Here is a 72,089-nt window from a genome sequence, read left to right on the forward strand (position 1 = left end):
GACTGAGTCAGGTGGCGTAACTATAAAATTAATATTGGACCGTGTCCCAGTTTATCTTAACAAGATAAATTTGGCGATGTATAGATAATTCGAATAGATAATTTTACTAATATGATATAATATAATGCTTAATAGTAGTGTAAACCTTAATTATATTTGTCATAACATTTTTTTCCCAATCTCAGAGGAACCTGTGTCGTTTATATCACGTGCAGTAACACTGTTTCGCTTTGGACACTTGGACATCAGTAGAGGCAGGCCAACGATGTGGTGGAGCATTTTACCGTTCACTTCGGGACGCCAGCTAAAAAGCAATTATGCTTGTAAGTTACAGTTACAATATTATAACAAGTTCAGGTTATTTTCATTTAATGAAATATATAGACAGTAAATCCTTCCTTAATGAACACTACCCCGCCCCTCCTTCTAAATAGCTCAGTTTTTTTTTTGGAACAAGAAGTGGACAACTATTTTTCAGGGGGTTCACTGTACTTATGTAATATTATATATACTAAGTGGCAAGGCTGGGCATTAACGAGTTAAAAGTTAAAATTAAGTTAAAACGTTAAGTTAATTAACTCGTTACTTTTTTTTCCAAATTAACTTTTAACTTAAAAAGTCACTTTTTTATCAAGATTAACGTGTTAACTTTAAGTTAATTTTATTTCAAAAGTATCTAAATTAAGTTAATTTTCGTCCGAAGAGTAATGCAAATTTTTGAATGGGTTTTTGCTTTGATGTATCATTTTTAATTTCCCCAGTAATTTTTTTGAGCGCAAAGAAAAACTATCTAATAAACCATATTATGTGTCTGGAATTTTTTATTTTTGCAAATTAGTAAATTTTATCTTTACACTAAGTTAAGTTACGTTTTTTTCAAAGTTAACTCTTAACTTAATGAGTTAACGAAAAAAATTACGAGTAACTTTTAACTTAACGAGCTAAGTGGTTGCCCTTTAAATTATTAAAATTTTAATATAGTATGATATTATATTTTAACAACCGAAATTAAAAACAAAACCCTACAGGAACTCGATATAATTTTTAAATATTATATATTATGATTAGCGACATTTTTTAATGTTTGTATACATTTCAGTAATTGTACATTTTATAACATTGTCCACTTTGTTAATATTGGTTCTTTTCCAAAACTAGGGTTTACAATCATTAATCTAGAAAATAATTCTATATTATCTTCACGAAATGTACCTAATTAACGCTGTTCTGTAACTTTTAATGCGTAAGTAATTAAACAAGATCTATAATTTAGCTTGCAGTGATTGATTGAGTGTATTAATAAGCTAAAATATGTTTTATAGATTTTTTCAGTTTTACGTATACATGTTATATAATAATATTAACCGTACTATAATAGCATGATATATATATATATATATATATATTTGATTAGTCCATCAAACAGTTGTGAAAAGATTAGAAAACGTGTTCGTTGGTGCCAAGAACAGTGTATATTCCGCCAGAATATTGCCTCCAGCATGTCCACTGGAATGTTGTGCAAACGACAGTAAATATTTATGCCTCACTACTATATTATATATTATCATTATTTTATTATAATAATATAAAATAAAATACATATTCGCAAAAACGATGTAAAACTGCGTATTGTCTGTTATTGACGAAAATGTATCGTCGTATTGTAACGCGCAGTTATTAACACTGGGTTAAAAGGAAATTCAGAAAAATTAATTTTTTCAGAAAGTTTACCGCCGGTGAAAACAGTGTACAACAAAATCCTTAGACGGAATTCCGGTCAATCCATACCGGATCGGGAGTCCAGACATTTGCTGTTGGACGCGTTCTATAAATATTTTGTATTACAATTTTCCGACGTAAATTCTAACTTGACGGTTAGTAGCTAATACCTATAAATTACAATAATACATTTATGACACGAGCTCGTTTAAAAGCCATGTAACGTACTTACCACTAAAAAACTTACATTGAATATTAATAATAATGTATGTATTGTCCACACTTAATATTATAGGTAACGGCTTCCCAATTGTACGGCAGTGACGCTGCGTCGGAGAGATCGATGAGGTCGTTCTCCTGCGGTAAGCTCGAGACACGGAAATTAAATTATAAACATTATGCGACGAACCATGCGTTCGCACCATACTCAGACGTATACTTAAAAGCGTTGACACAAGGCATTTCGACCAACAGGTCGTGGGTGAGCAAGGCTTTTATTTTACACAAAACAAAATTGTTGGATAAAAGTTAAATTTTTACTTTTCTGAATGACAACATATACATATAGGTACGTTTTAAATTATAATACCGAAGCTGAACTATAGTTCTGCACTTATTATACCTATGAGTATATTTTAATGTCTATTTAATGGACGGAATTACATGTGTAACTGTTAATCCGATAATTTAACTATTAATATACTTTAAAACAAATTAACTGTATGTCTGTAGGTACTCGTTTGTAATTTAATTGTAATACATCAAAATGCACGGTAAAAATATTTTTTTATACCGTCGTTCATGAAAGTAAATAAATTTAAAAAAAAAAGTAACGATTATAAATACTATTTCTTCAAAAATGTTGTGTTTTTCAATGATTTCAATTAATAACACGGACGATTTGTGAAACAGCTCAGCCGAATGATCGCTCGAATATTCAAACGGACCGAGATGTTGAACACAAGCACAATGCTTCACGTACTGTCGACCCTCTGGGTACGTGAACATAACCGATTGTGCGACGAGTTGTCACAGAAGTGGCCATCGTGGACAAACGAAGAGCTGTATACTAAGGCCAGGAACATTGTAACCGGTCAAATGATCAACATAATGATGACCGAAATCCTAAATTTGGAACTCAGACCGGAAATGTACGACCGTAAAATGGAAAACATCCGTGATTCCGGGAAACCTATTGAACTTTACTTTATGATGGCCGTATCAAATCTGCCACAAAAATTTCAATACAGTTCAATGAATTTGACATCTTACAGTAACACCAGGTCAGTCTGAGACTTTTTATGGGTACATCAATAATAACTTAAGAAACGTCCACTTTACATTTTGGCCCTTACGAATTTTACAGAGCAGCCCGAAAAGGGGTATATAATATAGTGTATAAAAAGGTATTTGCATGTACCAAAACACGGTAGTTAATGATTTCAATTTAGAACTTCGGGGCTGATTTAGTATACAAAAACATGTCTTATGGGCAAAACTCTCCCTCTCTGTTTGGAATTCGTTAATATTTTTGTTTATTATTTAAAAGAAGAGAACATTTTGGATTTCCGATCAAAACCCGATTTTCAAACTGTAATATTATTATAGAAGCTAAAATAAGCATTTGAATAATGCATATTTGTTATTTTTCAAACGTGTTTGTCCAGCAATGTTTAAAGTAAAATGAAAATTCAGGATTTGATCCCAGAAAATATTGTTTTTCAGATAAAAAACAAACTATCAAATTTTGACGTATCAATAATGCGTGAGATTTTTTCCCGTGAAGTAAATTTTGCTGATATTATAATTCTTAAAATTGCGACTAAGATATATAATTTTTAATTTTTATTGAACTGCGAAAAATTGGAAAAACCAGCACTTACATCCTTAAGGGGATCACATGTCACGTATTTTTCGTACGTTTTAGACCAATAAGCGATGGTAAATCACACATACTTCCGAATGTCTGATTTTAATTTTTAATATATGTATGAATTTTTTGGCGAAATAACTAGGCTTTCTAGGAAGTTGATTTTCAATTTTCAATTTTAAAAGACCATAAAATTTGGACATTTTTTTAGTATACAATTTAGTATACAAAAACATGTCTTATGGGCAAAACTCTCCCTCTCTGTTTGGATTTCGTTTAATATTTTGTTTATTATTTAAAAGAAGAGAACATTTTGGATTTCCGATCAAAACCCGATTTTCAAAACTGTAATATTATTATAGAAGCTAAAATAAGCATTTGAATAATGCACAATATTTGTTATTTTTCAAACGTGTTTGTCTAATGAAATAATTGCATTACATTTATATTTATTTTGGACTTTTTGGGTTTTATATCAAAAAAGTGGTTCCTACAAAGCATAGTCTAAGAGCTTACGAATTAAACCCTTTTTTCGAAATTACAATCAATTTTCAGGAAGTATGTTTAATTTACTACCGCTTTTGGTAGTTGTTATAGGTGATGCATAGAAGAATATATTTCGTTTTTCTCGAATTATTGACATGTGCGTGTGCGTGCGAGAGTGGCAAACGACGGATTCCGAACGTATCTACGCACATTAATGATCATTTACTTCGCACACAACCACACTGCGTAACGAGTATAAGACATCGAATTGTCTGTACGCGACCTCTTATTAAATCATCGCCTTCAGTCCCCATAAGACGCATTTAATTAAATAATGACAAGCATATTATAGACGCTCTAAATCGACTAAACTTGATCCTACGCAATCTTAGATATATTTTTATTCGTGGGTACTGTACGTCTGTTGTACCTGCATAATATATAGCCACATCGTTCAACTAATGATAAATATACCTAATATGTTTTTTTAAAGAATGCTTTAGGATTTATAAAAATATAATACGCTTCAAACTATGATATTATAAATTATAATCACCAACTAGTATAGGTACCCGTATTATACAACCCTAGATGGTGACCAGAAACTATAGAGGTACGATAGGGAAGTGAAACTAAACATGTGGGAAACTGTTCTAGTCCCCGGAGAACTATAGTTTCAGAAAAATAAGCGATTTCAACAACATTCACATATTACTATATCATTATACGTGTGTATACGATTCGATTTTACTATACTTTTAGTCAAGTTTCGGAAGCTGGTTTAAAAGACGCCCTGCAATTAATGATGAGTTCAAAGATGCGCATGGCCACGGCCCACGATGACGGCTCCTTGACTGGACAGCTTACCAAGACACTAATGACACTCTCGAGAGAACAATGTTTACAAGGTTTCAATAGCTACAGAAGACGGTTAGGGCTGCCTGCTTATAACAGCTTTTTCGATCTGACCGGCAACGTCGAAACCGCAATTGAATTGGAAAAATTGTATAGTACCGTGGAGAAAGTGGAGTTGTTAACCGGCGTGTTGACGGAAAAATCCAGTTCCGGAGTTCTACCCACGGCCAAAATACTGTCTAACAGCTTTATCGTTAACGCGATATTGACAAATAGTCTCACCTCCAAACACATGTGGGCACCGGACACGTTCGGTGGAGTCGAATTTTTTGACTTGGTCAAATCTTCAAGTTTAGAGTCATTGGTGTGTCGAAATGTGGACAATTGCGACGAGTTAAAAGTTGGTCGTTACGCGAAATAAGTACATTTATAATATAATATCATGGTTGTAGGACCAAGGGTTAAAATATTAGTCTTCGTATTTCTGGCGCACCGTCATCAAGTCAAACATAATATTTTATAATTTAACCGTATTCGGTAATTTATATGCTAGTATTTTTCGATCATTATTAACATTAACATATTATCATCATAAACCCAATAACTCATATTCATTTATTTACTATATGTTCAATTAAGGTTATAATTCTTGTTTTTTCAAACCTCCTTAAGCAATTGCTTATTTCATTGAAGCGTTCTTCTTATTTTTAGGTCTATAAAAGACTAAATTAATTATAATATAGTTGTTTCTATATTATTATATTTATATACGTTTGTCTTGTTCGTTTTGTTAGCCAACGTGTGCAAGGGTATTTTACCATTATATTTTTCTAAACGCATTTGCGTTCAAAGTGAAGAGTTTTTTTTTCTTGTTAAATTATTATAATGGGCACAAATCAAAACGCTTTAGTATTTTATTTTTTCATATGTGTGAAAATCACCACGGCTCATTATTAAATCGCAGTTGCGATTCGCCAACTTAATTAATTATTATCATGCGTAAGCACAGTTTATTTATTATAAAATAGGTAAAGAGTTTTTTTCTTCTTGTTAAACTATTATTTAAAGAAAATGGGCGCCAATCAAAACTTTTAATATTTTATTATTTCAAATGTATGAAAGTCACAACGGCTCATTATTAAATCGCAGTTGCGATTCGCCAACTTAATTAATTATTATCATGCGTAAGCACAAAGTTTATTTATTATAAAATAGGTAAAGAGTTTTTTTCTTCTTGTTAAATTATTGTTTAAATAAAATGGGCGCCAATCAAAACCTTTAATATTTTATTATTTCAAATGTGTGAAAGTCACCACGGCTCATTATTAAATCACACCACAGCTCATTTTTAAATCACACCACAACTCATTATTGAATCGCACCACGGCTCATTATTAAATCTCAGTTATGATTCGCCAACCTAATTAGTTATGATCATGCGAAAGCATAAAGTTTATTATTATAAAATATGAAAAGAGTTTTTAATCTTGTTAAATTATTATTTAAATAAAATGGGCGCAAATCAAAAGGGTTGTTGTAGAGTTGCCCCCCCCCCCCCCTCTCAAGACTATTATCGGTGTTTTACTAATATACCAGTTGCCATTACATGTTAATAGATAAACGATTACAATATGTAGCCCGTAAAATAGGGGAGGTATATTTACAAATAATAAATAAAATTATGTATAAAAATAAAGTAAAATAGTATAAAATGATAAAATTAAATTTTGATTTTTGCAATAAATATAATGATATATTATACAAAGAATATGGATAAAATGAAAATTGTAATAATTACTATTATATAATAAACTTTGTGCTTACGCATAATCATAATTAATTAGGTTGGCGAATCACAACTGAGATTTAATAATGAGCCGTGGTGCGATTTAATAATGAGCTGTGGTATGATTTAATAATGAGCCGTGGTGACTTTCACATATTTAAAATAATAAAATATTAAAGGTTTTGATTGGGACCCATTTTATTTAAATAATAATTTAACAAGAAGAAAAAACTCTTTACATATTTTATAATAATAAACATTGTGCTTACGCATGATCATAATTAATTAGGTTGGCGAATCACAACTGAGATTTAATAATGAGCCGAGGTGCGATTTAATAATGAGTCGTGGTGCGATTTAATAATGAGCTGTGGTGTGATTTAATAATGAGCTATGGTGACTTTCACACATTCGAAATGATAAAATATTAAATGTTTTGATTTGCGCCTATTTTATTTAATTGATAATTTAACAAGAAAAAAAAACTCTTTACCTATTTTATAATAAATAAACTTTGTGCTTACGCATGGTAATAATTAAGTTGGCGAATCACAACTGCGATTTAATAATGACCTGTGGTGGCTTTCACACATTTGAAATAATATAAATTTAAAGCATTTTGATTTGTGCCCATTTTATTTAAATAATAATTTAACGAGAAGAAAAAACTCTTTATTTTACTTTATTTTTATAAATAATTGTATTTATTATTTGTATATTTACCTCCCCTATTTTAAGGACTATATATTGTAATCGTGTATATATTAACATATGAGGACGACAAAATACGGAAAAATCATGAAAATTAGCAAATTATTTTGAGTTGAAAATTTTTCTTTTTAAATCTAAGATTTTAAAATGTAATATAAGATTACTCATAATTTTGTCTACCTTTATCAAAAAAAAAGTCTACAAGAAACTTTGTTGACGTATCTAATAAAATATTTTCCCTCAGTGTGTGGTTACTACTGTCGGCAAAAAAAAACCCCATTCCAATATTATTAATTTTGTCGGTAGTTCCATTATTATTTAATTTTGACTCGTTTATGTTAGTGGTTTCATTATTATTTAATATTGACTGGTTTATGTCATAAATAGATATTGTTATGCACTTATTTCGAAATATGAACCTCAGCATACTGGAGATAACGGGCCATTCTTTTCCGTCTTGTCCTACGCATATTTTAGGTAATGCTACTCTTTTAATTAGTTGTTCTAAGCAAAATGTTCACAGGTTTTGTAATGTGGCGAATATGTTAACGTATGTTGGTTTTTCGTAATAGTGGTTTTTTGTAATTAAATATAATAGCCATTGTTTTTCTGTTTTAATGAATGCGATTTCCCTTACTCTTTTTCTTTGTAAAATCAAATTATCGATATTGTTAATTTTTTTACGAAACTGTAAAGCAATACCACGGTTCATCGTTAGGCATTCGCTGACGGAGTGAGCGATTGCGTCACTTGACCAATCGCTGAACAAATCGCCAGTTATTTCCTCGTATCTATGGTTAAAATGTAGTGAATTATTATCAAGCAATACAAATTGTTGATACTCGTTTAATATTTTGTAGGAAAAGTTTTGTACTTCGGTTCCCTGTATATCGTTTTTTTATTTCCCGAGTTTCTATTGGTAATTTTACTTCTTGATCATCGTATCTGAATAATATAATATTGTCTTTTAAATCCATGACTTTTTGTGTTTTTATCAAAAAATCTAAACCTAATAAGATTGGGGAGCATAAACTATCTACTACCACTGCCTGATGGTGTATTATGAGCGATGCTATTAGTATTTTAACTATCGTTGAGCCTACAATGATTAATTTTGAGTTAATGGCTGTTTTCAAATCTATATCGTTGATTGGCTTAATATTATCAAGTAACATCATTATTTTATTTATAACTGTCACGCTGGCTCCTGTATCTAACAGTAGTAGTGTCGGTTCGTCATGAATATTTCCTAATATTTCAATTTTATGTTTTATTTGTTCGTTTATTTTGTAGCAACTATATATTACATGATTTATTTCATTAGTTATACTATTGTAATTCCTTCAGTTTTTTATACTTATAGGTATAATAAGTGCGGAACTATAGTTCAGCTTCGGTATTATAATTTAAAACGTACCTATATGTATATGTTGTCATTCAGAAAAGTAAAAATTTAACTTTTACCCAACAATTTTGTTTTGTGTAAAATAAAAGCCATGCTCACCCAAGACCTGTTGGTCGAAATGCCTTCTGTCGACGCCTTTAAGTATACGTCTGAGTATGGTGTGAACGCATGGTTCGCCGCATAATGTTTGTAATTAAATTTATGTGTCTTGAGCTTACCGCCAGAAAACGATCTCATCGATCTCTCCGACGCAACGTCACTGCCGTACAATTGGGAAGCCGTTACCTATAATATTAAGTGCGGTCAATACATTATTATTAATATTCAATGTAAGTTTTTTAGTGGTAAGTACGTTACATGGCTTTAAACGAGCTCGTGTCATAATGTATAATTGTAATTTATAGGTATTAACTACTAACTGTCAAGTTCGAATTTACGTCGGAAAATTGTAATACAAAATATTGATTGAACGCGTCCAACAGCAGATGTCTGGACTTCCGATCCGGTATGGACTGACCGGAATTCCGTCTGAGGATTTTGCTGTACAGTGTTTTCACCGGCATTCAAGTTTCTGAAAAAATTAATTTTCTGAATTTCCTTTTAACCCAGTGTTAATAACTGCGCGTTACAATACGACGATACATTTCGTCAATAACAGACAATATGCAGTTTTACATCGTTTGTGCGAATATATATTTTATTTTATATTATTATAATAAAATAATGATAATATTTATTATAGTAGTGAGGCATAAATATTTACTGTCGCTTGCACAACATTCCAGTGGACATGCTGAAGGCAATATTCTGGCGGAATACACACTGTTGTTGGCACCAGCGAACACGTTTTCTAATCTTTTCACAACTGTTTAGATTAATGATTGTAAACCCTAGTTCTGGATAAGAACCAATATTAACAAAGTGGACAATGTTATAAGTTGTTTATTTAAAACATTGTTGATTATCTTACCACTATATTGTAATATTTATGTTTTGTATTTCTGCCTATTATTGTAGTTTAAAATTGTAATATTATTATTTATTAACTAATAAAATATAGGTAGTTAATGGATACCTAGTTATGTTTTGAATAATATATTATCATTTAGGTTTTGCAAGTCATATAAAATATACGTATTATACATACACTAGTAATGTTTTTTGAATTCTCACTATGCTTAGAATTCAATGGTATAGTAAAACTTCCATAAACAGTCAGTAAATTATTGAATAATATAATGTTATACGTTAAATGATTTTAAAACACTTTTTAATTTAAATAAAACCGTTTTAATAAATTATCTCGCAATAAGAAGTAACGATAAACGTAGTGAAGTTAAGGTTTAGTATTTGTAACTAGCTTTGAACATGGTGTGCTGGGGACTACTAACCGTCAAGTTCGAATTTACGTCGGAAAATTGTAATACAAAATATTGATTGAACGCGTCCAACAGCAAATGTCTGGACTTCCGATCCGGTATGGACTGACCGGAATTCCGTCTGAGGATTTTGCTGTACAGTGTTTTCACCGGTCTTAAACAACAACAAAAATCATTCTAATACAGAGCCAAGTGATGTGACTTATACTCAAACGAATGCAGGAGTCTGTAGAATTTTTTTTTTAAATATAGATAAATGTAGAAAATTAAAAAAACCTATCAATATTATTTTATCTTAATAAACCAAAAATTGGTTTGTTAAAATATTTTCTTGTTTCCTTAACACAATCAATCCACTTCAGTGTTACCACAATACCACGTTATTACCTATACACTATACAAAATATGTTAGTACCTTGAGGGATGTTATATCCATTCCACGGTTCCCGCGAGATGTACCACCACCTAATCGGTCGTGAAGCAATTGCCCTGTCACGCCGCCACTGTCTCACAGCGATATGTTCTCGTCGGGAATGATTATATTCGCGAAATTCAATAACGATCGACTACTGATCTAGCCCGGATTAAAACCTTCAGAGGCCCAGAGGCCAATACATGGTTGTAGGCCCCCCACAAATGAAAACAACTCTATAAAATAATAAAAAATTATGACTAAGGGTCCTTTACATTCGTGGCCCCGCGGACGTGGTCAACCCTGGCCGGCTGCCCCCCCCCCCCCTTTAATTTAGACTTTGTTGAGTCCCATAACCCGCATATTATTTCCGAATCCATATAATTTCGATTAAGATTTTAGATGAAGAACAGGAGCAACTGCATTGGAAGTATGACTCAATCGACGTGTTAAGTATACATTATGGCACTATTGGCACTGATATAAAAATTTTCATAATCAAATGATATAAATACAATAATTATGTATAAAAAGAAGAAAATTGTATACATATTATGTTAATACATAATACATAATATATGTATCTGCATATGTATATATTTAGTAGGTAATGTGTAAATGTGGAATTATTTGTGTTTCTCGTGGGCCGGATAAACAGTGGCTAAAACACCACCAGTTATTAAACTGATATAATATCCATCCTTCATTTTGTAAAATGAGCAACCATAATGATAATGATAGTCAATCTGTAATTAAATTAAAATATTATTTAAATTGATAATGTATCTATAAAAGTAGGTCGTTAATAAATTATTATTGGTAGGTATAATATATACTTACTTTATTTTGTTGTTCCATAAACTCAATACATTTATATTATATACTCGATTGATGTGTCGTAATAGATAAACCTATAAAAAAAATAAACAGTTTACCACCTATGTACGTATATATATATTTTGGTAAAAGTAAGAATCACATTTTCATAGTAGCAAGTGTTCATGTATAGGTACAGACACAGATACATATTTTGAAAAGTTCCTATTTAAAATACGTATTTGAATTTTGAATACTCAGAAAAAATGTATTTGAGTATAAATATCTACAAATACTTAAAAAAAAGGATGTACTTTTAAATACTTTCAAATTGCATGCAAATTAAAAATTGCAAAAAGAATTTTTTTTTTATCTTATAAATCAGTTGAATCGATTTTCATATTTTACGTTCATTTTATAAGAGTATATTTTACACAATATCATCCAGTTGAACTTTAAATTACTTATGTTTTCTCTACCAAAGTATATTATATTAGTGTATTTATTATTCTCAACTTTTATTTTTATTTTACGTGTTCAAAATTAAAATAGAAAATATATAAACTAAAATGAATTTATGAATATATATTTTATTTTAAATAAATTAGGTACCGTTAAATTATCGACATCAGTCCATAAAACCTATACGATTTACCGACTAATCCTAGGTTTCTCAGGTATTTGTAATTTTACTGTTATATAATATGTATATGTTTATTACACATTATATATTATATTTTCATCTCCGGCAGCTTACAGGTTTAATAAATTCAGAATAGCTAGCCAGAAAGGTACCTAATAAATTATTTATCAACGATAACTCAGCTAAAATAAATACAATATAATATTATTAAGCACGGTTTACCTTCCTGAATATTATAACCATAATGGCATTATTAGAATTTTTTCGCCATACGTGTGTTAAGAATACTTACCCTACGGGCTACGAATAATATAATATTTAGTTCTAGCACGATCTATTTTTACGTATGGTTCGATAGTGCGTGGGGTAGTGGCCGTAGTGCTTATAATATCAATATCGCTGAAACTATTAACTTTTTAATTTTTTTTCATAATACAATTTACAATCTGTTACAATGTAGAAAAATAAGTAAAACAAGATGGACGATTTAATAGCCTGATAAAAACGGATTTTAGAAGCCTTCAATTTAGCTAGGGCATTTTGAAATATTTAATTCAAATAATTTCGTTCAAACCACGTTTCTATACTAAAAATTTAATTTATACAGAACTTAATGTTTATCATTTTTACAATATTATATTTGTATGTTTTAATTTAGTCTACATATCATATAAAGCAGGGCTTAAAACCGATAACCGCTTTTAGTTATGGAATGCTGGAAGCGGTTATTGGTTATCGGTGATCAAGGTAAATATCTAAATATTAACATCAAAGCGGTTCCTCGTATTTTCAATCCCGGTTTTATAACCAAAACCTATTCCCGAACAAAAATTTAACGTTTTTTTCGTGGAATTTAATACTTGAATTATGTCATGAATCATGATTATATTATAGTTGAATTTAATTTTCCAGTAATTTTTAAATTTTTTTCCCCAATTAATTGCCGTCGAGTATTGCTTAGTTCCTACACGGCGAAAAAGGTTGAATATGTATATACTAAGTTAAAAAAAATAAATATATGATGATTAAAAAATATAATAAAAATCGCACAATGCAAAATTTTACATTTTATAAAGGTTTATTTTTATAACTTAAAAATTTAACATCATCATTTTGATTAATTTTGTTTGTTGTATAATCTGAATTTTTTTCATTTATGCGCAGCACCAATAGGCGTATCATTTTAATAATTCTCGGTCCAGCTGTAGCTAACTAACATACACTCAAATATACTTAATTTAAAGCAAAACATATACTCACGAAATTACGGGAAAATACGACAAGCTACAAGCTGATAATAGTATCCCGACTCGACGTAGGGCAAAAGATAAAATATCTTATTATCTATATGTTTTGACATACACAATATTTATGACTTTTCATTACCTACGGATAAAAATGATACATAACTTGATTTTGGTTTAATAATCTTATAATTCGTTATAACTATATATACAGTAAAATGTACATCTGATTATTTCTCTTAAGTTTTGTTAGTATTGTCTGAAACATCCGTGTGTCCCTACATCCGTATTTATCCGTCACAATGATCGAGAATGTATCATTCATGTTGACTGAAAAAGGCAAACTAATGCTAGTTTTAAATTTCTTAAACATCATACATCTAAAAAAAATTAAAATGCGTGGCGTTGTGTTATAAATAAATGTAGTGCAAAAGATTATACTGTTGGTAAAAATGTCCAGTTAATAAATAGAGATAATTCGTGTTTTGATCACAATCATAATCATGCAAGTGATTAGCACTTTAAAACGGCAACAAATTAGTAATTCTTGCAAAAGGAAAGCTGTCGGTTCTATAGTTGAAAACCCGTCAAAAATAATACGAAAAGAAGTATCTAAATATGTTAACGAAGGGGATTTGATTTCACCCGATTTAAAACTCATAGCAAGGAACATTCACAACGCAAGGATGCATTGTTTTCCCAAACTACCGACATCAAGGAAAGAAGTTCACAAAACATTAAGTTTATTCGACATAAAAACAAATAGATGTGAGTTATTTTTATATGACAACGATGTCCTAAATGAAATAACTATTTTTCATGTAAAACGAACATCGATTTTTTAAAAGAATTAAATGTTTTGTGTGTGAGGCAGTGAAGGCAGTGAAGTTTCGCCATGTTTTAGTTTTATTGCATTTGACTAACATTTTCTTGCACGTACAAAAAAGCACCGGACATACGCTGGGGGATAGTATCATCATTGAATTGCCGGTTTTCATGGGCCATGGGAGATTTCTAGACACTGAATCTTGACTGTCAAACGTTTCCACCTTTGAAACGAGACCGCCAAAGAGCCAGGCCATATCAGAAATTCTTATCACCTTCTATATGTATAAGTGCGACATTTATAATTCGAATGTGTCTCCAAAATCGGTACTCACTTACAACTAACACGGTCAAGGGGTCCAACTATTTTTTTGATTATTCACCTATCTACGCAACTAACGGGGTCCGCAATCCACCGAAGGTGGATTGCATACCTGGTGATATACGCTTCGCATCACCTTACCTATGTGATTTTATGACTGATAGCTAGACAATCAAATAAACCTATCGACTCTACACTTTTTAACAATTTTAACAACCAAAAGCAGCGGAGAAACGGGAGATGATCCTGGAGATCGTATCCAGCATATATCCATTTACAACGTTCGTGACGGATTGCTGGACGCTCAAACTTTTAAACATTCCCGCCAAAGCGCCAAGCCTTATCTCCAATCCATATCACTAATCCTTATCACAAATCCTAAACTTTCGTCTTACAGCCTTTGCGACTTTGATAATTCCAACGACACTGTCTCCAAAATTGGTACCCACTCTCAGCGAGTCCAACTGTCCCAGAGTTTCACTTAGAGCTATTAGATAATAAACTATTTTTTGTTATCTGTATCTGTGAGGTAAATAATCATGGACAAATGTTTATCTCTAAATCTTTCTCTCTCATCTTCTTAGACATATTTTAAATAAAATAAGTAAAATAATAAATTATACATAGTATAATTAATGAGTAGAAAGGTAGGTATTAATATAAGCCTAAATAACAGGAAGCGTAGATCAAAGATGAAAACAACAAGTTGTTTTACCGAGTCACAAAATGGTGTACTTCAACAATATTAGGGAGGTATTAATACCCACAGCTATAATAGGATATCATACAATATCACGTAAAATAAATTATACATTTATAATAATTTATAATGGGTAATGTAGTGTTAGCGCTGAGTTCTACCTACGGTAGAAAACGGCTCGGTGTCGGGATAAATAAATGTAAACAACGGTTAAATTCGAATTAATTACGGTTAGGCAACTGGCACCCAAAAACCGCACACTTTTGATTTTATCCCTAAAAAGGTCGATAGCCAAAAACCGTACAGCTTAACGGCCATTGTATAACCAATTACCGTATATTTATAGTGGGTTAAAACCGCACACTATTTTTAACCTTAATTAAACATGGTAAAGAAATCAATATATGGGTTATAGTGAACGGATAATACTAACATATAAATTAGCGAATACGATTTAATTATAAGTTATGTTTAGCTCAGTGACGGCGTGCCAGAAATACTAACACGACTACTTTGAAATGGAAGACAGAACCGGGGACAACCACTGCAGCAGTTCAGATCAAGACACGTGGTAGGACAAGGCGGTTTATCACCGCCACGTGGAAGAGCGCAAAGCGCCTGCTGCTGTGTGGTTGTTGCCGGAAAGCTTGAAGCCGGCAGTGTAGTCGTCCCCTCTCCCCAGACGAAGACACCAAGGCAAGACGGCGGCGACGGGGGAGTGGGACGTGAAAGAGCACTTTATGGTGTCCGGCGGTAAGTCACCCTATACGTTTTCCGGCCACCCACAGAAAGACGAGATCGCAGTTGCCTGCGTCGCGCGCTCGTGGTTGCCGACACGCGAGACCATTGGCGCGGACTCAGCTGCTTCGGTCACACCAGGAGCAGTGGACGACGACGACGGTGGTGGCTAGCTGTACCCGCGCGGGCAACGATACCGCCCCGACGGTACCACGACGATGGCAGAGCGCACGAAGACGACTCGCAAAGGCGGCGGCGGCGGAGACTGAAAAACACAACGGGTAAGCGATACAGCTGAGCTAGGAACAAGGACGTCAGCATCGCCGGACTCGAGGAAACGGATAACGTTTCAGGGTACGGCGATGCGCGACTCCAGGACGGCCTCCGGATGGTGACTCGGTCGAGTCAGGGCCAAAATCACGTGGAGAGGATCAGGACCTTTGCAGCGCTGTCCGACGATCCTCTCCCATTTTTGACCAGTGGCAATCGGTCGAGTCACGTCTCCAGTCGCCGACGGTTCCGTAGCACCAACAGCTGCCTTTGCTCGCTCAGTGTCTTAGGTCACCGTCGCCGTCGTCACGCATCAGTCGTCTTCGGCACCTGCACATCGTCGATGCGCACAACACCGCGCACTAGCCGCTCGCCGTCAAATCACCTCATTGCTCCCGTGGCCGTCGCAGTCAGGACCTCACCCGCCGTCATGATGGTTGTCACCCGCGAGCAAACGCGCTGGCCATTGCACTCGTCCGCCTGCGGGATGTGCCGCGAGAACGTATAGAGGTGACCAGTAGCCTTATTATTGCTTTAAGCACCTCGCCATCAGGTACCACTCCCCCTGCTTAATGTGTCTTGTCTGGTGTCCCCCCCCCCCCCATTAGGCCACTTTGTGCCATTTATTTATTATGATATAAAAATGATGAAAAATGATAAAAAAAATGATAAAAATGTAAAAAAAAGGCCACTTTAAGCCATTTGTATATTTTTAAAATTTGTATATTCTATAGTTAAAATTTTTCAAAATTAGGCCATTTTGAGCCGTCAATCCATTGACACTTTTGATTGTACTTCAGACTTTAAAAAGTATTTTAAAAAATTACATTTGTTTGTTAATAACTTAATACACAATAAAATTGTCTATTCTAAAACAAAATATTGTTACTTTTTTACGTATTAGAGTGTATTTGTATATTTATTTATTTCAACAGAATAATGGGCTCCACTGAACATGCCCTTGTGAGGACCAATGCAAATTATTAACTACTATAGCAATGTTTTTGTCACGCATCAAATATATCAATAAAATATTATAATAATGATACCTAACCCCAAAAGGTGATGACACACAAATAATAATAAAGCAGGTAAGTGGAAGTCACTCTGCTGTACAGTTGGTTACAAGTGGCCTAAATGGGTCAATGTAATCGATGGTGTAAAATTTGAATTCAATTATATAAATCATTGTATACGAAAAACGATTCTGAGTGAAGACTGCCTGTCAGCCTATAATATTACTAAGTAGGTATATTTTATGGTATTATTGTGATTAAAGTAATTCATTTCCGTATTAGGCTTTAGTAAATATCTACTAAAGTGGGTTAAATTAATTTTTGTCAAAAAAATTACATTTGAAAATGTCAATGTGTACACTTATAAAATATATTAATATATTCTAAATTACAAAAATTTTTACAAATTTTAGTCAGTGCTTTGCTTCTCCTACCAACAACTTACTACTTAGTATTAAAGTTGTTCTGAACTCGCCAATCACATCATTCACAAAGCACAAAGCGAGATTGTTCTCTTTTGAGACAGAGTATAGATGGTATTATAATAATGGTACAAAATTAATGAACATTAAACAGCCAATGGCCCTCGGCCCCTCGCATATGAAGCATATTATTCATAATGAAAAAAATGTATACAACAGAAAAGTCATTTTCTATTTTACAATAACTATTTTCTGTTTATTATACATAATTAATTCTATTTGTTATTTACAACAGGTATTTCTGTATGTATTCGTATTCCACGCATTGACTTAATTTCATCTTTTAAAACCTGAAACAAATAATATAAAAATTACTTTTTTTAATTAACACCTATTGTAAATTGTTGCATTAAATGTATTAAGTTCAAAATATATAAGAATTAAATGTATAAGTATATTGATGTGACACAATATTGAATATATTAAATACTATAATATTACAAACTTTTCAATTGGTTAATAATTTATTCTATATGATTATAAATTATAATTAATAATAGGCTCATAAACAGAATAGATAAAGAAGGGTTCAATCCTTCGAAATATTTCAAAAACATTTTTTTTTTTTAGATTTTGAGCGAAGCGATGAATGTATTGATTTTACAATGATGTGTGTTTTTTTTTTATTTTTTTTTTGTGTCTGTCATCACCTTTTAGGACAGTAAAAGTGCTTGGATTTTCTTCAACAGTAACTTTTCTGATAGGAAAGTGAATCTAGTATTAAATAATATGACAAAATGTGCGTTTTTTATAATGATTTTAATATAATATTTATTAAATTTTAATTATTAAGGGAAATTATACAGATATATTATAACCTATTATACAGAAAAACCAGGAATTTTTATAGGTACTTCACATAGTTTGTTTTAAGAAATTTATTACGGGTCGACATTTTTACAGTCGGCATAAATTATAATATTTCAGTCGACAAATGCTTGATCTCATGTGGCGTAGTGAACAATATTTAATGTTTCTCATTTATTCAATGATTATAATACACGGTAGCTGTTTGTGGAAACAAGTACGACGATTAGAAAGTTTAGAAAGTTTTGAGCAGTTTATTTAAATTATTTTTCCAAATGTATATGGGGCGTGGGGGCCAGTTAAGCCGGGGCTCGGGATTCGATTGAATCCCGGTATCAATTACCAGTCTGAAACTGCATGGACGTAATTTATACATATTGAGATTTTCATAACAATAATTTGTGAATGCAGTTCGATAAGAAACAAAGACTTTATAAATTATACGATAATATCGTTTGTTATAATAATATATTATCTGGTTTAATTGTTTAAACATCAAAACATAACATGATATAAATTATACATGACTACGGCTTACATATAAACAAAGTGCTCATAATATTTTTTTGAAAGTTGAACCTTCATTTTGTTGAACCTTCGCTGAAAAATATATTGCTTAATAGAATTTTCGTACAGAATATCGTTTTCTTGCATTAATTTAGCTGCAATGTCATTCTTTTTATCAAGATGGACTACCCCAACCACCAATAAACGTGATCCAAGAAATATGGTAGAAGTCTTGGAGGTAAACAAAATATGATACATATTATGTAGATTAATATTATAATAATGAAATAGCTCGGCGTATCTTACCTACTTAGCGTAGCCAAGTTAGAGGCATGCTGCAGGTGGAACGGATACGAGGGTGATTAAATTTCTTTAAATCTGTATTATAATATATTATGGTTCAGTATTAAATAAAAAAATTATTTATTTTTAGTTCAAATAGTAGGTACTTTCCGTATTTTATAATTTGTAAGTTGTAAGTTGTAATACAAACTAAGTAGTACATATTATATTATTAAAGTACTTATTTATATTAATAGGACGAAACTGATGAGTTTTTCTATGAAGAAACTAGAAATTCTACTAGAAATGAAAGCTTAAATAAAACGACACAAACGAAATCAATAGAAGGTTATATAGTCTTGCACATAATTAAATTATATTGTTGAGTATTATTTTTCAAATATTTCATATAATTCCATTCTTTCTAGAACTGTCTATGAACGCTGTAGATAAAAAGGCATTCAAAGATATACAAGTATGAAACGAATAACGACTTAAGAACAATCGAATAATATCGCGGTACTGATAAACGGTTTTGATTTGATTTTCAGCATGATTTCAAAGTATGTGAAATGAATTGCCTGGCATTAAAACATCATGTGGCCGACGCCATATACACCTTACAACAAACAGTCGACGAGCAGCGCCTATCTTTCAACAGCTTGAGATTGGAAGTATCTCACGTTAAAAAAGATTTAAACCAATTGATTGAAAGCGTCGACCAGATGAAAAACGCAGAGACGACGTCCGCAGAAAGTAATATTATATAATATATCGACCTGACTATATCCATAACAGTGTAACACATAAGTCGTTTCCGTTCGTTTAGGAAACGCAGAAAACTCAGAGGAAAAAACAGACGGCTGCAAGCTTCGCAGACTGAAAATACGGGTCTCAATTCTCGAAAGTAAAATATAGAAAAATATCGGTTAATAGATAATAAAAATTACTAATGCCGTGTGCCCGTGTAGGAGATGTGACAAAAAACTCATCAGAAATTGTTGGAATGAACAACACGATGATGTTACGGGGCTTGGTCTCGGGCGCGACGGCCGCTGCTGCTATGACGTCGGCTGGGAAAAACACGCCGAATGCGTTATGCCACCAACCTACCGCGCCGACGTCCGGCTTTACACCAGCTTCGGGGCCGCCACCGGCACTTCCGGGCCCGAGGCCACCACTCTCTCATCCTGCGTATTTCGGGCCACCTCCGCCGATGACGACCGGAACGGCGGTGTTCCCCAGTAACCCCGTGCAGAAGCCGCGCACTCCCGAGGTGGCCGGAGCTCGGGGAGCCGTGAGGAAAGCGGTGAAAACCTTCTGCAGCCGTATACCCAAAATTGAGGATTTTTTCAGCGATGGTATTTTGCGCCAATTTAATTACTTATAATTTGCACCACCAATAGGTACATGTAAGCGCGTATGTAATTTGCGCCAAAATACAAAAATTAAACATGTAGGTACTTTGCGCCACCTCTAAATATTAATTTTGGTAATTTGCACTACGACGGAAAACGAAATGGAATATGTAATCTGCAACACACTTTCAATTTTAATTGTTGTAATTTACCAGCAGGTAAATTTACTGCCATCGCATCGAAAATACGATAATACCAATGCTTGCTGGACATAATATAATTGTTGTGTTCTACTAATAATATAAGTAGAGGAGAGATCGAATACGTCTAATCTAATAAAAACTATCAACTTTCAAAATATCGAATAATATTGAACAGCAGTATATCCAAGCCTGGGCATAAAATAATTAAAAAGTTATAGTTAAGTTAAAAGTTAAATTTAAATTTAATCACAAATGTACAGTTATTAAGAACATAATATTATCATTAAATATTTTCGCCATAAATAAGTTATTTCTTAATTAAAATCAATTGGGTTATGCTCATATATTGGTTATTTCCTGTGTCCAACAATATTTATGATTTTTATTATTTTAAACCATATTTATAAATATATTAAAAAAATAATAATAATACTTAACTTAAGTTAATAAGTTAATTGAAAATGTTCATATAACTTTTAACTTAAATGAAAAATAAAAAATTAAAATTAGGTTAACTGTTAACTTTAAACTTTTTTAAATGTTTACTATCAATTAAACTTAACTCAGTAAAAAACTATCATGAACTTACCCTGGCTTGAGTATATTATGATATTTACAGTAGTCAAATATTAAAAATATATTTATTTAATAAACATAGAGTACGTATACTTAGTACTTATTATATTAATATAATACTTAGTATTGTCTCCGTTGTAATATTATGTAAAACTTAATACGTCTCTTTGTTTTCAGAGATCCCATATGCTGTGAAGTCCATTGTCTTCATGATTTTACTTGTGATAGTCGTTCATCTGGAAAATAATAAAATAAGTGAGTTTTCCCAACCGTTCTAAGGAGACGAAATAAATAAATTAAATAAAAAATTAGATTACCAGAGGCAACTTGGATATTGCAAAGAGATAGACGGTTTTAAGTGTGAAAACGGCGGAATCAGGATGTACACCGAGGAAAATGGATTATCGTGCTGGTGCACTTCAGACTACGTCGGCGAACGCTGCCGTGAGTTTTATAGCGCAGTGGTTTATTAAATTATATATTATTATTATACATTCGGGTAGGTTTGTTATATTATCGCAACATTTGTATCGATAATTTTACTGATTTACTGGGTATCGAATAGAAAACTAATAAATATCGTTACCTACAAAATATTGCAACAAAGTAGGTACCTATATATTGGTAAAAAAATATAGTAAATATTAATATTAAACTCTGTGGCCTGTAAGGATGGCAAAAATTACACTCGAAAACCTACACAACAAAAAACCAATCATGAAATACGTAAAAAAAAAGCGTTAAGAATCTTAGCAAATTATTTATTTAATGTTAATATAATATATTATATGCATATAAAAATAAAAGAATAAAAAATATGTACAGTTTATTTATTACTTTAGCAATTACAATTGATAAACTATGAAAGCCCCATTAATTTTTTTGTTAAATCTGCTAAAATATCGATTGCTTTTTCTTGCCTAGAACTAGAATTCGTGACTGAGTCAGGTGGCGTAACTATAAAATTAATATTGGACCGTGTCCCAGTTTATCTTAACAAGATAAATTTGGCGATGTATAGATAATTCGAATAGATAATTTTACTAATATGATATAATATAATGCTTAATAGTAGTGTAAACCTTAATTATATTTGTCATAACATTTTTTTCCCAATCTCAGAGGAACCTGTGTCGTTTATATCACGTGCAGTAACACTGTTTCGCTTTGGACACTTGGACGTCAGTAGAGGCAGGCCGACGATGTGGTGGAGCATTTTACCGTTCACTTCGGGACGCCAGCTAAAAAGCAATTACGCTTGTAAGTTACAGTTACAATATTATAACAAGTTCAGGTTATTTTCATTTAATGAAATATATAGACAGTAAATCCTTCCTTAATGAACACTACCCCACCCCTCCTCCTAAATAGCTCAGTTTTTTTTTTGGAACAAGAAGTGGACAACTATTTTTCAGGGGGTTCACTGTACTTATATAATATTATATATACTAAGTGGCAAGGCTGGGCATTAACGAGTTAAAAGTTAAAATTAAGTTAAAACGTTAAGTTAATTAACTCGTTACTTTTTTTTCCAAATTAACTTTTAACTTAAAAAGTCACTCTTTTATCAAGATTAACGTGTTAACTTTAAGTTAATTTTATTTCAAAAGTATCTAAATTAAGTTAATTTTCGTCCGAAGAGTAATGCAAATTTTTGAATGGGTTTTTGCTTTGATGTATCATTTTTAATTTCCCCAGTAATTTTTTTGAGCGTAAAGAAAAACTATCTAATAAACCATATTATGTGTCTGGAATTTTTTATTTTTGCAAATTAGCAAATTTTATCTTTACACTAAGTTAAGTTACGTTTTTTTCAAAGTTAACTCTTAACTTAATGAGTTAACGAAAAAAATTACGAGTAACTTTTAACTTAACGAGCTAAGTGGTTGCCCTTTAAATTATTAAAATTTTAATATAGTATGATATTATATTTTAACAACCGAAATTAAAAACACAACCCTACAGGAACTCGATATAATTTTTAAATATTATATATTATGATTAGCGACATTTTTTAATGTTTGTATACATTTCAGTAGTTGTACATTTTATAACATTGTCCACTTTGTTAATATTGGTTCTTTTCCAAAACTAGGGTTTACAATCATTAATCTAGAAAATAATTCTATATTATCTTCACGAAATGTACCTAATTAACGCTGTTCTGTAACTTTTAATGCGTAAGTAATTAAACAAGATCTATAATTTAGCTTGCAGTGATTGATTGAGTGTATTAATAAGCTAAAATATGTTTTATAGATTTTTTCAGTTTTACGTATACATGTTATATAATAATATTAACCGTACTATAATAGCATGATATAATATATATATATATATATTTGATTAGTCCATCAAACAGTTGTGAAAAGATTAGAAAACGTGTTCGTTGGTGCCAAGAACAGTGTATATTCCGCCAGAATATTGCCTCCAGCATGTCCACTGGAATGTTGTGCAAACGACAGTAAATATTTATGCCTCACTACTATATTATATATTATCATTATTTTATTATAATAATATAAAATAAAATACATATTCGCAAAAACGATGTAAAACTGCGTATTGTCTGTTATTGACGAAATGTATCGTCGTATTGTAACGCGCAGTTATTAACACTGGGTTAAAAGGAAATTCAGAAAATTAATTTTTTCAGAAAGTTTACCGCCGGTGAAAACAGTGTACAACAAAATCCTTAGACGGAATTCCGGTCAATCCATACCGGATCGGGAGTCCAGACATTTGCTGTTGGACGCGTTCTATAAATATTTTGTATTACAATTTTCCGACGTAAATTCTAACTTGACGGTTAGTAGCTAATACCTATAAATTACAATAATACATTTATGACACGAGCTCGTTTAAAGCCATGTAACGTACTTACCACTAAAAAACTTACATTGAATATTAATAATAATGTATGTATTGTCCACACTTAATATTATAGGTAACGGCTTCCCAATTGTACGGCAGTGACGCTGCGTCGGAGAGATCGATGAGGTCGTTCTCCTGCGGTAAGCTCGAGACACGGAAATTAAATTATAAACATTATGCGACGAACCATGCGTTCGCACCATACTCAGACGTATACTTAAAAGCGTTGACACAAGGCATTTCGACCAACAGGTCGTGGGTGAGCAAGGCTTTTATTTTACACAAAACAAAATTGTTGGATAAAAGTTAAATTTTTACTTTTCTGAATGACAACATATACATATAGGTACGTTTTAAATTATAATACCGAAGCTGAACTATAGTTCTGCACTTATTATACCTATGAGTATATTTTAATGTCTATTTAATGGACGGAATTACATGTGTAACTGTTAATCCGATAATTTAACTATTAATATACTTTAAACAAATTAACTGTATGTCTGTAGGTACTCGTTTGTAATTTAATTGTAATACATCAAAATGCACGGTAAAAATATTTTTTTATACCGTCGTTCATGAAAGTAAATAAATTTAAAAAAAAAAGTAACGATTATAAATACTATTTCTTCAAAAATGTTGTGTTTTTCAATGATTTCAATTAATAACACGGACGATTTGTGAAACAGCTCAGCCGAATGATCGCTCGAATATTCAAACGGACCGAGATGTTGAACACAAGCACAATGCTTCACGTACTGTCGACCCTCTGGGTACGTGAACATAACCGATTGTGCGACGAGTTGTCACAGAAGTGGCCATCGTGGACAAACGAAGAGCTGTATACTAAGGCCAGGAACATTGTAACCGGTCAAATGATCAACATAATGATGACCGAAATCCTAAATTTGGAACTCAGACCGGAAATGTACGACCGTAAAATGGAAAACATCCGTGATTCCGGGAAACCTATTGAACTTTACTTTATGATGGCCGTATCAAATCTGCCACAAAAATTTCAATACAGTTCAATGAATTTGACATCTTACAGTAACACCAGGTCAGTCTGAGACTTTTTATGGGTACATCAATAATAACTTAAGAAACGTCCACTTTACATTTTGGCCCTTACGAATTTTACAGAGCAGCCCGAAAAGGGGTATATAATATAGTGTATAAAAAGGTATTTGCATGTACCAAAACACGGTAGTTAATGATTTCAATTTAGAACTTCGGGGCTGATTTAGTATACAAAAACATGTCTTATGGGCAAAACTCTCCCTCTCTGTTTGGAATTCGTTAATATTTTGTTTATTATTTAAAAGAAGAGAACATTTTGGATTTCCGATCAAAACCCGATTTTCAAAACTGTAATATTATTATAGAAGCTAAAATAAGCATTTGAATAATGCATATTTGTTATTTTTCAAACGTGTTTGTCCAGCAATGTTTAAAGTAAAATGAAAATTCAGGATTTGATCCCAGAAAATATTGTTTTTCAGATAAAAAACAAACTATCAAATTTTGACGTATCAATAATGCGTGAGATTTTTTCCCGTGAAGTAAATTTTGCTGATATTATAATTCTTAAAATTGCGACTAAGATATATAATTTTTAATTTTTATTGAACTGCGAAAAATTGGAAAAACCAGCACTTCATCCTTAAGGGGATCACATGTCACGTATTTTTCGTACGTTTTAGACCAATAAGCGATGGTAAATTACACATACTTCCGAATGTCTGATTTTAATTTTTAATATATGTATGAATTCTTTGGAAAAATAACTAGGCTTTCTAGGAAGTTGATTTTCAATTTTCAATTATAAAAGACCATAAAATTTGGACATTTTTTTAGTATACAATTTAGTATACAAAAACATGTCTTATGGGCAAAACTCTCCCTCTCTGTTTGGATTTCGTTAATATTTTGTTTATGATTTAAAAGAAGAGAACATTTTGGATTTCCGATCAAAACCCGATTTTGAAAACTGTAATATTATTATAGAAGCTAAAATAAGCATTTGAATAATGCACAATATTTGTTATTTTTCAAACGTGTTTGTCTAATGAAATAATTGCATTACATTTATATTTATTTTGGACTTTTTGGGTTTTATATCAAAAAAGTGGTTCCTACAAAGCATAGTCTAAGAGCTTACGAATTAAACCCTTTTTTCGAAATTACAATCAATTTTCAGGAAGTATGTTTAATTTACTACCGCTTTTGGTAGTTGTTATAGGTGATGCATAGAAGAATATATTTCGTTTTTCTCGAATTATTGACATGTGCGTGTGCGTGCGAGAGTGGCAAACGACGGATTCCGAACGTATCTACGCACATTAATGATCATTTACTTCGCACACAACCACACTACGTAACGAGTATAAGACATCGAATTGTCTGTACGCGACCTCTTATTAAATCATCGCCTTCAGTCCCCATAAGACGCATTTAATTAAATAATGACAAGCATATTATAGACGCTCTAAATCGACTAAACTTGATCCTACGCAATCTTAGATATATTTTTATTCGTGGGTACTGTACGTCTGTTGTACCTGCATAATATATAGCCACATCGTTCAACTAATGATAAATATACCTAATATGTTTTTTTAAAGAATGCTTTAGGATTTATAAAAATATAATACGCTTCAAACTATGATATTATAAATTATAATCACCAACTAGTATAGGTACCCGTATTATACAACCCTAGATGGTGACCAGAAACTATAGAGGTACGATAGGGAAGTGAAACTAAACATGTGGGAAACTGTTCTAGTCCCCGGAGAACTATAGTTTCAGAAAAATAAGCGATTTCAACAACATTCACATATTACTATATCATTATACGTGTGTATACGATTCGATTTTACTATACTTTTAGTCAAGTTTCGGAAGCTGGTTTAAAAGACGCCCTGCAATTAATGATGAGTTCAAAGATGCGCATGGCCACGGCCCACGATGACGGCTCCTTGACTGGACAGCTTACCAAGACACTAATGACACTCTCGAGAGAACAATGTTTACAAGGTTTCAATAGCTACAGAAGACGGTTAGGGCTGCCTGCTTATAACAGCTTTTTCGATCTGACCGGCAACGTCGAAACCGCAATTGAATTGGAAAAATTGTATAGTACCGTGGAGAAAGTGGAGTTGTTAACCGGCGTGTTGACGGAAAAATCCAGTTCCGGAGTTCTACCCACGGCCAAAATACTGTCTAACAGCTTTATCGTTAATGCGATATTGACAAATAGTCTCACCTCCAAACACATGTGGGCACCGGACACGTTCGGTGGAGTCGAATTTTTTGACTTGGTCAAATCTTCAAGTTTAGAGTCATTGGTGTGTCGAAATGTGGACAATTGCGACGAGTTAAAAGTTGGTCGTTACGCGAAATAAGTACATTTATAATATAATATCATGGTTGTAGGACCAAGGGTTAAAATATTAGTCTTCGTATTTCTGGCGCACCGTCATCAAGTCAAACATAATATTTTATAATTTAACCGTATTCGGTAATTTATATGCTAGTATTTTTCGATCATTATTAACATTAACATATTATCATCATAAATCCAATAACTCATATTCATTTATTTACTATATGTTCAATTAAGGTTATAATTCTTGTTTTTTCAAACCTCCTTAAGCAATTGCTTATTTCATTGAAGCGTTCTTCTTATTTTTAGGTCTATAAAAGACTAAATTAATTATAATATAGTTGTTTCTATATTATTATATTTATATACGTTTGTCTTGTTCGTTTTGTTAGCCAACGTGTGCAAGGGTATTTTACCATTATATTTTTCTAAACGCATTTGCGTTCAAAGTGAAGAGTTTTTTTTTCTTGTTAAATTATTATAATGGGCACAAATCAAAACGCTTTAGTATTTTATTTTTTCATATGTGTGAAAATCACCACGGCTCATTATTAAATCGCAGTTGCGATTCGCCAACTTAATTAATTATTATCATGCGTAAGCACAGTTTATTTATTATAAAATAGGTAAAGAGTTTTTTTCTTCTTGTTAAACTATTATTTAAAGAAAATGGGCGCCAATCAAAACTTTTAATATTTTATTATTTCAAATGTATGAAAGTCACAACGGCTCATTATTAAATCGCAGTTGCGATTCGCCAACTTAATTAATTATTATCATGCGTAAGCACAAAGTTTATTTATTATAAAATAGGTAAAGAGTTTTTTTCTTCTTGTTAAATTATTGTTTAAATAAAATGGGCGCCAATCAAAACCTTTAATATTTTATTATTTCAAATGTGTGAAAGTCACCACGGCTCATTATTAAATCACACCACAGCTCATTTTTAAATCACACCACAACTCATTATTGAATCGCACCACGGCTCATTATTAAATCTCAGTTATGATTCGCCAACCTAATTAGTTATGATCATGCGCAAGCATAAAGTTTATTATTATAAAATATGAAAAGAGTTTTTAATCTTGTTAAATTATTATTTAAATAAAATGGGCGCAAATCAAAAGGGTTGTTGTAGAGTTGCCCCCCCCCCCCCCTCTCAAGACTATTATCGGTGTTTTACTAATATACCAGTTGCCATTACATGTTAATAGATAAACGATTACAATATGTAGCCCGTAAAATAGGGGAGGTATATTTACAAATAATAAATAAAATTATGTATAAAAATAAAGTAAAATAGTATAAAATGATAAAATTAAATTTTGATTTTTGCAATAAATATAATGATATATTATACAAAGAATATGGATAAAATGAAAATTGTAATAATAGTAATAGCCTACTTGGTGCAAAGCGAGATGAGGTGCAGATTTCATCTAACTTAGAAAGATGACTTGGTGGAAACGCATACAATTGGGATTAAAGCCACATTATATGGATCCAAATTCAGAAATTGGATAGTATAATTATAATGACCAAAAATTAAGTGTAGCCATTTTCCAATTTCTGAATTTGGATCAATATAATCCGGCTTTAATCCTAATTGTATGCGTTTCCACCATGTCATCACTCTGAGTTAGATGAAATTTGCACCTCATCTCGCTTTGCACCAAGTAGGCTATTATTATTATTACAATTTTCATTTTATCCATATTATTTGTATAATATATCATTATATTTATTGCAAAAATCAAAATTTAATTTTATCATTTTATACTATTTTACTTTATTTTTATACATAATTTTATTTATTAATTGTAAATTTACCTCCCCTATTTTACGGGCTATATATTGTAATCGTGTATATATTATTAATATGTAAGGGCAACTGGTACATTCGGTTGGGGGCAACTAGTACATTTGGTTGAGGGCAACTGGTCAACAACCCTTTTGATTTGCCCCCATTTTATTTAAATAATAATTTAACATGATTAAAAACTCTTTACGTATTTTATAATAATAAACTTTGTGCTTACGCATGATCATAATTAATTAGGTTGGCGAATCACAACTGAGTTTTAATAATGAGCCGTGGTGCGATTTAATAATGAGCTGTGGTATGATTTAATAATGAGCCGTGGTGACTTTCACATATTTAAAATAATAAAATATTAAAGGTTTTGATTGGGACCCATTTTCTTTAAATAATAATTTAACAAGAAGAAAAAACTCTTTACATATTTTATAATATACAAACTGTGTGCTTACGCATGATAATAATTAATTAAGTTGGTGAATCACAACTGTGATTTAATAAAGAGCTGTTGTGACTTTCACACATTCGAAATGATAAAATATTAAATGTTTTGATTTGCGCCCATTTTATTTAATTGATAATTTAACAAGAAAAAAAAACTCTTTACCTATTTTATAATAAATAAGCTTTGTGCTTACGCATGGTAGTAATTAAGTTGGCGAATCACAACTGCGATTTAATAATGACCTGTGGTGGCTTTCACACATTTGAAATAATATAAATTTAAAGCATTTTGATTTGTGCCTATTTTATTTAAATAATAATTTAACGAGAAGAAAAAACTCTTTATTTTACTTTATTTTTATAAATAATTGTATTTATTATTTGTATATTTACCTCCCCTATTTTAAGGACTATATATTGTAATCGTGTATATATTAACATATGAGGACGACAAAATACGGAAAAATCATGAAAATTAGCAAATTATTTTGAGTTGAAAATTTTTCTTTTTAAATCTAAGATTTTAAAATGTAATATAAGATTACTCATAATTTTGTCTACCTTTATCAAAATAAATGTCTACAAGAAACTTTGTTGACGTATCTAATAAAATATTTTCCCTCAGTGTGTGGTTACTACTGTCGGCAAAAAAAAACCCCATTCCAATATTATTAATTTTGTCAGTAGTTCCATTATTATTTAATTTTGACTCGTTTATGTAGGTGGTTTCATTATTATTTAATATTGACTGGTTTATGTCATAAATAGATATTGTTATGCACTTATTTCGAAATATGAACCTCAGCATACTGGAGATAACGGGCCATTCTTTTCCGTCTTGTCCTACGCATATTTTAGGTAATGCTACTCTTTTAATTAGTTGTTCTAAGCAAAATGTTCTCAGGTTTTGTAATGTGGCGAATATGTTAACGTATGTTGGTTTTTCGTAATAGTGGTTTTTTGTAATTAAATATAATAGCCATTGTTTTTCTGTTTTAATGAATGCGATTTCCCTTACTCTTTTTCTTTGTAAAATCAAATTATCGATATTGTTAAATTTTTTACGAAACTGTAAAGCAATACCACGGTTCATCGTTAGGCATTCGCTGACGGAGTGACCGATTGCGTCACTTGACCAATCGCTGAACAAATCGCCAGTTATTTCCTCGTATCTATGGTTAAAATGTAGTGAATTATTATCAAGCAATACAAATTGTTGATACTCGTTTAATATTTTGTAGGAAAAGTTTTGTACTTCGGTTCCCTGTATATCGTTTTTTTATTTCCCGAGTTTCTATTGGTAATTTTACTTCTTGATCATCGTATCTGAATAATATAATATTGTCTTTTAAATCCATGACTTTTTGTGTTTTTATCAAAAAATCTAAACCTAATAAGATTGGGGAGCATAAACTATCTACTACCACTGCCTGATGGTGTATTATGAGCGATGCTATTAGTATTTTAACTATCGTTGAGCCTACAATGATTAATTTTGAGTTAATGGCTGTTTTCAAATCTATATCGTTGATTGGCTTAATATTATCAAGTAACATCATTATTTTATTTATAACTGTCACGCTGGCTCCTGTATCTAACAGTAGTAGTGTCGGTTCGTCATGAATATTTCCTAATATTTCAATTTTATGTTTTATTTGTTCGTTTATTTTGTAGCAACTATATATTACATGATTTATTTCATTAGTTATACTATTGTAATTCCTTCATTTTTTTATACTTATAGGTATAATAAGTGCGGAACTATAGTTCAGCTTCGGTATTATAATTTAAAACGTACCTATATGTATATGTTGTCATTCAGAAAAGTAAAAATTTAACTTTTACCCAATATATTATCATTTAGGTTTTGCTAGTCATATAAAATATACGTATTATACATACACTAGTAATGTTTTTTGAATTCTCACTATGCTTAGAATTCAATGGTATAGTAAAACTTCCATAAACAGTCAGTAAATTATTGAATAATATAATGCTATACGTTAAATGATTTTAAAACACTTTTTAATTTAAATAAAACCGTTTTAATAAATTATCTCGCAATAAGAAGTAACGATAAACGTAGTGAAGTTAAGGTTTAGTATTTGTAACTAGCTTTGATCATAGTGTGCTGGGGACAGACATAACAGACTGCTTGTGGTATCAAAATTGGGTGCTAATTATATTATTGACTTTTAGTACTTGTTTATTTGAAAAGGTACATAGATACAAAATGTGTTATTGTTAACGAACATTTTGTCATATTATTTAATATAATATATGATTATCTTAAGTGCTATGCATATTTTTTGATTATACTAAGGTACACGTTACAGTTGTTTTATTAGGTTTTAAGAATATCATAATTAATAGTATTATAATGATTATATTATAAATTGTGGCTTTGTGGCGTAATAATGTGAATATCATTACAACACTAAATACGTAAGACCAAAGAAAATTAGAATATACAAATCTAAATTTGCTGTTTTGAATGTTTATGCGTAGCTGCAGTGCACAGTGGGATATTTTCATAAAAACCCGGCCAAAATATTGTATAAAGATTAACCAAAATTTTTCTGCTCTGTGATGACTGCCATTTAGATTTGCTTATGACAACAATTTATTCAATAAACAGACATTTTGTTAATGTAATTAAACGTTTCTTCAAATGGTACAAAATAATTGTCTAAATATATCTTGGAAGTCTACCAAAAATAATGTTGAAATTTGTATTAGTATATTATTTTGTTTTAATTTATATGTTATATGTTATAAGTTATAGTTAAAATTGTATATTGATTTGATATTTTACAAAGTTATAAAATATGTTACATACTAAATCTGCATACCTTCTTGGTAATGAGGCTCGTAATTAGGCATTATTATAAATGTAAAATCGGCTATCAGGTTAGGTTATACGATTTTGAGGGGGGGGGGGTGTGATGAGATCAAGTATTTGTCGACTGAAATATTATAATTTATGCCGACTGTAAAAATGTCGACACGTAATAAATTTAATATTATTATTATTATTTATTTATATTTAATTTTTATATTATTTAATATATTTAATTAATTTCTACTATGTGAAGTACCTATAAAAATTCCTGGTTTTTCTGTATAATAGGTTATAATATATCTGTATAACTTCCCTTAAGTTAGGTTGCCATTTAAAAAAATGGAAGTTTTATTGCGCATGCGCAAGATACACGAGTTAAAAACATTGTAAGTCATAGAAATTTACGATCTATTAGTCTAGTTTAATGTCCCGCAAACAGAATTGAAAAATATTTACATGGTAATGAGTGGTAAAGTGGCCCCTGTTTTTTGGGACACACGGTATATATCTTACCTTTTCCGCCGTGTAGAAACTAACATACGTACCTGGTTTTTACCGTGAAGGAACTTACATAACTACCTTTTTCTATCGTGTAGGAACTAAAGTAAGTATTTAATGTACCTGCTACTCTCGTGTAGGAACTTACATTCGCTCTATAAAACAAAAAGTCAAAATATCTCCGACAAAATATCGCTAGTTAATAATATCTCCTATTTAAAATATCTCCAGTACCATATATCTCTTATTATAAATATCTCCAGTACAAATTAATATCTCTAATGGAAATATCTCCCATGGAAACAAATTAGAAAATGAAGATAAGTACATTAGTACCAACAAAAAAGTTATTATTAACATGTATACGTAAGACGAGAATATGTTATTTTACAATGACAATAGCAAAATTTAAATGCCCAATGTAAGTATACTAAAATATGGTAATATCACCGAACTACGAATTATAAAAATTAACAATATACCATATAAATAATTAATAACAGCTAAATGGTGGATGGTGCATTTGATAGTTTAATACACTTCGTATTCTCCCTGCTTATGTTATTTTGAATTAGTTGATGTAAACAAAAAGTTAAACATTTAAACTTATTACTTGTGGTATAAAAGAGTTTATGTGCAAAGTGACATAGAATCAGCAATAATTTAAATAAAACTGATATCTATAAATTACCTACTTAATATCTAAAAGGGCACTTCTATTTACACTACTCGGGTAAATCACAAAAAAACTGTGGAAGGAATTGAGCACAAACGAAGGGATTTGCTGCACAAACCAACACAAACGGAGCACAAACGAAAGCTCCGGGTTTTGACCCAAAATTCAAAATGGGCGGTGCCAGTGACATGGACCTTTGTATCACACATTAAAATAATTTCACATTTTATATACACACTGTATTACGCAGTTATAAGCTTTAAAATTTAACGGTACCCACTTGCAAAATTGTTATTCTTTTTTTCCTTTTATTTCTCTTGAGTATCACAAATTAAAAGTATTCAAATCCGATATGCCTACACAGTGCATTCCCAACGTACACGATTAAATACAATGTTTCATGAAACTCACACAGATATGCATATAACATATTATTACCACATATAGGCTTTGAAATGAATGAACCGATTTTGATAGGGATTTCACACGTATTTATTTAGTATTTTATTATATGGTAAATTGAACATTTTTAATAATTAGATATAATTCTAAACTCGTTGGTGCTCTATATATCAAATAACAGTGTTAAGCTGTGCATTTTACGTAAAATTGAATTTAGGTAGAAGTAAATCCTCAGGCGTTTGATTTTTCATGGCAACGCCATTCAGGATCGACAGGACAACTTTACGCAACATTATTTTATTTTACAGTATTAATTTATTATTATAAAATAAGATAGCGAATACATAACCCATACCACTGGCGTAGCAAAATCATCTATCTATTACGCCGTGTGATATGAATACGTCATATTATAATAGTTTATAATATTGTAAGAATATTGAAAATATATATCATTTGAGATATTATGTACAACTGTACAAGAAATATCTACAAAAGGTGTTGTAAACGTTGAGATAAAAATTTTTTAAGCGATTGATTGTAATAAATTAATATATTAAAATGTCATAATTAGGACCCGGATTTTCATGCAAATGCATATTCTTCTACATTTAACTTATAATAATTCTTATTAAATATCTTGACGTTTCGTAATACGTAGATTAAGCTATCAAATTTTTTTTTGCATATTTTTGCATATTTGAATGAAAATGCATATTAATTGCATATTTCTATATAATTGCATAAAAGTTGCATTTTTTAATAGTTGATGAATTTTTTTTTTTTGCAAAGCAAGGCGAGTGTGCATAAAAGTTATTTTAAGCATTGATTGGGAAATTGCCGTCGCCGATTTTTATCGACAGTCTGCGTATTTGTCTCAGATAACTTATCTGCACTTTAGGTATACGCACACGGCTTGTGTATTTCAATTAGTTAGTGACGGCAATTTGTTGGTGTAGTTTGTCCACCGCAGTTTTTGTGTTCGTATGAAATAATATTTTGTCTACTTTAGTGTCAAATTTTTATTTTTCTCTAAGAAAATGCCAAAAGTAAAGAAAGCTCATTGTTACGTGAGAGATTACCCAGGTGTCTTTCGTACAGATGGAGCTATATTATTTTGTACTTTTTGTGAAACCAACGTATCGTGTGATAGAAAATCACAGATTACTCAACATTTAGGAACTTCTAAACACATTGAAAATAGTAAGTTGAAATCAAACAAAGACCAGGTTAGTCAACAGTTTATAAAAAATTCACTTGATCAAACTAGAACAAATAATCAAAATCTGAATGAGTTTAGTAAAGATATTTGTACCTTAATGGTGGCAAATGATATTCCACTTTGGAAACTACAAAACTCAGAATTCAAATGTTTTTTCGAAAAATATATTAAATTAAAATTACCTAACGAATCGACACTACGAAAAAACTATGCTCCGTTGTGTCATTACGTAAAATCCGAAAAGAAATAGGGGATAGTTCCATCTGGGTATCAATAATTGACGAAACTACGCATGTCGAAGGGCGTTACGTTGCATGTGTAACGATTGGTTCCCTATCGTCAGAAAATTCTACAAAACCAATAGTTTTAACAATTGAAAACTTAGAAAAGGCTAACTTTCAAACGATTTCAAAATTGTTCAATGACTTAATGAGTTTATTGTGGCCTGAAAAAGTATTACATAATAAAGTATTACTTTATGTCACAGACGCTGCACCATACATGATAAAATCTGGAAAAGCGTTAAAAGTGTTTTATCCTAAACTAACTCACATTACATGTATGGCCCATGGCCTTCATAGGGTATCGGAAGCTATAAGGGATAAGTACCCAAAAGTTGACATGTTAATTTCTAACACAAAAAAAATATTTTTAAAAGCACCTTCTCGTGTTAATACTTTTAAAGAAATGTGCCCAAATTTAAGTTTACCACCACAGCCCGTTATTACTCGTTGGGGTACGTGGCTTAATGCAGCTTTTTACTATGGTAAGAACTTTAATAAGGTCAAAGAAGTTATCAATAAATTTAATGAAAACGATGCAATATCTATTCAAAAAGTTCAAGATTTATTTAAAGACAATTCAATAAAAAATGAACTTGCAGTAATATTAGCCAATTTTCAATGCATCACAGAAACAATCTTACAAATAGAAAAATCTGGCGCCAACCTACGAGAAACCATCTCGTTGGTTAAAAATGTTGAAATTAGGTTAAGTGAAGGAGGAATAGGCATAGAATTTGCTTAACTTAAACTAATGCAAGTATTATCAAAGAATCCAGGGTATTCTCAAATTATAAAAATTTGTGGAATATTAAGCGGAGAAATAAGCAATGACAATGAAGGCATCGAGGAGTTGACACCTGAAGACATTTCTTGTTTTAAGTATGCACCTATCGTGTCTTGCGACGTAGAAAGAAGTTTTTCAAAATACAAATCTATGCTACGTGACAATCGTAGAAATTTCGAATTTGAAAATATAAAATCACATTTCGTAACTTCATGTTGGTACTCGTTCCAAAATTAATATTACATTTTTTATTATTATTTTATTAATTTTGCATTTATTTAGTTAAGCAATAGATATAAATGTATAGTTTGTACACATTTGTGAGCAGAATTATATTGATATTAAAATTGTATTTTTTTCTCGTACCTAAGATATTTTGTAATTGTTTTAAGATGTTCATTTTTGTTTTTAATACACAATAAAAAATTTTTTTTCGCATATTTTTTTGCATATTTTTTGCATATTTTAGAATTTTTGAGTGCATAAATATGTGCATATTTAGCAATAATTTTTGCATAAAAATCTGGGCCCTAGTCATAATTTAGATTATTTAAATTTGTTTTAACTTGATAAACAAACTATATAAGGTAATATGAAACCCTGCAGTGTCTAATGCCGGTTAATTAATATGTTAACTGATGTATATGAGCGCGAGAGAGAAGATGTCAAGATGATCATCAGTGATGCATTCAAAGGTTAGATTATTGAAAATAGAATTATAATCAAAATACTGACCAAATAAACTACATGAAAAAAGGGAACGAAAGGTTTTTGTAAATGCTAACTGTTAGTTAAATACGAAACTTAATATTATATTATATTTTATGAACAAGGGACTACAAAATTCTAAATTTTTGAATCTACAAGCTCACAGGTTTTTTATACAATAGGTACAAAATATTAATAAAATTAATATCATTGTTACAGGTAATAGAAAAAAAATGACACTTTTAAAATAACAAAAAAAAATTGCAATATTATAAAAAAATATGGGTAATTATGTATTCATAAATTATGTTAATTTATATTTTACACTAGCTGAACCCGAGTATTTCGTTGCCCGTTAACAGTGCCAACTCCAGGGCCAGATTGGTTGGGCGAGCTACCGAGAAAATCTCGGTGGGTCGCTTAAAGTTTGGGTCGGTCGTATGAGTGTCGGTGAAAATAAATTCATCTTCAAAATACGATTGGCCACCTATAAGCTCGTAATAGTTGTAGACGTAATTTTGGTCCACTGAATATGAATATGATAGAAGTGAAATTCACGATGGGCCGATACATACCAATCCGGCCTTGGCCAACTCTGTATGATTCAAACTTTGTTCAGTTCGTTTATTTAATATATTCAGTGTATGATGTTCAAAACTTAAAAATGTTTATCCATCATCTTGAATTTAATAATAATTGTGCATGCACCACTTTAAAATTAACATTTTGGAAGATGCTATTTTATTTCACTCTTAAATGGATGTACGAAGGTTCCTGCGAAGTGTGAAGTGCGCAAATGACATATATGTTTTACTAACACGGTGTTAGTGATGTGTTTGTGTAGGTTCCCGTGACAACAGTCGACAAACCCCAGTACACCACCAATTTTAGTCATTATATATATATACCTACATAATCTGAATAACTACTAATTAGTTACGTTCATATGTAGGTACGTCGAAACTGATAATGTTCTTGACGGTGAAACAAAATTGTGCCAATTTTATCTTTTTACATGCGAAAAAACCCAATACGATTGCAAATTACTTTGAGTAATAAATTTCAAAATTGGTCTTGGTCTTGCGGTCTCGCAAGACTCTTACTGCAAGACCAAGACCAAGATAGTAATGGTCTAGCAAGACCAAGACCACCGATTAGGCTTGCAAGAACAAGTCCAAACCAATACCGAAGCTACACGACCAAGAACAAAACAAGACCATCTCTGCAAAATTCTTGCAAATTTTTATTTCCTAAGAATACATTAGTGTATCTAGATTTCATTAACTAATAATTTATAACGAAAATAATAAGAAATTATTTGTATTGTTATTAAATTTGATAAGTATTCTAAGAAATGGCGAATTATTGAAAAAAAGATTAGAAATAATTGGAATGAATATTACAAAATAACATAATTGTTTCATACTACCTAATTAGGAAATACTGAAAAATTATTTTACTTTCCCAAAATCGATATGATGGTCTATTGTCAATATATTATACTAGCTGATCCCGTGCACTTCGTTGCCTGTTAAATGTACCAACTCTATAGGACTTATACTTTGTTCCATTCGTTATTTAATATTTGGTGTATGGTGTTCAACATGTATCTTAACCTTTCTGTTTCCGGAATAAAAATTCTGGTTTGCAGCAATATGTATTATCAGGTAGGCCCCGTGCTGTTTTACATAAGTGTATGATTTAACTCTAAAGTATCAAAGTTTTACCAAGTTTGCGTTTTTACTTAATTCCACCTACCGTGGTTTAATATAATCAATTAATACAAAATCCTAACCTAACCTAACCGTACTAAAATCCGATGAATAAAAAAAAACAAATTTAACCCTTTTCAATTTAGCCCATCTTCTTCCCAGAGGTCTAATCTACCTACAAACATTCATATATATATTATATTTATATATTGACAAAAAATAATAATACAAATCAACAACCATGCCCGATTAACCTATATCAACCCATATATAATACACTATAATTATTTTAATCTGTAACAATAAACTACATTTTTTATTATTTAGTTTATTTTTTCTGGACAGATAGCACCACTGTTGTATTTTTAACATCCAGATTTTCTACATTTCCGGTGGATTTTCCTAAAATTTTCTTTCGTAAGAACCTTCTCCGTAATATACTCTTTCGTTTAAAAAAAAATCAAGAAGCTCTGAGAAGTAGTTCCAGAGTTTAGCCTGTAGAGATATTTTCATTTCACATTTATATCGATAGATAATATAGATTATACATTATATTATTGTGAACAATGTACCTACCTATTCATATCTAACTATTTTTACTATTACACTATTTTCAAAAAAATTTTTGATCGATACATAAACCCATTAATTTTAGTTTACTAAATAGAAAAAAAAATCACGCTTCCGTGATAGATTAATTGTTTTTTTTTTTTTTGCTAAACTAAATAATTATAATAATTGTTTGAATGTTATTTATTTTCAGCCAGCGACTATTTCTTACTAAAAAGATATAGGTATACAATTTGCACATTTTTTTAATTAAAATTAAAATTAAAAAATTCACACAATATATTATTATTAATTGTAGCCTATGTGTTATTCTGATGTATAACCTATATTATTGTAAAGTTTCATTAAAATCCATTCAGTAGTTTTCACGTGATCTTACATAATCTGAGTAACTATATTCACTAGTTACGTGCATATGTATAATGTATAGGAAGGTCGTAGGTGCGTCGAAACTGATAGTGTTAATGACGGTGAAACAAAATTGTCCTAATTTAACATTTTACATTCGAAAAATCCCAATACGATTGCCAAATATTTTGAGTTATAAATTTCATAACAATTTTCATTTTGTTTCTAAGTTTTGAATATTTAATACAAGAGCCTTCATAAGTTTGTCTACTTTTCTCTCGATTTCGAGAAAACCGAATAATCGTAGACACTTGAAATTTACTATATGTTTATTTTATCAATTTCTACACGCACCATACAATTTTGAAAATATTTTTACTCGCCTTTAACTGCTTACAGACATTGTCAGTTTTCAATCAATTTTAGTATTTTTTTTAATCTACAAAAAATGTCTATAACATTTTATTTGTTCAGTGGAAAAGCTTGAAAATTTTATACAAAGCACATTGTTTAAAATATTAAATGCACTATTTTTTAAAATATACTAAGTCATATATTATAGACTGACCATTTTCACGTAGGAACATATTTTTTCGTATAGATACAATGATTTTATATAATTTAATTTAAATCTTACACATCCATTATAGTGACTTCTCTTATGTAGGTACAACAGCATCCGTTTTTTTCAATACCTAATACAATTTATTTCATCATATCAATTTTTAACCTGAGACCTCGGTAATAATCTCATTATAAATACAGTCCCTCGTCTCCTTTTTCAGATAAGATATTTTAATTAAGGCATAAATATTAATATATTTTTTGTTTCTGAGTGGAGCATTGAATGTACAATTTATTTTATAGTGATATATTTTTTGTTTTTATTTGTGTACACGATTTGTAGTCGAAATAATGCCACCGATCTAGGTAGTTTGACTTTAGGTCAATCATGTTATCGCATATAGTATTGCATATAGGTAGATCGTAGATAACAACAAACAGGCTACACACCAATACTACGCGATGGACATGGGCATAATATATTATAATATATTAGATTTTTAGAAAACCCGATATTATGTGTTTAGAACTCTCGTTCTGTTGAGTTGTATTTCGCGAAGTAAATAATTAATAAACAGGTACATTAAATTATTATTATTTTTTATTTTACTATACCTATACATGTGAGAAAATGTATTTGATATAGCGTATGTACCTAAAAACATTCATTTTACATATTTATAATTATATTTGATTTAATTTAGTTTCAGCTCACCTCACAATTTGCAATGAAAGAGAAGAAAAATTCCAGGATAATATTATATTCATGTCTGATTTTCGGTACGTAATACCAGTGTTAACAATATATTAGTAAATTGAAAATCATGTTTTAAGGCATTATGTATTTATGTTAGTACTTAGTTACATACTATTAAAATAATTAATATAATAATAATAGATAGGTACTAATCATAATAATAACATAATGTCTGAATCATTATATCATGTATTGTATTAAATTGTTAAAATTAAGATTAATATGCTTGACCTTGTTTTACGTCCTATACTAAACGTTAGTGCATTTTTGCAAACATTAGGTATTAATTTATAAACTTAAATTCAACTAGATAAGACGTTAAGTCATTAAGGAAGTCACTTGAAAGTGTGAGATTACCGAATAAATTTTAGGTTTTATTTATAAAAAATGTGTAAAAGTAAAATGATGCGAAGATCAGTAATTCATATCATTAGTTTTTAAGTTAATTATAAGTGTTTTAAAATATCGATGTTTTACATACTCATAACTCACTTAAAAACTAAAATATCGTAAAAAAAAACAACGACAGAACGCAGATAATGTTGTTACTTAATAATTTGTTAAGTCGTCCGTCTTACAAACGAGTAACATACCGAATTTACTCTCAGAAATTCAAGTTGTATGCTGTTAGCACATATTAGAGTCAACGACATATTATGAAACTTGATAGTAAGAACATTATCTGTGTTTTGTTGGAAGTATTTTTACGATAATTAAGTTTTAGATTCTGAGCGAAGCAATGAATGTATTGAATTTACAATGATGTGTGTTTTTTTTTGTGTCTGTCATCACCTTCTAAGACAGTAAAAATGCTTAGATTTTCTTCAACAGTATTTTTTCTGATAGGAAAGTGAATCTTCTTGGTAGTTTGTGGGGTCAAAAGTAAAAATTTCCCAGTAATTTTCAAAAGCACTGTAAAAAACGGAAATTTTTACGCAAAATCTGTATTCAATAAAATTGATTTTGGTTTTTAGTGTAACTCTAAAACAAATGAACGTATTTTACATGCAATTTTCACTGGTTGTTTATATTAATTGCATTTTCTATACACAATAAAATTTTAAAAATATTTTGATTTGTTTTGAACTATTTAAAAACAATTTCTGTTTTCAATTTTTTTAGTTTTTTTTTCTATAAATATCAATAAAATTTTATTTATTGGGTAAAAAAGCGTGAAAATTTAATGCAAGGGTTCTGATATATTGTTACAGTAGCAGTTGAAAAATATTAAAAATACATATGCACAATTTTTTTATATGCATTTTAAGTAGGATTTTAAAGTTTGGGAACCCTACGTACAGGCGCGGATCTAGAACTAAAATTGAGGGGGGGGTCATATTTACGAAAAGACAAAAACTTAATACACAGTTAAGACATAATAAAATAAGAACTTTATTGATAATTGTTGTTTTAATTAATTAAATGACAAAGTTTAGTCTCCTTTGTTTTGTTTTTCCAAATCTGGTTATAATGTCATCAACATTTACTGCTATATTCTTGTGAATATTGAGTAAAGCGAGACCAGTGAGGCGTTCCTCTCCCATGTTTGAACGAAGCCACGTCTTAAGGCGCCTGAGAGTGGAGAACGATCGCTCCGCTGTAGTTCGTACTTTATTTTAATAATGAAAAATAAATAATTTGGAATTTAAAATTTAAAATTTAAAATTCAATTATATGTTAGTATGTTATAAATTATATAAACTTAATTTTTATAGAAAATACATGTTTTTACTACGGATGTGTCCCTCAAGATTTCTAGAAAATAATAGGGCCACTGCATAAAAAAGTTGTAGACTCCTAATATAAATTATTAGCTTATACATTATAATCATTTGAATAATAAAATGCTCGATTGAAACTTCATTCGAATAGGAATTGCATCGATTATTACAATAATTATAATTATATACTCACCATAGTTTTTTTTCGTACTCGACGACTGATGCACGTGTCCCAGACGTTCACAGCAAAATAAAATGATTCAATAAACAGTCAAACATTTAACGTTGTATATGGTATTTTCAATTTTGTAACAAATTATTAGAACGCAAATTAGTGATTAGCGGTGGCTGCGTCGCCATTCCAAGTACCTATATAATATATAGACGTACGCGTGTAGACTGTAGGTAAGTGTAAGTGTACCTTATATTATTATACGGGTTGAAAATAATATTTCCGTCGAACGACGAACATATTCTTTCCGCCGATTTCTTATTAATTATCGTCAATCGTCAATCAGTTTATAAACACTATTAATATTCTTAGAAAATATATGTTTATTGGAAATCATGATTTTATGAACAAGTGGTGATTTAGTTTAAATGCAGGCTGTAGCCTGTAGGTACCTATATAATATAATATATAAATAAAATATGTTCTATATATTATATTTTATATATTTTTTTTTTTGAAAAAAAAATCTGTGAAACATTAAAAACACAATTTCTGGATATTTTAATTTTTAAATAAAAATAAAGGACTTAATTTTGATTTTTTGGGGTGGGTCATGACCCCCGTGACCCCCCCCCCCCCATAGATCCGCGCCTGCCTACGTAAGAATTTAATAATTTTACATATTTTTTTAAGTCATTGTATTATATTTTATAGGTACACACTATAGAGTTAAATAATAATATTTTTTTCAGTTATTACTTATATTATAATAATAATATTATAATATTATTATTGTATAATAGTAATGATATTAGTGTACCGACAAAATAACTCAAAAAATATAATTCTATCATAACACTTATTAGGTAGGTACAATAGATATAAGTATTAAAAAAATTATATTTATATTTGCATTGTTTTGATGACAGTCACAATATGTCAATATGTCAGCGCTCGATTTATTGGTTGAAACATGAAATTGAAATCACATTGTAAAAAACTGAAACATAGTTAAAATAAAATAAAATATATACAATATAAGTATATAATATTTTAAATATTTTATTCGAACCTTATTTAGCATAATGATTTGATATCAGTTTTACGAATTCATATCTACTGATTTCATCTCGCTGGTATTTTGAAATTAATTCTTCATTTCGTTTACGTTTGTCATCCATATTTTTTCTTGGTGTTTTACATTCATTAATACTCTTTAAAGTAACATAGACATTAGTTTGAATATTTTCTATAAGTACAGTAATCCATGGTATTATATGTGGTGTTCGTTTATAAAAACTATCTTTGAATATAGCGTGAAATGATTCACATGCGTTCGTCGTCCTAGTTAAACTTCTCGATAATGAAGCCCACAGTGATGGAGGGTAAGCACAATCGTCTCCTATGTAATTATCTACTAAGTAGTCGGAGTATTTTGTTAATAGTTCATTAACAGGGCGATCACTCATAAAATCATATGAAAAACAGTCTGATACTTCCTGCGCATCAAGAAACAAAAGACCAAATGTGTGTCGTAACCATTTGCCGATTTCGGAATTGTTTTCATTATATTCAATTGATAAACCAAGAGATTGTATTTTCTTCCACCAAGAATTAGTCAAATGAAATCCACAACCAATTATATTACTTTCTGGCCAAACTTCAGTAACTGCATTTATAATAGCTTTTTTGTAAACGATAGTCACATTTGCAGGTGAAAAAATCAAATTCATATCTTTGCATTTTTGACAAATAGAACGAAGTGCAAAAACATAGGAAGATGTTAGTTTATTTGGTAATAAGCAAAATATGAGTGGAACATAGTGGCCGTTTTTAAATCCATGGATAGTAAACATTTGCATAAAAAAGCGAGTACAATAATCTAATGTCCCATCCATATACACAGTATCTACCGAAGTCAAAAATTGTAAATTTGTGTAACACGAAAAAATAATTATATTTTCTTTTTCATTATTTAATAGTAAGAAATGTTCTTTTTGTTTTGTTTTAATATTTAAAACATTTAAAGCTTGGTGTACCTCAGAAATGGATTTCGGATTTGCTGGGAGGGTTTTGCGTCTCTTTTCATACATATTTTTTCTTATTCTATTAATGTCGTTTACTGTTATTTCTTTGGCACACTCATTATGTATTAATTCTTGTAAAATGATTTTTTTTGGTCTTGTACTTACGTCTTCTAGCGCTTTCCTTTTGCACGAGGTATTAACAATTTGCCGATTTATGGTATTTTCATTAACAGCTTCGTGATGGTGTTCATTTTCTGTGTACAATACTTTATTGTCGGAATTTTTTTTTGTATATACTTTTGCATTACATACTTTGTTAATACATCTCCAACGCACTTTATTTATTCCTTCATATGCTTTACTGTATTTAAAATTATCAATTACAATTTGTGGATTTTCGCGTTGACTCGTAATTAATTGTGCAGACATTACTGTAGCTTATATTAGTTAAAACACATCAAACACTATCCACTGATCGGTGATCACTAGTCACTGCTCAGTACTCAATACCGTAATATTTCTGACAAATCGAACAAACTATTGCAGTATGATATCAGATGTCGGATTAGATAATATTATCTATATCTATAAAATAATATTTTCTACGTAGATAAAGACGAATACAGGTATAAAAATAAAAACCTACCATATAAGTTATTATTTACCATAATATAAACTATTATATCTCAAAATAAACCATAGGTTCACCGTAATAAGTGTTATGATAGAATTATATTTTTTGTCGGCACACTAATATCAACTTATGTGCATAGGACGTTTGCGCATCGCAATTGTTATGAATGACCTTTTTTGTAGGCCGTTTGCGCATCACTATTGTTAAGAAAGGCAAAGGGTGTTTTCCGATCGCTATTGTTACAAAAAACCTTTATATAGGCCGTTTGCGCATAGCTATTGTTAAAAAGGCATAGGGTGTTTTCCCTAGCTATTGTTACAAATAACCTTTTTATAGGCCGATTGCACATTCCAAATTACGTATACCAGGTTTTATTTACACTTACAAAAATAATCGTCAATATTCATAAGTCATATATAAAAAAAAATTAAAAAATTAATATTCACATTTACCAAAAAAAAAAAAAATATATAATATTATTTAATCATCTTTCGTATAAATCTACAACCGTGGTTGATAGGCTTATAAATGATCATTTATCAGTTATATATATTATTATCTCACCAATATATCCGGTCATATCACTAATAGGTAGTTAAATAATAGGTAGTAGGTACCTTTCTATTGTTAAAATTTGCGATGCGCAAACGGGCGAGACCGTTTTCGACCAAAAACGTACCCTTCCTTTTTCGGCCGATTCACTTTTCGACCAAAACAAAAAGTTTTGTAATATGATATGTAGAATAAATAATTGATATATAATTTTTGTAAAATAGAATACCCATATATTAACATTTTTTTTTTTATTACGATTATTACGATTTATTATATACGATCGGTGATCGTCGACTGTGATTGTTACTACCATAATATATAGTTATATCATTATAATATGTAGTATGTACCTGCAAGACTGATCGTTATACGTATTGTAGAGAGTCACTATCTTTCTTAATATTATATTATACTCATTACTATTAGACTTAATAATTATTGACAAAAATTGTATATTATTATGTTATTCTTTTTATAAAATATTATGCACAGTGTGACATATTAACACAAAACTAATGTTAATAATATATAGGTATTCTTATATTTAAATTTTTTTTATATTTTATTTTACAATATTTTATTTTACAACATTTTATGTAACTTATACTTTAAATAATTTTTAAAATTATAATTGCCACAATTTTACAAAAATTATATACCAATTATTTTATTTATTTTACATATCATATTACAAAACTTTTTGTTTTAGTCGAAAAGTGAATCAGCCGAAAAGGGAAGGGTACAATTTTGGTCGAAAAGGGAATGGACCTTTTTTAAATTTGGTCGAAAAGTGAATCGGCTGAAAAGGGAAGGGTACGTTTTTGGTCGAAAACAGCTATGCCCGCGCAAACGACCTACCAAATTTCTTACCTGAGGTACTAATGATGCGCAAACGACAAACTCCGCAACTTATATAATAAGTAATAACTGGAAAAAATATTATTTTTTTTTTTTATTTTATTTATTAATACGGCTTCAACATTAAAGTCATTAGCCGGGAACAAAACATGTTTACAAGTTATTTACAATCATCATAATATTTAAATAAAGGAAATACAGTATAGTACAAGTATATGGTGATAATGGTATATGTAACAATAATATATAACTATTTAGATTCTATCATATAGATTGGTTATTTTAAGGAATGTTATTAAATAGTTAAAATTGTCTATACTTAAAATATCTCTTAATGTTAGGTGAAGAAAAATTTTTCTTTGTTCCGTTAGGCTATTATTATTTAACTCTATAGTGTGTACCTATACGATATATTATTATAGTGACTTAAAAAAATATGTAAAATTATTATTAAATATTTACGTAAGGGTTCACAGACTTTAAAATTCTATAACTTATAATTGGTGGGAAAAGGTATTGGCGTAAAACGGAAAGTTCATTTTTGTCGGATACCGGTGACACCCGTCTATTTGTGTCAAAATAAAAAAGGTACGTTTTTTGAGACAGCCTATTTGTGCCAAATTTACCTGTATAAACATTTTACATTAACGACTTGGTTTCATTATTATATTTTAAAGACACGTTATAACACTTGTAAGTAGTTGTAACTCATAATAAAGTTATTTTTATAAGCCTATAGATTTAAAAGTTTTGTATAATAATATGTCTCAATGAATGATTATACTTAATATCACACAATCCTACTATTATTAACACTTCGCGTAGACGCTATATTCATATTATTATCGTGTATTTATGTTATATACGTGCTACAGAAATTTATTACATTCTCCACTATCGATAAAGGTCGAACCACCTATTTTTTTAGATATGCCTTTAATATTAATATATTATTGTACAACTGTCGAAAACTCACATACCTACTGTCAAAAAGTGATTTCCTAGTACAATTTGTACAAAAGATAGGTACCAAGTTTTGTTCGGATTAGGATATTACAACTTGAGTCAATAATTATGTAGAAAATAAGGTATCGGTACATGCGCGTATACACGGGGGTTTAATGGTTCAAACCTAAACTGAAATGTTATCAAATAATATTATTTTTCGACATGCAACTATTATATTATTATATGAAAATTATATTATTATTTTACCTATGTAAAATACAATTTTGAATTTTTTTAAATATTATTTTGTACTAACTATATTCGACTATATATTGACGTTCGCACGTTCTACACAATGCATATTACCTATATTATTATTATTCACAATTCTTGTATGGTTAATATAACTGTCCATGTCGTATCCGCCGGTGTAATGCGTTATTTTATGATTTATTCAGCAGTTTTTGTCGCCTTTAGTGTTTGATGTCTTAAATATTTCTTGGAATATATTATAATATCCGTATATCGTTTATACTGCAGGTCTACTCTGTATAATTGATTAACGAGTTTTTTATTACTTAAAATATATATTTTAACGATTTTTTAGTCGTTAAATCTGTAAAAATTGATTATACACTCGACAAAACGAAAAAAAGAAATAATATTTTTTTGTTCACATCAAAATATGTTAAACCAAAAATAATACGAAAATGTATAAACAATAATTTTCAAAAAAATTAGCACATTGGCTATAAATATAATATTTTACATAATAATTATGTTCATGATAATAAAAGGAAAAAAAATCGAAATTTACTATAATATGTGAACAATTTAACAATTTGAGATAATTTAATGAAATTTAAAGAAAAAAAAAATATACCTACGATGGACAGGAGACACAATAAACAAGGGGGGGGGGGGATGCGAGATGGCGAATTGGTGCGGAAATGCAATGTTGCTGGCCACTGGTCACCTCTGCACGTTCTCCGACATGTCTCGCGGGTTGACGAGTGTCACTGGCGCGTTTGCTCGGACGCTTGACGACCTTGCCCAGCCGGCGAGGCCAGACCGAGACGGCCACGGGAGCGACCACGGTTGACGGCCACGGACGGCGGCTAGTGCGCGATGCCGTGCGCGTCGACGGTCGACGGCGCGACGACTCGGCTGACGGACGGCGAAGACCAAGACGCGGAGCGAGCGAAGTGAGATTTTGTGCTGCGGAACCGGTGGGGACGAGCGAAGAGACCGATGTGGGGATTACCGCTGGGCGAAAAGGCGAAAGTCAGCGGACCACGACGCGACCCTTGACTCTCGGTAATTTTCGCCCTGGCGTTGTCACTTCGGCCGCGTCTTCGTTCCGCCGCCGCGGTGAAGTCTCACGCCACCAGACCCTGTGAAACAGTTAAATTTCCGCGAGTCCGGCACTGCTGACGTCACCGTGTTTCTGCACGCAAATCTCCATACCACTCGCACCCCGTGCCGAAGTCTCCGCCGCTGCCGTCGTACCGAGTCGCCATCGCCGTCGTACCGGTCGGTGTACCGTTGGGGCGGAATCGTTGCCCGCGCCGGTACCTCTACTACAGCCGCCGTGCGTGTCGTAGCCGTCTTCCGTCGCCGCCGCTCCACGTAACTGCAGTCGGGCGCTCGCCGGACCGCCAGAGGGTCTCGCGCGTCAACGACGACCGAGCGCGCTACGCCACCGAACCCGTCGCGCCGCGGGTGGTCGGAGAACATGACGACGCACATCATTCTCCAATAAACTATTTCTATGCGGGTAGGCAGCTATTGTTAATCTATTTGAATTTTTGCTTTGTAAACAAGGCAATAATTGTCGTAGAATCTATTATATCAAAACTTCATATTTGTATTTCGTTACCGAATTTTTCAATAAAAAAATAAATAAATCTATTACGTATGTAAGTATCAAAATAAATAGATAAAAAATTAATAAATAATAATAGCTCATTGGTCTTACTTGAGCCCTAAGGAATATATTATTTTTAATAATAGCGCATAAAACATTAATGTAATTAGCGTGGCGTTAACTGGCCGACAATTAGTGTTCATTTAGGACCTTGTCTACCTATGTATTATTTATTTTCTGTCCAGAGATTAGGGAGTGATATGGACGATTATTGTCATAATGTCATATTTCTACAATTTCTAGATAATTCTCTTACTACAAGAAATTTTGGATGAACTTTGTAAAAAAAAGACAATAAGATTTTGTAATTTAAAATTAATATACTTAATATAATATACTATAATATACTTGTGTTAAAATAAGCCTATGAAATATAATATAATAAAAAACTATTTTCCATTCTTATAATCTATTAAAAGTTATTTCTTTATATCAGTTCCTACCATCATTATGTGGGAATTATTGAACCCCCCCTAAAAAATTGAAAATACAGTGCTATTGAATTCAGACTACATGCACAGATTTAAACAATAAATTATAATCTTAATCCATTAAACATTAGTTATACCTACGTATATAATGCATAAGAATAATTCATTATTTCAGCATCCGGCATGTTGTGTTATAAAATATTCGAAAGACGACTAGCTGTACCATCTTCATTCGTGTAAGTGACTGTATTATAATTATATACTATGTTATTATAAATGGCAAAAAAGTGGTAGTTGGAGCCTTTGGGGCTTAGAGCTCTAAAGTCTTAATAATCGCCGTCAAACAATATACGAACATACAAGGGCACCCATCAATCAGAACCTAGTGGGGGGTTACAATATCATAAAAAATTAAATATAAGAACCAACAGAACTGACTTTATTAAATAACAGAAAATATATACACAACATAGATAAACGATGTAGCTATGCAATATGTCATGTATTATAATATCATCAATAAAAATAGTTTATTATTTATAATCACAAAAAATTACAATCATTTAACATTACAATCATTACAATCATTTGTCTAGGGAGGTCACATTTATTATGGGTGCCCTTGCAAACATATATGATTTAGGCATATTTAATATTTGGTATTCTGAGTACAAATTACACATTACGATCAGGGATTATTAACTAGGTATGTAAGATCTAACTTATCTACTACCTATATAATCTCATTTTTTTTATTGTTAAACATTTTACAACCTACACAATAGACATCAGATTCCGAAATGCCGTACAATCGTTTTTCAAAGGAATTTTGTCAATTTTTAATTTATTTCTCATTGGCGGATAAGTAATTATAATTGGATTTGGCGCAGCTGTCTATTATTGTAGCAATGAGTAAATCCATGAAAAATTTTAAAATTCTCTTAGCTTTCATATGTTTGCTTATAATATTTATAACTAATATGAAATAATAATTTGTTGCATAATAATTGAATAAAATCATAGAAACACCGAAATGAAGTTTAATTGTTCAAATGGAGTGTCGATCAAACCTTCCAAGGTTTGTGATGGTCGTAAGGATTGTTCAGATGGTTCAGACGAGACCGTAGCATTGTGTGATCGAAACGAATATGGAAAAAATTTTACAAGGGGTACAAATAATAGCTATATTACGTTAAATATTTTTTATACGTTCTTGTAATTAGTAATAACACTAATAATACGATGAATGAAATATGTTTAACCGTAGGTAATAATTACGATGTGGATAATGTGGTGTAGTAACTCGGTATCGAAAACTGAGTCCTTATTTGACCAACAGTAGTGCTAAGAAGCCCAATTCTTTAAATAATTCTGTGTAGTGGTAAACGCATTAAACATTTAGGAGCGAATGAAGATTTTTCCTAAGCGATTCTTTGAAATGTTAGTATTTTTATGTGCAACTTAATTTTGAAAAAAGAATTTACCTACCTTACTTAATTTGTTTGTTATTGTTTATAAGCCCCGTAAAACTTAACTGTAGGCTTTCATTTCTTACGATTTTAAAAACATTCTGTGAATCAGCCCGTATTAAACTCTGATTTTTTATTTGATTTTAAATTATGGTATAAAATAATTTGTAAAAAAAGATAAAAATTATCTTTTTTAAGACTTATTTCTAAGTTTGAATTTAAAATATTTAAAACGAACGGGTTACTCACCGGGTGCATAATCAAAGATAGGAAATGACAACACTGTAGTATGTTGGTATCCACATCGTGTCAATAACTAATAGAATATGCTAGTGTTAAGCATATTTTCTAAATCATTTATATCATATTTTATAATATTACATCTTATAAATTACGTATATATTATTTTAGATTGCGGTAGAGTATATATAAACCAAGAAACAATCGTCAATGGTCAAAAAGCAAATGTCGGAACGGCGCCATGGCATGCGGAAATATATAGATTCGTTAAAAACGTTTCCAATTATGAATTCCTTTGTGGCGGATCAATTATTTCTTCAAATTTAGTCGTCTCGGGTAAAACATCTGTAAAACAAATTTGTTAAAGAATTAAAATTAAATACATATTCTTTTTAGGTGCTCGTAGTTTTTGGCATAATGATATGTCATCTAATATAATATCGAACATCGACGGTCTGTACAAAATTGCGGTTGGGAAATATGATGGAAACGTTTCAATTATTGACAATAACTTTACTCAAATAATGGATGTATGTTATTAATAATTCAAAATTCTAAAAATAATTGCTATCACAAACATAATATAAATTAAAACAATTTTATAGGTGGACAGTATTTACCTGAAAGAAACTTTTAGTGGATCTAGCCGTGGGGTATTTGCTTATGATATAGCTATTGTTGTGTTGAAAACCCGAATTTCTTTTAGTTATTATGTTGCACCTGTGTGTATTGACTGGAACGGAAAATACAATGTAGTCAACGGAGATTATGGAAAGGTTAGTATGTAGTAGTATTTAAATATTAAAATTGTGAATTACTGTACTTACCCATCACTATTGACCATTTTTCAATTGTATAATATGTAAAGAGCAAAATTTAACGTGAGATTCTCTGTCATAGTATGTTAAAATATTGACATGATGCCTTATATATTAGGTAACCCAAAATTGAACCTTAAAAGTAAAACTGTAAAACCACTAAACAATCTTTTTATTTTATATTTGATCAAATTCTTAAATTTAAAAAACTTTGAACAGTCAGTATGTTTTTAAGTGTTTTATTAATTAGTAATTTTACACATTCTCTAATTCATTTAACTAATTAGTAACTATACACATTCTCAACAGTAACATAAAAATCAATACATTTTATACTTTAATTATAATTGTACATTATGCAATTGATGTTTTATACTTTTGTAGATTGTTGGTTTGGGATATAAGAATAACGAAAGCTCCAGTCCGGTTATAAGAGAATTATCTTTACCATACGTCGACCGTAGTACTTGCCAGAATATATTGCACACAAACGGATTTGATAAATATGTAACTGTTGATAAGTTTTGTGCCGGTTCTGCATTGGGTAATATTATAATATTTAATTTAAACATAAATACCATGAAATCATTGATATTTTTAACAAACTTTACTTAAATGTATTAAACATTTAATACAGAAGTCAGACACATTAAAGATTAACTTAAAAATTTATTAAATTATGAATGACATTTGACATTTAGTATAAAAATAAAAAATGTATTCCTACAAAATACAAATCCATCAAACAATATTTAAATATGTACATAGCGAGTGTACGTGTGGTGCTACTTTGCCGTACATATAACTATTGCTTATCTTCATTGACCCTAGCTAAATCTGGTTATTGTTCCATAATAATATCTAAAAGGTAATTTGCTATTTCCTATGCTGTTAAATTGTATCGAGGTACGAGATTACGACGGCATATAATTATCTTTAGTTCCATTCCTTGTAAGACCTCAATACCTCATTGACTCGAATAAGGTGTATAATTCATTTTTTTTTTAGAGTTGTCATCATCTCACATAATAGTAATAGGTACCTACCCTAGTTCAATTTAAACTCTAAATGCCAAATTCCAAACGATTGTAAGATACTAATATTTAACACCACTATAATATATTATCAGATATCGTTGTAATATAGTACCTACATCATTTGTAATCAATGATGTAAATATGTATTGTACCTACCCACTACTAAGTAACAGCTGTATGATTAATTAAAGTATTAAGTACAAGGTATTTTTAGTTGCAGGAGAAGGAGCAGGTGTAGGGTATGCTGCTGCAGGGTTAAGCTTTTTCCACGATGATTCTTATTATATAACCGGAATAACGAGTCTAAAGGAATCAGATTCAAATAATTCAATCACAATTTTTACAGAAGTTCAGTACCACACACAATGGCTTCGTGGACTGTATGACAAATATAAATAATTAAATTAGATTATGGTAACGTTATTAAAATAATGTATTCCAATATTCTAATGTAAATCCGTATTTCTATAAATAGGTTTTTACTTATGTGTAACAACTTTTAACAGTTCATAATATAAAAATTGTTCATTTAAATAAATCGTAATACATAATATTATGTCATAGTTATTAGTAATTATTAGAACATTAGCATTGTATTATATATATTATGTCCCTCATTGACACATATTGAATTCAAACAGTTTATTATACCAATTTTGCATTATAGATTAATTGTTTTATGATTAATATTACTAGGCACCTATTGTACTTTGTATTTGAAATTACTACTAATTGTATTACTTTTTATCAATTTTATTTTTTGTTAATGACAACTTCTGTTTCAAAACTAACATATTTTAGGTATCATATATTTTTTTAATTCTATATTTTAACAATAAATTTTTATACAGGCTACATGAAAAACAATATGGTGATTTTATATTTTCACAAATACAGTAACTTACTGTGTTATTAATAGTAAAAAAAAATTATTGAATTATAACTTTGACATAAAATATATTCGATAATATAGATGATCACTGCAGTTCCCCAGAATCAAATTTATATTATTTGCATAACACATTAAAATAATTTCACATATGATATAGCTACGCAGTTATAAGGTTTAAAATTGAGTGGTATCCACTTGTCAAATTGTTATTATTGTAGATTCTGAGCGGAGAGATGAATGTATTGATTTTACAATGATTTTTGTTTTTTTTTTTACGTAACTGTCATCACCTTTTAGGACAGTAAAAATGCTTGGATTTTCTTCAACAATATATTTGATGATAGGAAGGTGAATCTAGCTGGTACTTTGGGATGTCTAAAGTAAAAGTTCCAATTACTTTTCAAAAACGCTATAGAAAAGAAACGAAAAATTAAGGAAAAATGGGAATTTTGACACAAAATCGGTTTACAGTGTGTTTTTGTTACTTTTTAAATTGTAATAATAATAATAATAAAAAAAATTATTTAAGTAAAAAAATAAATATAATAATCAAAAGAAAATATTAATTATTTGTAATATAATAATGTTAAATTGTCAACATCTAAATAGGTGCTGGTAAACCTTTAAATGATACTGATTTTAAAAAATCTAATCTGCAAACTCGTTTATTTGTATATTTGTTTATCTGCTCCAGTTTAAAATGTTCCTATTCCAATGTTTTTTACATGGTATTATGTTGCTTTGCCTTGTAATTTTGTGATTACTGAAAGATCTTTCCAAAGTTTGTGAGGGAATTGTTCAATATTATAGTCAACGTTATTATTAAAAACTATATTAAAGATAAACCTTATAACTGTAGTTGTAATGATATCTTATCTTTACGCACTCAATATTCAAAGATATTAAGGTAACAGGCTGGAATGCAAACACATAAAAGTAGCATGGACTCAACTCAATGTTGTTCCACATAATCTTTGCGAGATCGTTACTTAAACTACGGTATATCATTATCATTTGAACATTTTATACATTTTTAGCTAAAAAATAATTATTAAATTTTAAATATAATACATTTTGTCAAGATTGAACTTTATATGCTTGTAAAAAAAAATTGTGCTATGTATTTTTAATATTTTTTAGCTGCCATAGTATATGGAGCTTTGTATTACATTTACAAGCTCTTTTACCCAATAAATATAAAAACAAATTTAAAAAAAGTTGGGTGTGATTTTCCTAAAATGTTCTTACATAAGAACCTTGTCCTGACAATTACGAATACAACAAAAAAAGAATCAGCCAAATCGGTTCAGTAGTTTTCTCGGTTAGCGCGGTCGTAGAAAATACCATACAATTGTATATAATTTTATAATATACTAGCTCTAAGTGAAACTCTGGGAAAGTTGGACTCGCTGAGAGTGGGTACCAATTTTGGAATATAAAAGTCGCAAAGGCTGTAAGACGAAAGTTTAGGATTTGTGATAAGGATTAGTGATATGGATTGGAGATAAGGCTTGGCGCTTTGGCGGGAATGTTTAAAAGTTTGAGCGTCTAGCAATCCGTCACGAACGTTGTAAATGTATAGGCTGGATACGATCTCCAGGATCATATCCCGTTTCTCCGCTGCTTTTGGTTGTTAAAATTGTTAAAAAGTGTAGAGTCGATAGGTTTATTTGATTGTCTAGCTATCAGTCATAAAATCACATAGGTAGGCGATCCGACTGCGTCGGATCGCGGACTATATACGAAGCGTATATCACCAGGTATGCAATCCACCTGCGGTGGATTGCGGACCCCGTTAGTTGCGTAGATAGGTGAATAATAGAAAAAATAGTTGGACCCCTTGACCGTGTTAGTCGTAAGTGAGTACCGATTTTGGAGACACATTCGAATTATAAATGTCGCACTTATACATATAGAAGGTGATAAGAATTTCTGATATGACTTGGCTCTTCGGCGGTCTCGTTTCGAAGGTGGGAACGTTTGACAGTCAAGATTCAGTGTCTAGAAATCTCCCATGGCCCATGAAAACCGGCAATTCAATGATGATACTATCCCCCAGCGTATGTCCGGTGCTTTTTTCATACGTGTAAGAAAATGTTAATTCGAAAATCTGCATGTTAGAGTGTCCAGCAAATCAGTCATTACCCATCTAAGACAAAACAAAAATAAGCAATCCACCTGCGGCGGATATAGTGGTATGTGCCGTCGCATGTCCGGTGCTCTTTCTTATGTAAAAAGTGTAAAGTCAAAACCCGAGTTGGGTTGTCTAGCAAGTCAGTCATCTCAAATCAAAATCGATTAACATCCAATTAGCCACCTAGGTAGGCAATCCGAATTCGTCGGATCGCGGACAATGTGCTACAGCATATCAAGTAGGCAATCCACCTGCGGTGGATTGCAGACCCGACGTTGGGCGTCTATAAGTGAAAACTCTATCACACAACTTACGAAATAATTTGCGAAAAATACAAACTATAACTATACAATATAAATACAAACAAATATAATATTTTGTACCTATTTATTATAATTCATAAAAAAAATAACATATAGATACATAATATTATATTAACCAAAACAATACATATAAACATGTACCTGTAATGTATATATAATTATATCAACAAAAAAAAAAAAATGCAAAAACCTGCATGTTTAAGTGTTAAGGAAGTCAGTCATCACTGTCTAAGACGAAACCAAAATGAGAAATCCGTTTACGGCGGATTGAATGGTAGGTATGTGCCGTCGCATGTCCGGTACTTTTTCTTATGTAAAAAGTGTAAAGTCGAAAACCGTGTTGGAGTGTCTAGAAAGTCAGTCATATCAAGTCAAAATCTATTAACTTTAAAGTTCGTCTGCTAGGTAGCGAACAATGTGCTGCAGAAAATAAGTCTAGTATGTATAGCTTCTATAAGTGAAGAGAAAAAATAGTATTTTCCAAAAACCCAATCACACAACATTCGAAATAACTTACGAAAAATTAAGAGCAATTTAAAGAAAATAATATGAGTTAAATTCCTAATAATTTAAATAACATATAGTTACATAATATATAATATACAGTCATATAATGTAAAATTAACATGTATATTATTATATTATTTATGAAATATAAAGTGAAAAAAAATGCAAAAAAGTCGATTTACGGGCGGCCGTGCCTTAGAATACACGGTACAGTCGTTGCCGCCCGAAGAGAGCTACGACGGTTTCGAACCCGGACCTACCTATCATACTACGTTTGGGGACCCTACGCCTAACTTATCGAGCCACAGTTTGTGATGCAAACCACGGTCAAAACTTCAACAATTAAGCTGTGTGTCTACGGAGCGACGTAAACCAATATATTCGATATACATCGATGTAATCGTATATAATTCTATGTATCGTAATTCTACACACTGTTTAAACTTTAATTGTATTTTATTCACTTATCTGACCGTTATTATGTATGCTTGAATAATACATTTATTTGTGTTTAATAATACATTTAAATATTTAATTGTGTTTACGTTAAGCAATATACCAGCTACGTTATTAAGGACCAAATAATACGTCTACAATCACGCATAATGCAATATTTATTGAATCAAAAACAAAACAAAAAAAACAATATATATTTATTGTGCACTTGTGCGCTGGAACGAAGACCGACTGACATTTCGTGAACGCGAATTTTTAAGTGTACTAACCAAAAGAAATAAACTTAACAAATAGAGCACAAACGGCAATTGAAAAGACGACACGAAAAGCGATAATAACGACCTACGCTGGCGTCGATTGCGATGGCTATGGACCGATATCGCGTACAAACCACGCGGCTTTTAAAAGAAACGAACTATATGTGAAAATGTCTAAAAGTCGAAAAACAGCGTAAAAAGCGTAACATTTTTCGAAAACGTTTAAAAACCGACCGCCGCCGCCGCTGCGAAGGTACGCGATTGGTCGCGCTTTAGGGAATCGACGGGATCGGTCCGGCGGACTGGAGAAACGGAGCGGTGTTTAATTTATTCCACCATGAGATCCTCCATGAATTCCCTATAGATCAGCTGTTTTTCTTGCGATTTTATAGAATAAGACTAGCTGTCACCCGCATGCTCCGCCCCCATGGATAGTTGTTTGCAAATTGTGGTGCCGTTTCGTAACTCCACAAATCCTGTCTATCGCTTGCAACTTTTTTTTTATATGAAGAGTAATTGTGTAATATTTTAGTAGTATTGAGTAGTATTTTAAGAGTAATGTATAATTATCTCGACCGGGGTTATCCTGTGAGATTTGCAGCAGTATATTATCAGGTAGGCAATCTACCTGCTATAGATCGCGGATACCGTATTGTCTGTACTGGTGGAAGATATTAGAACTAAAATGAGTTGGTATCATACGAAAGCTCAAAAATCCTTGATACCTGTGTACCACATTTAATAGATATTACATTTAACAATATATATTTTATTTTAACAATTTATTATTGACGATTTTTTATAATATCGAAAAAATAACTGATTTATTCAAATTATATTTATTTGTCTGTATGTTATATTTTATCAATTTATTATTGACATTTTTTCATAAGATCAAAAAAATCAACCAATTTATTAAAATTATAATTTATTAATTTCTATTATATTTATTGAAAATGTTTCCTAATAACACCATGTGTGGAGCGGCCAAGGTTTGATTTCCTCTTTTTATTTTAATAAAATTCTTCAAAATTAACAACTAAAACTACAACAATCATAACCAATAGCAACGTTACAATAAACAAAAATATAATATTATTATTTAGTTTATTTTTTTCCTGTACAGATGGCACCACTGTTGTATTTTTGACATCCAGATTTCCTACTTTTCCGGTGGATTTTCATACAAATTTCTTTCATAAGAACATTGTCCATACAATTATGAACAAAACAAAAAAAGAATCAGCCAAATCGGTTAAGCCGTTTCGGAGCCAACCCGTGACACAAAATCTGGACTTGCTTTTATAGTATATAGATTAATACCGTAAAATAAAATAATAAGATAAAAAAAGTGTTGGGTAAAGTTGTTCTTGATCCTGAACGGCGTTGCCGTGAAAAATGAATTGCTTGAGGATTCATTTCTACCCAAATTCAATTTTACGTAAAATGCACAGCTTAACACTGTTATTTGATATATAAAGCACCAACGAGCTTAGAATTATATCTTATCACTAAAACTGTTCAATTTACAATTTATCATATAATAAAATACCTGTGAAATCCTTATCAAAATCGGTTCTTCTATTTCGAAGCCTTTATGTGGTTATAATAATATGTTATATGCATATCTGTGGGGGTTTCATGAAATATTGTATTTAATCGTGTACGTTGGGATTGCACAGTGTAAGTATGTCAAATTTGAATACTTCTAATTTGTGATACTCAAGGTGATAAACAAAGCGTGAGGAATTAAAATTCTATTTTTAGCGGTTTTTCTCGATTTGTCGGTGGTTTTTCCCGTGCCATTAAATAACTATTGAGAAAGTCGATATATTATGACCTATAATATATAGATAAAATACTATATGTTGAAATCGAAGCCCTCCTTCTAGTAAACATTTTGTATACAGGAAAAAAAAAATAAGAAAACAAACACCGTTGTCAAACCACTAGCTTCTTCGCTCCGCGAAGAATCTAAAATGTAAAGCCAGAATAATATTCCATTGGAATTTTAAATATTTTTATTTCCGGTAACGTTTCCGGCGTGCGATTAATGAAAAAGACTACGCGTAAGAGAACGTGAAAATGCAGCTCCAGGAATAAGGCCCTCAAACATTTTATGATAATTGTTAACTGTAATATACCAGAAGATTGTAAAAAACATCAAAATATAGTAGGTAAGTAATTTATATTATTTGATTCTTTCGATCATGAGTCATCGGACAACTCCGATCGTTTTCTACAATATTTTCCACGGAAGAAAATGTTTGCCCTATCTATTTTTACTCGACTGTATACTATTTATGGAATTCAATCATTAAACGTCATACCTTCGGTTTATGCTATATTACCAAATAAAAAAAAAAATACATATAAATAACAATATAACATTGAACGGTAACTTAAAACCAAAAACTGGCATGTTATATATTTTGAAATAAGCACAATATAAATGATTTAAATTTAAAAAAAGGTGGATAAGTGGATGTCGCTCTGCTGTACAGTAGGTTACAAGTGGGTCACTGTAATGGATGGTGTTAAATTTTAATTCATTGATATAATATCATTGTATATGAAAAACGATTCTGAGCGAAAACGGTCAGTCAGACTATGATATAACCAAGTACATTTGATGTTATTATTGTGTATTAAGTCATTTATAAATAACCTATTTACGTGGAGCCTTGTTTTCAATTTTCAATCCTTAGCTATAAAAGTTGAACATTTTATAAATTTTTAACTACAAAATAATTATTAAATTATAAATTTAATAAATTTTGTCAAAATTTGAACTTTAAATGCTTATAAAAAAAAATTTTGCCTATGTATTTTTAATATTTTTCAACTGCTATTAGAACGATATATCAGGAGCCTTATATTACATTTTCATGCTTTTTTCCCCAACAAATAAAATTATATTGATATTTATAGAAAAAAAACTAAAAAAATTTAAAACTGACAATGTCCGTAAACAGCTCAAAAAGAGTCAAAATATTTTCCAAGTTTTATGATGTATAGAAAATGAAAATATAAACGTTAAGAAAATCGCTATATAAGAAATCGAGTGAATATATCCTCCAATGCTGTAGGAATATAATATTATATCTTTATATATAAATGTCAAAATGAAAACCTTTGAGGCCTATGTTTTCGGAAACTACTGAACCGATCGTTATGATTTTTTTTTTTAAATTAAGAGCTAATTGCGGAGAAGGTTTATGGCATTTGATCGATTCTCTAACTTAATATACAAAGGAGTTAAATATTTATAAATAATGGCCTGTTACGTAGTCTTGGCAACATGGCAAGCATTCCGGGTTTCCACAATCACTACTAATTCGATCCTCTCTGACCTCCAGCGTGTCCGACGGCTGACGGTTAGTCTTAAGATGCTCGGGTTATCCCCACCCGTACAGCAACAAAAACAACAAAAACGACGTCGCCGACAAGAGGCGTTGTGTACGGTGAGTGCATTCCACGGCTGCCGGCTACTAAGGACGAATTGACCGACATTATAAGTGAAACCACGTAATAGTCGGAACGCTGCCCAATATTTGTGCACCGATGAATTGTCGAATATTCAAAATGCCTGCATTTAAACGGTAAATAATAATAAGTAATAGTATTTAATTTTTAAATTTTTTTCGTTCCTTTTAATTATAAGATTGTATTATAACCTCTAATCACGTCTTCCATCATTTTAAACGGGTAATTTTATATTATATATTCAAGATGATCGATGAACATTTTTTTAAGTTTTGAACATCATACACCGAATATTAAATAAACGAATTGAACAAAGTTTGAATCCTATAGAGTTGGTACATATTTTAACGAGCAACGCAGTGAACGGGATAAGCTATAATATATGTACAATTAATGCATTTTTGAGTCCTTGAACTTATACACATAAGTTATAATATTGGCTTTTTCCAACTATTTCACCTGAGGTAACTTTTACCCGTCAACGCCGGGAGGGACAGCTAGTAATATATATAATTATTTATAAATTTATATACATACATATCAAATAATATAGATGGATTGTTGAATTTTACTTCTCGGAACAATTATTCTTATCTACTCTCCGATTAAACACACACAAAAGAATAAAAGGTCAGGGTACAGGTAGCTGGAGACCCGCGGTCCGCCGTGCCGCACAATATGTTTAATAATATATATACATATTTATAGGTATACAATTTACACGTTTTTTTTAATTAATAATAACTAATTATTTATTGACTTTATCGGACTAAATGTATGCCTAAAACCTTCTCTGTGATGTCCTCTTTAATTTAAAAAAAACGGCACGACGATTGAATAAGTAGTTTCGGAGTTTATCCTGAACATACAAACAAACACTATCATTTTATATATTAGTATAGATTATACATATTGTGCGGCACGGCGGCCATCCGGTTTACAGCTACCTGTAACATGACCTTTTTTCTTTTGTGTGTATTTTATCGGAGAGTAGATAAGAATAATAATTATTGTTCCGAGAAGTAAAATTCAACAATCTATCCATATTATATGATATAATAATATGTACGTATCTAAATATTCAAATTAAATATATATTCTTTTGGACGCGGCATCACGAGTGAACGGCTGGACCGATTTCGCTAATTCTTTTTTTGCTGTATTCATAGTATATTCCTTATACTAGGTCTATGGTTGTATTCGTAATTTTATTGTCAGGAGAAGGTTCTTATATACAAACAATTATGTAAAGGGACGGTCCGGGGCATGTCTCGACCGTCCTATGTGGCTACGCCAATGTAAATTATGTAAGGCATCATCAACGTTCTTATGAAATAACATTTTAGAATAATTCACCAGAAAAGTAGGAAATATGAATGATAAAAATACAATAGTGGCGCCGTCTGTCCAGAAAAAAATTATTTAGCTTAATGTTGCAGATTAAAATAATAATTGTGTATTATATATTGGTTGCTATTGGTTAATCGGGCATGTTTGTTGATTTGTATTATTTTTCGTCAATATATAAATATATATAAATTAATGTTTGTGTTTAGACCTCTGGGAAGAAGATAGATTAATTTAAAAAGGGTTAAATTTGATTTTTTTTTTTATTCGTCGGACTTCAGTACGGTTAGGTTACGTTAGGATTTTATATTAATTGATATAACTTGGTATGACATTGATACTCTACAGCTAAATCATACACTTACGTACAAACAGCAGGGGGTCCCCATCTACCGCAGGTTGATTGCCTACCTGATAATATACTGCTGCGAAACAGAATTTGTATTCTGGGCACAACGGAAAAGTAAAGATAAGTTTTGAACACCATACACCGAATATTAAATAACGAACTGACCAAAGTTTGAGTCATATAGAGTTGGTACATTTAACGGGAAACGAAATGCAAGGGATCGGTTTTTGTTTTAATAAAAATATCATCTAATAAAAAATAAAAAAAAATAAAAAAATAAAAATATATTTATCATTAATACCGCTAGAAACATTTCAATACGTTTTCATAAACCGTTTTCTATACTTACTTGACGATCACATTAAATGATCAAATTTGAATAAACAATTATACAATATATCATCGTCCGAACGCAAAATAATTTAACTGCTTACGGACATTATCGGTTTTCAATCAGTTTTAGTATTTTTTTTAATGTACAAATGTCTATAAAATTGTATTTGTTCGGTCGAAAAGCTTGAAAATTTAATACAAATAAACATTGTTAAAATAGCAATTTTAAAATATTAAATACACTTTTTTTTAAGCCTTTTAAGTTCAAATTTTGACAAAGTTTATCAAATTTGAATTTGCAAATTATTTTGTAATTAAAAATGTATAAAATATTAAACTTTTAATTCTGAGGATTGGACATATAAAACAAGATTCCGCGTAAATAGTAAATAAACTAACTAAAAATCAAAAAAAATATAAACTCAGTTTTTTTATACATATTTGAGGTTAAAAATGTAAACGAAATTAGATATTTAAACGAAGATTTACTATTTTAGTTGTTCTGTTGTAATTTAAAAATATTATTCCTGAGTACTTGAAACTTTTAAAATATACAATTATATTTTATACACTGTGGTATCACCCGTATTAGACAATACGCGGTAAACCAACTATCACCTTACCCTCGTATTCTCTAGTTAATGACACTCTCTAAAGTTAATTAGAATGGCACTGTTAACTCGTTGAGGTACGATGGTAGGCGCTTGTCAATTCTTAGTTCGTTCCTATCTAGTTGAAATGACTCAAAGATTACATATACCTTGGCACTATTCAGTTTAATAAAACTTCATTGACACATAGTACGTATATCCCGGCGCTGTTCCTATAAAAGGTAAGAACGTAAGAATGACTAAAATAATGTTTAACTCGGGTTTTCAGGTCGGAAACACTTTTATTGTATTTAAAACAAACATAAATAAAACACTTAGCAAATTCAGATCGCCTAGCCCGTACTACGATCGGCGTTTCACACGCACGTCGTAGCTACGTCCTCGCCGAATCACTCAGCGACAACGGGGGCCGTGCCTGCGCGTACGGCGGGGTTATATAGAAAATATTATTATTGTCGCCTCAGCACATATTGCTTCGCTGGCCTGACCTATGTCAATAATTTACAATTTGAAATATTCCCACCTATATTACATATATATTAAATAATATTATATTGACGACTGTCTGCAATATACGACAACACACAACACACTTTTCAAATTCATTATTTTTGGCAAAAATTAATCTAATCTACTGTAGTGATTTAATCACAATAATATCATATAAAATATACTAAGTAATAATTTAGGCTGATAATTTTCGCTCAGGAACATTTTTCGTATAGGTACAATGATTTTATATTATTTTATTCAAACTTAACACGTCCATTACAGTGACTTCTCTTATGTAAGTACAACAGAGCATTGACCGCATCCGGTTTTTTCAATAATACAATTTATTTCATCATATCAATTTTTAACCTGAGACCTCAATATTAATTTCATCATAGTTTCTTTTTTTCAGATAACATTTAATTAAGGCTTAATTATAAATATATTTTAAGCTCCTCAACGGAGCATTAAATTAACGATTTATTTTATAGTGATGTATTTTGTGTTTTTACTTGTGTACACGTTTTGTAGTCGAAATAATACCACCGATCTAGGTAGTTTGACTTTAGGTCAATCATGTAATCGCATATAGTATTACATATAGGTATATCGTAGATAACAACTAACAGGCTACACACCAATACTATGCGATAGACATGGGCATAATATATTATAATATATTAGATTTTTAGAAAAACCTGATATTATGTGTTTAGAACACTCGTTCTGTTGAGTTGTATCTCGCGAAGTAAAATAATTAATTATACACAGGTACATTATACTATTATAATAATTTTTTTATTTTATTATACCTATATGTGAGAAAATGTACTGTAAAATATTATTTAGTTTACAGTGCGTTAATTTGATATAGCTACAAACATTTATTGTACATATTTATAAATATATTTTAATTTGTTTAGTTTCAGCTCACCATTTGCAATGAACGAGAAGACATATTCCAGGATAGTATTATATTCAACTTTGATTTTAAGTACGTAACACCAGTGTTAACAATATATTAATACAAAGAAAATCATGTTTTTATGGCATTATGTATTTTTGTTAGTACTTAGTCTAATATACTATTAAAATTAATATAATTATAATACAAATAATACAAATAATAATAATAACATAATGTCTGGATCATAATGTATTGTGTTATAGGTTATTGTTCAAATTAAGATTAATATGCTAGACCTTGTATTAATCCCGGTACTAAAAGTTAGTGCATTTTCTACAAACATTAGATATTAATTTATAAACTTCAATTCAACTAGTTATAACGTGAAGTCATTAAGGAAATCACTTGAAAGGGTGAGAAATACCAAATAAATTTCTAGCTATATTTATAAAAAATTGTAAAAGTAAAATGATGCAAAGACCAGTTATTCATATCATTAGTATTTAAGTGCATTATGAGCATTTTAAAATATCGATATTTTACATATTCTTAACTCACTTAAAAACTAAAATATCGTAAAAAAAAACAACGAGAGAACACAGATAATGTTTTTCTTAAAAGTTTAATAATAAATCAATTCACTCTAATATCAAAACTGACAGCATCCTATTGAAACTAGCGAACGAAAATTTGGTATGTCATCCGTGTGTAAGATGGAGAGACTACATGCGACGCGCTCTTTACTCTTAAGATGTCTCCGTCTTACAAATGAGTAACATACCAAATGTACGTTTAGTAATTCAAGTTATATGCTGTTAGCATAAATTAGAGTGAACTTATAAAACTTAATGATTCAGAACATTATCTGTGTTATGTTGGAAGTTTTCTTACGATAATTAAGTATTTAAGTGTGTTATAAGAAACGTAAATTAAAAATGCTCATAACTCACTTACAAACTGAATTATCGTAAAAAAAACTGTCAACAAAACACAGATAATGTTCTTACTATCAAGTTTCATTATAGGATGATTCACTATAATATTTAAGCTAACGGCATAAAACTTGAATTTCTTAGCGTAAATTTGGTATGTTACGCGTTTGTAAAACGATGACAACACATGCGGGTGGGGCGTTCTCTTTACACGGGGACAGCACAAACTAATGCCAGAAATAAAATTTTTAGTTTAATGTGGAGTGGATTTGAATTGTTGTGACTAATTTAACTTTAACTTTTTAACTAGTTTATGCCAAGGCTTGTAATTTAGTCCAGTTGATAGACTTTAGATAATACACTATAGATATTTAATCTCCAGCAAACCAATTAAATACATTATCAGAATATTCTAAATCAGTAACGCATTTATAAATTATAGATTAGTAAAAAATATTAGATATTTTATTAAAATCAGTTTCAGTATGTTTAGCATAAGCTAACCTAAGGGATAATTAACATAATTAAATTGCATTACCGTGATTGTATTTCCAAAATGTCCGCTACTAATTAATTTTCCTTAAAAAATTAACATGATTAAGGATTATTATATAAAAGAATTACTTTTTATTCAAGTACCCACCTACATCGACTTTTTTTTTTTTGGAATTTTGTTTTCTTTCAAACCGGTTTTTTAACGAGTCATGTGGCCGCCACGTAAGCATCCTGTCAACAATTTCTAATGTTCGTTATGAAATGAAAATGTCTATAAATTTAAAAATTAAAAATATTTTGATCATTTTTGAATTTAAATGCGTCTAAAAACTAGTTGTGCCCTTGTATCTTTAATATTTTAGATTCTGAACGGAGCGATGAATTTGATTTTACAATGATATATGTTTTTTTTTTCATTTTTATTTTTTGTGTTTGTGTACACAATACTTAGTCGAAATAATGGTTTGATTTTCAATTTCAGTATCTTGTTCGATGAGGAAATCAAAACCCCATAATCCCATTAGTGTTCAAAAGCACCGTGAAAAACAAAAAAATGAAGGAAAACCGGGATTTTTTACGGTTAAAGCTAAAATTTTGATATCGTTTATAACCAAGAAATGTTCACTGTTTGTTTATATTGCCATTTTCTATACACGATAGATACGTTTCAAGATATTTTCATTTATTTTAAACTGTTTATGGATATTTTCAGTTTCCAATTTTTTAGTTTTTGATTTCTATGAATGTAAATAAAATTGTATTTGTTGGCTAAAAAAGTTTGAAAATTCAATACAATTCTCATAATATATTTTTACAATGGGGTTTGAAAAATATTAAAAATCTTAGTCACAGTTTTATTTTTTAGCATTAAAATGTCTATCTAAAAGTCAAATTAAATTTTTATGATCGTTTGAAATTCATGTTTAAAAACGTTGGATATTCACTCGAATTCTCTTAAAGCGAGTTTATTATTTTATTATAATTCAAAAATGAATAACTTTATATACATGAACATTTCACTTAAAATTTATATTTTTATTAATATTTTCATTTTCTATAAACCATAAAACTTTTAAAAATAAATATATTTGTTTTGAGCTGTTTACCTACAATTTCCAATTTCAATTTTTTTAGTTTTTTTCTATAAATATTAATTCAGTTTTATTTCTTGGACCAAAAAGCATGAAAATGTAATACAATACTCCTGATATTTTGTTACAATAACAGTTTAAAAATATTAAAAATTCATATATGCACTATTTTTTTTCATAAGCATTTAAAGTTCCATTTTTGACAAAATTTATCAAATTTAATAATTATTTTGTAGTTTAAACTTTTATAACTAAGGATTGAACATTTAAAACAAGGTACCAAAAAGAGTTGAACAATCACAAAAACCTAGCATTAGCAAAGCATTGCTGTGTCCGCTAGCATTTTAATTATTAATATTTACAATAATATACTAAGTAATATTATAGGCTGACCGATTACAATATGATATGTGCCAGTGGCGTATTTACGGAGGGGAGAAGGGTCCAGAGGTACTAGACCACTCCCAAACCACTCCAAAAAAAAAAAAAAGAAAACTAAAAATTCTTATATATTTTCAGACCCCGATTTATGTAGGCTTTTGCGGACATGACTTTTTATATGGTTATTAGCTATTAGCTATTACCACTTTATAAAATACATGTATTAGATAAACATCAATAATTCTGGAAACAGTCGAAACATTGCAAGAAATTTTCCATTCTTATAATCTATTAAAAATTATTTCTTTATATCAGTACCTACCTGTATTATGTGGGAATTATTGAACCCCCCCCCCCCCCTAAAAAATTGAAAATACGCCACTGATAGGTGATATTGAATTCAGACTACATGTACCTACTGATTTAAACAATAAATTATAATATTAATCCGCAAAACATTGGTTACCTTCGTATATAAATGCTAACATTTTATTATTTCAGTATCCGTCTTATTGTGTCTTATAATGCTCGGAAGACCATCATTTTCATTCGTGTAAGTGACTGTATTATAAATATATATTATGTTATTATAAATGGCAAAAAAGTGGTAATTGGAGCCTTTGGGGATTAGAGCTCTAAAGTCATAATAATTACTGTCAAATAATTTTCGAACATACAAGGGCGCCCATCAATTAGAGCATAAGGGGGGGGGGGGGGGTGACTTTATCATAAAAAAATTAACTATAAGAACGAACAGAATTGACTTTATTAAATAACAAAAAGTAAATACAAAACATAGATAAACAATATACCTATGTAATATGTCAGTAAAAATTGTTTATTATTTACAATTACAAAAAATTACAATCATTTCACATTTGTCTAGAAAGGTCACATGTCACACCTCCTTGCACCCCCTCATGGGTGCCCTTGCGAACATACATAAATAAGGCATATTTAATATTTGGTATTCTTATTACAAATTACACATTACGATCAGGGATTATTAACTAGGTATGTAAAATCTAACTTCTACCACCTATATCATCTCATTTTTTTTTATTGTTAAACTTTTGACTACCTACGACTTAGACATCAGATTCCGAAATGCCATAAAATAGTTTTTCAAAGGAATTTTGTCAATTTTTAATATATTTCTCGTTGATGGCAGATAAGTAATTATAGTGGGATTTGGCACAGCTGTCTATTGTAGTAATTAGTAAATCCATAGTAACTTATAAAATTCTATTAGCTTTCATATGTTTGATCATAATATTTTATAACTACTATGAAATAATAATTTGTTGCATAATAATTGAATACAATTATAGAAACACCAAAGAGAGGTTTAATTGTTCAAATGGGGTGTCGATCAAAACGTCCAATGTTTGTGATGGTCGTAAGGATTGTTCAGATGGTTCAGACGAGACCGTAGCATTGTGTGCTCGAAACGAATATGGAAAAACGGGTACAAATAATAGCTATATTACATTAAATATTTTTTATACGTTCTTATAATAAGTGAATTAAGTAATAACACTAATAGTACGATGAATGAAAAATATTTAATCGCAGGTAATAATTTATTACGATGTGGATAATGCGGTGTAGTCACTCAGTGTCGAAAACTGAGTCGTAATTTGACCAACAGTAGTGCTAAGAAGCCCAATTCTTTAAATAATTCTGTGTAGTGGTAAACGCATTAAACTTTTTGGAGCGAATGAAGATTTTTCCTAAGCGATTCTAACTAATGTTAGTATTTTTATGTGCAACTTGATTTTGAAAAAAGAATTTACCTACCTTACTTAATTTGTTTGTTATTGTTTATAAGCCCCGTAAAACTTAACTGTAGGTTTTCATTTCTTACGATTTTAACAACATTCTGTGAATCAGCCCGCATTGAACTCTGATTTTTTATTTGATTTGAAACTATGCTATAAAATAATTTGAAAAAATAGATAAAAATTGTCTTTTTTAAAACGAACGAGTTACTCACCAGGTGCATAATCAAAGATAGAAAATGACAACACTGTAGTATATTGGTATCCACATCGTGTCAATAACTAATAGATGCTAGTGTTAAGCATATTTTCTAAATCATTTATATCATATTTTATAATATTACATCTTATAAATTACGTATATATTATTTTAGATTGCGGTAGAGTATATATAAACCAAGAAACAATCGTCAATGGTCAAAAAGCAAATGTCGGAACGGCGCCATGGCATGCGGAAATATATAGATTCGTTAAAAACGTTTCCAATTATGAATTCCTTTGTGGCGGATCAATTATTTCTTCAAATTTAGTCGTTTCGGGTAAAACTTTTGTAAAACAAATTTGTGAAAGAATTAAAATTAAATACATATTATTTTTAGGTGCTCGTAGTTTTTGGAATTATGATATGTCGTCTAATATAATATCGAACATCGACGGTCTGTACAAAATTGCGGTTGGGAAATATGATGGAAACGTTTCAATTATTGACAATAACTTTACTCAAATAATGGATGTAAGTTATTAATAATTCTAAATTCTAAAAATAATTGCTATCACAAACATAATATAAATTAAAACAATTTTATAGGTGGACAGTATTTACCTGAGAGAAACTTTTAGTGGATCTAGCCGTGGGGTATTTGCTTATGATATAGCTATTGTTGTGTTGAAAACCCGAATTTCTTTTAGTTATTATGTTGCACCTGTGTGTATTGACTGGAACGGAAAATACAATGTAGTCAACGGAGATTATGGAAAGGTTAGTATGTAGTATTATTTAAATATTAAAATTGTGAATTACTGTACCTACCCATCACTATTGACCATTTTTCAATTATATAATATATAAAGAGCAAAATTTAACGTGAGATTCTCTGTCATAGTATGTTAAAATATTGACATGATGCCTTATATATAAGGTAACCCAAAATTGAACCTTAAAAGTAAAACTGTA

At 30.5% G+C, this 72,089-nt stretch overlaps 5 protein-coding genes across 5 annotated transcripts in view; 4 read left to right on the forward strand and 1 right to left on the reverse strand.

The window, feature by feature from the left end:
* Window positions 1-2,062: 2,062 nt before the first annotated feature.
* LOC132945638 (prostaglandin G/H synthase 1-like) lies at window positions 2,063-5,351 on the forward strand. Its single transcript, XM_061015409.1, has 3 exons — window positions 2,063-2,200; window positions 2,632-3,002; window positions 4,838-5,351. The coding sequence occupies exons 1-3, from the start codon at window positions 2,063-2,065 to the stop codon at window positions 5,349-5,351; spliced, it is 1,023 nt and encodes a 340-aa protein (XP_060871392.1).
* Window positions 5,352-24,407: 19,056 nt separating this feature from the next.
* LOC132945639 (prostaglandin G/H synthase 1-like) lies at window positions 24,408-27,693 on the forward strand. The gene is made up of 3 exons (XM_061015410.1): window positions 24,408-24,545; window positions 24,976-25,346; window positions 27,180-27,693. Exons 1-3 carry the CDS (start codon window positions 24,408-24,410, stop codon window positions 27,691-27,693), a joined length of 1,023 nt encoding a protein of 340 aa, XP_060871393.1.
* A 13,219-nt stretch (window positions 27,694-40,912) lies between these two features.
* LOC132945118 (venom prothrombin activator porpharin-D-like) lies at window positions 40,913-54,807 on the forward strand. Its single transcript, XM_061014769.1, has 9 exons — window positions 40,913-41,125; window positions 41,252-41,327; window positions 50,753-50,813; window positions 51,601-51,746; window positions 52,458-52,622; window positions 52,683-52,816; window positions 52,892-53,062; window positions 53,489-53,648; window positions 54,356-54,807. The coding sequence occupies exons 2-9, from the start codon at window positions 41,276-41,278 to the stop codon at window positions 54,538-54,540; spliced, it is 1,074 nt and encodes a 357-aa protein (XP_060870752.1). The 5' UTR covers window positions 40,913-41,125; window positions 41,252-41,275; the 3' UTR covers window positions 54,541-54,807.
* On the reverse strand, window positions 44,068-44,991 carry LOC132944219 (uncharacterized). The gene is made up of 2 exons (XM_061013453.1): window positions 44,270-44,991; window positions 44,068-44,197 (listed from the first exon to the last, which is right to left on the reverse strand). Exon 1 carries the CDS (start codon window positions 44,928-44,930, stop codon window positions 44,271-44,273), a length of 660 nt encoding a protein of 219 aa, XP_060869436.1. The 5' UTR covers window positions 44,931-44,991; the 3' UTR covers window positions 44,068-44,197; window position 44,270.
* A 7,387-nt stretch (window positions 54,808-62,194) lies between the features above and the next one.
* Window positions 62,195-72,089, forward strand: part of LOC132945640 (uncharacterized) — a 24,287-nt gene continuing 14,392 nt past the window's right edge. The window contains exons 1-7 of the mRNA XM_061015411.1: window positions 62,195-62,312; window positions 66,252-66,322; window positions 69,636-69,687; window positions 70,466-70,602; window positions 71,290-71,454; window positions 71,515-71,648; window positions 71,724-71,894. Coding sequence (XP_060871394.1) covers window positions 62,275-62,312; window positions 66,252-66,322; window positions 69,636-69,687; window positions 70,466-70,602; window positions 71,290-71,454; window positions 71,515-71,648; window positions 71,724-71,894 — 768 coding nt within the window. The 5' untranslated portion in view covers window positions 62,195-62,274. The remainder of the gene's footprint in view (window positions 62,313-66,251; window positions 66,323-69,635; window positions 69,688-70,465; window positions 70,603-71,289; window positions 71,455-71,514; window positions 71,649-71,723; window positions 71,895-72,089) is intronic.

Source organism: Metopolophium dirhodum, chromosome 5 (assembly GCF_019925205.1).
Source record: "Metopolophium dirhodum isolate CAU chromosome 5, ASM1992520v1, whole genome shotgun sequence".
In the NCBI taxonomy this organism is placed as follows: domain Eukaryota; kingdom Metazoa; phylum Arthropoda; class Insecta; order Hemiptera; family Aphididae; genus Metopolophium; species Metopolophium dirhodum.

What these genes read in the sequence shown, in the direction of transcription:
- LOC132945638 (XM_061015409.1), top strand. Translation starts at nt 2,063, where the DNA reads ATGAGGTCGTTCTCCTGCGGTAAGCTCGAGACACGGAAATTAAATTAT. An exon ending in TTTCGACCAACAGGTCGTGG is followed by an intron (nt 2,201 to 2,631) that starts GTGAGCAAGGCT and finishes TTTGTGAAACAG; the next exon opens with CTCAGCCGAATGATCGCTCG. An exon ending in ACATCTTACAGTAACACCAG is followed by an intron (nt 3,003 to 4,837) that starts GTCAGTCTGAGA and finishes CTATACTTTTAG; the next exon opens with TCAAGTTTCGGAAGCTGGTT.
- LOC132945639 (XM_061015410.1), top strand. Translation starts at nt 24,408, where the DNA reads ATGAGGTCGTTCTCCTGCGGTAAGCTCGAGACACGGAAATTAAATTAT. An exon ending in TTTCGACCAACAGGTCGTGG is followed by an intron (nt 24,546 to 24,975) that starts GTGAGCAAGGCT and finishes TTTGTGAAACAG; the next exon opens with CTCAGCCGAATGATCGCTCG. An exon ending in ACATCTTACAGTAACACCAG is followed by an intron (nt 25,347 to 27,179) that starts GTCAGTCTGAGA and finishes CTATACTTTTAG; the next exon opens with TCAAGTTTCGGAAGCTGGTT.
- LOC132945118 (XM_061014769.1), top strand. Translation starts at nt 41,276, where the DNA reads ATGAAAGAGAAGAAAAATTCCAGGATAATATTATATTCATGTCTGATT. An exon ending in ATATTCATGTCTGATTTTCG is followed by an intron (nt 41,328 to 50,752) that starts GTACGTAATACC and finishes TCATTATTTCAG; the next exon opens with CATCCGGCATGTTGTGTTAT. An exon ending in TTCAAATTTAGTCGTCTCGG is followed by an intron (nt 52,623 to 52,682) that starts GTAAAACATCTG and finishes TATTCTTTTTAG; the next exon opens with GTGCTCGTAGTTTTTGGCAT.
- LOC132944219 (XM_061013453.1), bottom strand. Translation starts at nt 44,930, where the DNA reads ATGAATTTGATTTTTTCACCTGCAAATGTGACTATCGTTTACAAAAAA.